This window comes from Phyllobates terribilis, unplaced genomic scaffold (assembly GCF_046119375.1).
Source record: "Phyllobates terribilis strain yellow unplaced genomic scaffold, ASM4611937v1 Scaffold_144__1_contigs__length_4642544, whole genome shotgun sequence".
Taxonomy (NCBI): Eukaryota; Metazoa; Chordata; class Amphibia; order Anura; family Dendrobatidae; genus Phyllobates; species Phyllobates terribilis.
In genome coordinates this window covers 263,949-335,541 of record NW_027362904.1, presented here as the reverse complement: position 1 = coordinate 335,541, position 71,593 = coordinate 263,949, and the positions used below count along the sequence as shown (strand labels likewise).

Here is a 71,593-nt window from a genome sequence, read left to right as displayed (position 1 = left end):
AGTGTCAGAAAGCTTGGTCTCAGTCGCAGGTCTAGCAACAGGATAATGACCCAAAACACACACAGCTAAAAACACCCAAGAATGGCTAAGAGGAAAACATTGGACTATTCTGAAGTGGCTTCTATGAGCCCTGACCTAAATCCTATTGAGCATCTTTGGAAAGAGCTGAAACATTCTGGAAAAGGCAACCTTCAAACACGAGACAACTGGAGCAGTTTGCTCATGAGGAGTCGGCCAAAATACCTGTCGAGAGGCGCAGAAGTCTCATTGACAGTTACAGGAATCGTTTGATTGCAGTGATTGCCTCAAAAGGTTCAACAAAATATTAAGTTAAGAAGAAGAACCATCATTTCTGTCCAGGCCGATTTCATGAGGTTAATTTTTTTTTTAATTCTGTGGAAGCAGAAAATCAATGTCTGACCTTCATCTCTTCATTTTCAAAAATTTGTAATTTATCAGATTGAAGTTATTTCTCTGACCATTGTGGGTTTTTCTTTCATTAAACGAGGGGTACCAACAATTTTGACCACGTGTGTAGTGTAAGTGTACATGTAATACACTGACTCACCAGTGATGTCTCTAGGTGAAGTCCTTCATCTTCGCTTTTCTTCTTCATCTGGCACAGACGGCCATCACTTCTTCCAGCCAGGAATCATCTCTGCAGAAAATAACACACAGTTATTAATAACTGATCTCTTCTAGAGAATATTCCCACTCCCCCCCCCCGACCTCTACACTACACCAGTTGAAGAAAAAAAGCAACATAGTGCCGTCCTGCACAGTAACAGGACTCCTCTTTTGTCCCATCCCATGGAAAACAATTTCCTAAAAAGTAAATTATATTACAGAAGTAATAATGTAATAATAATTGGAATCTAAAGTAATAATGTTCCCCACTGGTCACCATAAACTAATAAAGTATGTTCCTCAATCTGGCTCCCAAACAGTAATTAAGTCCCTTGTCTAGCCAGGCACCCCCATATGTCCCTTCTGGCCACCATTTGTCTAGTATGACCCCTCCATATATTTATCCTAGCACATGTGTATCGAGCCTGCCCCCTCCCATATACCCATCCTAGCCCCCCCATGTGCCAGTCTGCCCCCCCACATATCCATCCTTGCTTCCATGTTTCCAGCCTGCGCCCCCATATGTCCCCCCCATATATCCTCCATGTGTCCAGCCTGCCCTCTACATATTCATCCTGGCCTCCATGTGTCCAGCCTCTCCCCTCATATATCCATACTGCCCTTACCCCCTGCATATATCCATCCTGACACCCCCCATATATCCAGCGTGCCCCTCCATATATTTATGCTAGCCCATGTGTATCGAGCCTGCCCCCCCCACATATTCATCCTAGCCCCCCATGTGTCCAGCCTGTCCCCCCCCATATATCCATCCTGGCCTCCATGTGTTCAGCCTGCCCCCCCTCCCCCATATATCCATCCTGGCCTCCATAAGTCCAGCTTGCCCCCCCCCCATATATCCATCCTGGCCTCCATATATCCATCTTGCCCCCCCATATATCCATCCTGCCCCCCCATATATCCATCCTGCCCCCCATATATCCATCCTGGCCTCCATGTGTCCAGCCTGCCCCCCATATACCCATCCTGCCCACCCCCCTTTGCCTGGGTCCACCTTGGTTCCCCCTTGTGTGTCCTGCCAGGGCTCCCCCTTGTGTGTCCATCCAGGGCTCCCTTCGCTTGCGTGTCCAGCCAGGGCTCCCCCCTTGCGTGTCCAGCCAAGGCTCCCCCCCTTGCGTGTCCAGCCAGGGCCCCCCCCCTTGCGTGTCCAGCCAGGGTTCCCCCCTCGTGTGTCCAGCTGGGCCCCCCCTCGTGTGTCCGTCCAGCTGGGCCCCCCCTCGTGTGTCCGTCCAGCTGGGCCCCCCCTCGTGTGTCCGTCCAGCTGGGCCCCCCCTCGTGTGTCCGTCCAGCTGGGCCCCCCCTCGTGTGTCTGTCCAGCTGGGCCCCCCCTCGTGTGTCTGTCCAGCTGGGCCCCCCCTCGTGTGTCTGTCCAGCTGGGTCCCCCCTCGTGTGTCTGTCCAGCTGGGCCCCCCCTTGTGTGTCTGTCCAGCTGGGCCCCCCCCTTGTGTGTCTGTCCAACTTGGCCCCCCCTTGTGTGTCTGTCCAGCTGGGCCCCCCCTTGTGTGTCTGTCCAGCTGGGCCCCCCCTTGTGTGTCTGTCCAGCTGGGCCCCCCCTTATGTGTCTGTCCAGCTGGGCCCCCCCTTGTGTGTCTGTCCAGCTGGGCCCCCCCTTGTGTGTCTGTCCAGCTGGGCCCCCCCTTGTGTGTCTGTCCAGCTGGGCCCCCCCTTGTGTGTCTGTCCAGCTGGGCCCCCCCTTGTGTGTCTGTCCAGCTGGGCCCCCCCTTGTGTGTCTGTCCAGCTGGGCCCACCCCTTGTGTGTCTGTCCAGCTTGCCCCCCCTTGTGTGTCTGTCCAGCTGGGCCCCCCCTTGTGTGTCTGTCCAGCTGGGCCCCCCCCTTGTGTGTATGTCCAGCTGGGCCCCCCCTTGTGTGTCTGTCCAACTTGGCCCCCCCTTGTGTGTCTGTCCAGCTGGGCCCCCCCCTTGTGTGTCTGTCCAGCTGGGCCCCCCCTTGTGTGTCTGTCCAACTTGGCCCCCCCTTGTGTGTCTGTCCAGCTGGGCCCCCCCCTTGTGTGTCTGTCCAACTTGGCCCCCCCCTTGTGTGTCTGTCCAACTTGGCCCCCCCCTTGTGTGTCTGTCCAGCTGGGCTCCCCCTTGTGTGTCTGTCCAGCTGGGCCCCCCCTTGTGTGTCTGTCCAACTTGGTCCCCCCTTGTGTGTCTGTCCAGCTGGGCCCCCCCTTGTGTGTCTGTCCAGCTGGGCCCCCCCCCCTTGTGGGTCTGTCCAGCTGGACCCCCCTTGTGTGTCCTGCTGGCCCCCGCCTTGTGTGTCCAGACCATTACACACACACACACACATACACACACACACACACACACACCTCTTACCTTCCTGCGATCCCATGCGGTGTCCTCCTTCTCCTGAGTTGCGCGCCTCCTTCACAGCAGGCGCATGACGATGACGTCATATGCCGGCCGGCGAAGGGAGACACGCAGCTTCAGCTGCTTCACAGGGACGTGCGCCGCGGTGGTTCAGGTAATGAACGCTGCGTGCGCGCGTCCCTGCATACACTATGCCTGCGCTTTTAAAGGGCCCGTGCCCCTTAAAACCGCAGGATTTTTTTTTGTTCTCTTCTCCCCCCTCTACTCTGCAGCAGGGGGCGGGGCCCACCGGGAAATTTCCCGGTATCCCGCCAGCCCAGACCGACCCTGCTCACATGTATTAAAACCGTCAAACAGTCGCAAATCATGCACATGGGAGCGATTCAACCATATCACCGAGGAGCTATAAATACTCGGAGCTCGGCTTGAGCATACTCGCCGAAAGGGTTAACAGAACATACTCGCTCAACACTAGTTTTAACCAAAGAAGCTCTTTAATGCAAACATGTCCATCCCAGTTAGAGTGTCGCCCAGTAGATGTGCAGGAGCCGCCAGTCAATGCTTCACTATAACAGGGAGAGCGGATAACAGATATTTGCATCTTGCTGTAGGTGGGCCCCTAGAGTTAATTTCCCCTGTGGGCCCCAGACACCGCAGTCCGACCCTGGTCATCAATATCAGATCAGTGAGGTTCCAACACACGGCCCCCTCACCAATAAGACAGCAGCTGGAAATACTCAGCGTAGAGCCCAAACAGCACAGCGCTGTACACTGTGTAGTGGCCGATCTTGGTACTGCAGCTCCTATTGAAATGATTGTGATCTGAGCTGTAGTACCCGAAACCAGCCATTGCACAGTGTGCGGAGCTGTGCTATTCCAGCTCTTAACACTGTGTACATCATCTTGCAGAAGTAGCTGATGTCTGGGGATTTCAGGTGTCAGACCCCCACTAATCACTGTATGAGTTCTGCTCTACTCCTTTATTAAAGGGGTGGTCTTGTGTTCCTCTCATCAGAAGCTGAAGATTTACAGTTCTGGCCGGTGGCTTGGCTGAGCCGCTTGTCTGAATTGTGCCCTCTTGCATTCTGCGGGCAGAGGCGGCTTTGCCTCTGCAGAATGGGACAGGCACAGGGGCGCTGAAGTCCACCAGTCTGCAAGTGAGCGCTTCTTGCCAAGGAGACCAGCCACTTCTCAGGTGGTCAGTAACCATAGCAATGAGCTGTACACTGCAGAATTAAAAATCTTTTCCTTCTTGAGAACAGAGAAGATTTTGAATAAGAAGGAAATTGCAAAGTTTCTTGTTTTTACAAGCTCTTTGCAATCTTAGCCTTTTAATACATTCATTTTATTTAGTTATATATTTATTTTACTCTCTTATATAGCGCCGTTAGATTTTGTAGCACCCTTACAGACATTATCATCACTGTCCCCATTGGGGCTCACAATATGAATTCCCTATCAGTATGTCTTTGGAGTGTGGGAGGAAACCGGAGAACCCGGAGGAAACCCACACAAACACGGGGAGAACATACAAACTCCTTGCAGATGTTGTCCTTGCTATTATATGAACCCAGCCCCACAGCGTTAATCATTGACCCACCATGTTGCCCACATTCCTCGGCTTTTTTAAGATTTTCTGCAATGAATAAGAACACTGAAGAAAATCTAGATTGATCAACATTTAATATCACAAATGCAGTTGCTGCAAAACTTGTCCATAGTCCTGTTCCCAGCTGAAAATTGGATACAATTGTATCTTGTGTAGACAATGCTCTGTGAGCTAAATAGCCGGGATCCACTGCTACAAGGCAGGAAACAGACAGATTCTGCTGATGGGTTCTGCTCCCAGAGCATTATTCAGCCTGGACATCTCAGCTCAGAGCAAAACCAGCTATAAGGCTGTGTGCACACATAGCAGATTTGATGCAGATTTACATGCGTTTTTTCTGCTAGAGAGAAGCGTTTTCACATGCATTTTTTAAAGCAATTTTCCAAGCGATTTTGAGCATCACTTGGAAAAGTGCTTGATAAGTTGATCACACAATATAAATCCATGCAACCGAAATGGATCTATAATGTGTGAACAACTTAGATGCTTTAAATGCAGCATCTATAGTAAAAAAAAGAATCAAAACGTTAATAAATAAAAAAAAACAACTGTATATTCACCTCTCCGGCGGCCCCCGGTCTGCTCTCCGGTCTCCTCCGGTCTGCTCCCGGCCGCGTCTTCTCTCTTCAGCGTCCCGCAGTGTACGGTCAGGACCTGCGGTGACGTCATTTAGTCAGCTGATGGTCACGCGACCATCACCTGATGCCGACGTCAGCGGTCATGCGACCATCACCTGACTAAATGACGTCAGCGCAGGTCCTGACAGTACAGACAGCAGACCGGAGGAGATCGGAGAGCAGACCGGGGGCCGCCGGAGAGGTGAATATACAGGTTTTGTTTGTTTTTAACTTTTTTATTTCTTTTTTTCACCGCGTGGTAGCCGGGATGAAGAGGAGTTGTAGTTTCGTCTTCCTCCCAGATACCACACGCATCGCGAATAAGCTTCAGCGTAATCGCAGGAGAAATGGTCATGCTGCGTTTTGCAAAGTAATGCGAATTCGGCGCGCAAATTAGCGCATCATGTGCACAGCACATCCGAATTCACATGGCTTTGCATGGCAGACTGTTTTACAAGCATTTTCGCGGCCGTAAAAACGCCGCAAAAACGCTACAAAAACGCTACGTGGGCACATAGCCTAAGGCTGTGTGCCCACGACGCGTATTTTAAGCGTTTCCGCATGGCAAAAACGCTGCAGAAACGCTTAAAGACGCATGTTAGAAGGTCTGCCATGTTCCCCAATGATAGTCCGCATGTGCTGTGCACATGCTGCGGAAATTTCCGCTGCGGATTATCATTGCGGAAGAAAACGCAGCACTACCAATTATTTTGCGGAAGCGCAGCGTTTTCCTGGCCATTGACTTGCATTGGAACGCATGGATTCCGCTTCACTAGATAAGCACATGCGGAATACATGCGTTCAATGTGCGGATGGTACACGGGTGAGGAGGATGGGAGACTCTCCTCCGGACCCGGGTACAATAGAACCTGTCAAAATAAAGAATAAAATAAAAAATAAATGTTATATTTACCTTCTGACGGCCCCCGCTGCGCTCGTCCTCCCATGTCGGCAGCTCGCGATGGACTGAAGGACCAGCGCTGACGTCATAGTCATGTGACGGCAGGTCCTTCAGTGTACTGCGATCTGCCGGCAGCCAGGACGGAGCGAAGCGAGACTGCGGGGGCCATCGGAAGGTAAGTATAGATTTATTTTTTTATTTTTAACCAGTCGTTGGGGTCACACTATATAAATCCATGCCGTTTTCATGGATTTATATAGTGTGACCAAGTTGACAAGCACTTTCCAAGTGATGCTAAAATCGCTTGTAAAGCGCTTGTCAACCCGCATGCGGAAATGCATGTGAAGAACGCTCCACTTCTGCATGTCCCTGGCAGGAAAAACGCATGTACAATCCGCATATACAATCCGCATGTACAATCCGCGTGTACAATCCGCATATACAATCCGCATGTACAATCCGCATGTACAATCCGCGTGTACAATCCGCGTGTACAATCCGCATATACAATCCGCATGTACAATCCGCGTGTACAATCCGCATGTACAATCCGCATGTACAATCCGCGTGTACAATCCGCATATACAATCCGCGTGTACAATCCGCGTGTACAATCCGCGTGTACAATCCGCATGTACAATCCGCATGTACAATCCGCATGCGTTTTTTCTGCCAGCGAGATGCAGAAACGCTCAGGAAAAATCCGGAGCATTTCTGCATCGTGGGCACATAGCCTAAGTCTCTGCATTTGTCTGCTTACACATCAGTACATTTCTGAACACATTCAGCAAAAATTGCAGTACATTTGTTAAAATTGGGCATATAGCATACTATAGGTGCTTCTCACAAAATTAGAATATCATCAAAAAGTTAATTTATTTCAGTTCTTCAATACAAATAGTAAAACTCATATTATATAGAGTCATTACAGACAGAGTGATCTATTTCACGTGTTTATTTCTGTTACTGTTATTATCTCAGTAAATTAGAATACTTTATAACACCAGCTTGAAAAATGTTTTTAAAATCTGAAATGTTGTCCTACTGAAATGTATGTTCAGTAAATGCCCTCAATACTTGGCCAGGCTCCTTTTGCATCAATTACTGCATCAATGCGGCAATGTGGCATGGAGGCGATCAGCCTGTGACACTGCTGAGGGGTTATGGAAGCCCAGGTGGCTTTGATAGAAGCCTTCAGCTCGTCTGCATTGTTGGGTCTGGTGTCTCTCATCTTTCTCTTGACAATACCCCATAGATTCTCTATAATAGATTCTCTATGGGGTTAAGGTCAGGTGAGTTTGCTGCCAATCAAGCACAGTGATACTGTTGTGTAAACCAGGTATTGGTACTTTTGGCAGTGTGGACAGGGGCCAAGTCCTGCTGGAAAATGACATTTCCATCTCCAAAAAGCTTGTGGGCAGAGGGAAGCATGAAGGGCTCTACAATGTCCTGGTAGACGGGTGCGCTGACTTTGGTCTTGATAAAACACAGTGGACCTACACCAGCAGATGACATGGCTCCCCAAACCATCACCGATTGTGGAAACTTCACACGAGACCTCAAGCAGCTTGGATTGTGGCCTCTCCACTCTTCCTCCAGACTCTGGGACCTTGATTTCCAAATTAAATGCAAAATTTACTTTCATCGGAAAACAACACCTTGGACCACTGAGCAACAGTCCAGGTGTTTTTCTCCTTGGCCCAGGTAAGACGCTTCTGGCGTTGTCTATTGGTCATGAGTGGCTCGACACAAGGAATGTGACACTTGTAGCCCATGTCCTGGATACGTCTGTGTGTGGTGGCTCTTGAAGCAATGACTCCAGCAGCAGTCCACTCCTTGTGAATCTTCCCCAAATGTTTGAATGGCCTTTCCTTAACAATCGTTTCAAGGCTGCGGTTATCCCGGTTGCTTGTGCACCTCTTCCTACCACACTTTTTCTTTCCACTCAACTTTCCATAAATATGCTTGGATACAGCACTCTGTTAACAGACAGCTTCTTTAGCAATGACCTTTTGTGGTTTACACTCCTTGTGGAGTGTGTCAATGACTGCCTTCTGGACATCTGTCAAGTCATCAGTCTTCCCCATGATTGTGGAGCCTACTGAAACAGACAAAGGGACCTTTTTAAATGTGTAAGAAGCCTTTGCAGGTGTTTTTTGTTAATTATTCTAATTTACTGAGATAATGACTTTGTGTTTTCATTGGCTGTAAGCCATCATTATCAACATTAACAGAAATAAACACTTGAAATAGATCACTCTGTAATGACTCTGTATAATATATGAGTTTCACTTTTTGGATTGAAGAACTGAAATAAATAAACTTTTTGATGATATTCTAATTTTGTGAGAAGCACCTGTATGTTTGATGCATCTCATTAGCTAAGCTCAACCTCTTCCTTGCTTCACCTCAATTTGAGCCATAAATTGTGATATTTCATTTTGGTGCATTTTATGACTCCTTTTTGTCACACTTTTCTCATAACTATTTTTTGTATAACTGAGGGAAAATAACAAAATCTTATTTGTTGTACTCAAGTTTTCACAGAAACATCTGATAAAGTGTTGACTTATTTTTCTGAGTTAAACTCTTCCTTTTGGCCCTCTATATATTTGAGTTTGACAGCCCTGATGTAGATGGATGATGATGTGGCAAGAAGGGGCAGAGGGGCAGAGCCTCCTGGCTCTCAGCTTCGCTCTCCACTGCTCACAGGAGACAGCAGTTACTTCACAAATGTAACTGATAGAAAAGATGTCACGTAAGAGGGGATCAGGGGAGCGATGTGCTGCAGGAAGAGGAGGATTAGGCAGGGAGCGCTGTGCTGCAGGAAGAGGAGGATTAGGCAGGGGAGTGATGTAATGCAGGAGGGGGAGGCTTAGGCAGGGAAGCGATGTGCTGCAGGAAGAGGTGGCTTATGCAGGGGAGTGATGTAATGCAATAGGAGAGGATTAGGCAGGGAGCGATATGCTGCAGGAAGTGCAGGATTTGGCAGTGGGCGATGTGGTGCAAGAGGGGATTTGGCAGTGGGTGATGTGGTGCAGGAAGGGGGAGATTTAGAAAGGGCACAATGTGCTGCAAGGAGGGGAGGATTAGACGGGAGCAATGTGCCGCAAGAGGGGGAGGTTTAGACAGGGGAGTGATGTGCTGCAGGAGTGGGAGAATTAAGCGGTGAGAAACATGCTGCAGGACGGGGAGGGTTAGGCAGGGGAGCAATGTGCTGCAGGTGGAAGGAGAATCTGTGACTACAGCCCAGTGTTTAAGGTTTATTGGAGCCTGTCTTTTATATATTTTATTGTTTTTTTTTCTGACAAAACTGCATAACATCTGACATGAAGTCCGCTTAGCAGTCACAGTCCCTGTAGATTGTTACTGTCCAGGTTCACCGCTGTCTCTTTTTGTTTTTAGTGCCAATCTGACAGCAGTGAAGGTTCCGCTGATAATGGTGGTCGGGTTCCAAATAGAATGTTCATGTCTGTTCTCATTGTAGTAACATCACGGAATATGCTAATTTCTTCTGACCACACCCGATGACTGAATAAAGGCGCCTCACCCACTTGTCTATGTCATCACTTTGTGGTGTCACAATGATCTAAGGGGATAAAAAAAACGCTCCTGGCAGCTTTACAGTCGTCCCTTCGTGTTAAAGGAGCAGGATGATAGAGCCGCACCATGCCAGCCAGAAGAAAAGAAAGTGGAGCCCTTCAAGATGATGAAGCAAGAAAGCAGACTGTGGAAGGCCATCCAGGACCAAGAGCATCATGAGGGCCTGGTAACGTATACTACACAACTGTTCTGTATATGCTCATGCCATGTAAACCTATGGTGGCCGATTCATCAAGGCTGGTGGATTTCTATACCAGCATTCATGAAGCGCCTATTGGAGGAACGTGCACCAAATTCATTAAAAAGACTAAACCTCTTAATGAACTTGACTCATCCTTAAAGGGGTTGTTCCCTTTCAATAAATGAATGTCCCTAGCTGCAGGTCATTTAATTAAAAAAAAGAGGTTCCACCATCTCAGAGCTGCAGCAGCTCAGTGCGCTCAGCTGGGCAGTCCGTCTGATTACATTTGTTGGCTGCGGCAGTATTGAGGTGATGTCAGTGCCATACACAATCCCAGGAATGGGTCAGGACAGCACAGTTTGATTCTTTATACCTGCAGCCAGGGTCATTCATTTATTGAAATATCCCCTTAAAGCTGACGTACTACACCTCAAGAAATGTACTCCAGTCAAAAGATGGAGTCAATTTCAGTCCTAATTTGCACCACTTTTCCAGCCTAATTTGTAATAAGTTTTCAGGTAAAGCTAAGCCACAAGCGGTCCAGATAAGCTCTGTTCACTATTTAAGAAGTTAAAAGAGTGGGTGTAAAAAGGTCAGAGTATTCAAATGTAAGTTGCGCAGGAATTTACTGAGATTCAAACAGTTGTGCAACACATTTCCGGTGAAAACTGCTTGATGAAAAATGTTCCTTGAATAATATAACATTTCAGGTTAGTGGTAATAGATTTTATTATGGGACGTTGATCCAGGGAACTAGTCTGATTGCCATATGTGGAGTCGGGAAGGAATTTTTCCCCTAAAATGGGGCAATTAGCATCTGCCTCATGGGGTTTTTGCCTTCCTCTGGATCAACACATTAGCTTTTAGGTTGAACTTGATGGACTTGTGTCTTTCAACCTTAAAACTATGAAACTGTCCCTGTATTGAGGTTCAAGGGTGAAGCCCAGGGTTCATTTGGAACCATCAGAAATGGTGTGTTTTGCGCCCAGTCTGTCCAAGGAAGCCTGTTTGAGCCAACGGCCTCAGAAATATCCTAACATTTCAGAAAGTAGCAATAGTTAGGGTGGCTGAACCATTCTAGCCTTAAGTTTGCCCCTCCAGTCAGCATCTACTATGTAGATGCAATCAAGGCCATGTAATAAGTCTTTATCGCTGTACAGGGCTGTAAGAGAGAAGGCCAGAGTTCCTTTGGAACCTGTAGGATAGACTGGCTTTTGCCAAGTCTTTCCAAAGAAGCTTTTTTGAGCCATAGGCCTCAGACAGGTCCTAACAAGAAAGTGGCATTAGATAGGTTTTTCTTTAGTTAGGATTGATTCAACTACTCAAGCCTCAAGCGCACTCCTCTGGCCAGCAGCTACTCTGTAGATGCAACCCTGGGCCTATGGTAAGTATCTATCCCTGTACAGGGGTGTAATGGTAAAAACCTGGGTTCCCTTGGGATCTGCAGAATGGAGTAGCTTGCGCCAAGTCTGTCCGAGGAAGTCTGTTTGAGCCAACAGCCTTAAACAGATCCCAGTATTTAGGAAAAAAAAAAGCTTCAGTTAGAGTTGAATCAACCACTATAGCCTCAAGCTCGCTCCTCCGGCCAGCAGCTACTCTGTAGATGCAGCCCTGGGCCTATGGTAAGTATCTATCCATGTACAGGCGTGTAATGGTAAAGGCCAGGGTTCCCTTGGGATCTGCAGAATGGAGTAGCTTGCGCCAAGTCTGTCCGAGAAAGCCTTTTTGAGCTGATGGATTTAAACAAATTTCAACATTTTTGAAAAAAGCATTAATCTATTTCAGTTAGAGTTAATTCAATTACTCTAGCATATAGATCCTAATTCACTTTGTCTAAAGGAAGTTAGTTGGCAAATTTTTATTGTGTGAGCAATGAGGTTATGGAACTCTCTACCACATGAAATTGAAATACTTAATTTTCTAAAAAAAATTCAAGGAGGGCATATGTGTGCCTTTCTTGAATAATATAAAATTGCAGGTTATCCATACTAGATTTTGTTATGGGACGTTGATCCAGGGAACTAGTCTGATTGCCATATGTGGAGTCGGGAAGGAATTTTTCCTCTAATATGGGCCAATTAGCATCTGCCTCATGGGGTTTTTGCCTTCCTCTGGATCAACACATTAGCTTTTAGGTTGAACTTGATGGACTTGTGTCTTTCAACCTTAAAACTATGAAACTGTCCATGTATTGAGGTTCAAGGGTGAAGCCCAGGGTTCATTTGGAACCATCAGAAATGGTGTGTTTTGCACCCAGTCTGTCCAAGGAAGCCTGTTTGAGCCAACGGCCTCAGAAATATCCTAACATTTAAGAAAGTAGCAAGAGTTAGGGTTGGCTGAACCATTCTAGCCTTAAGTTTGCCCCTCCAGTCAGTATCTACTATGTAGATGCAATCAAGGCCCTGCAATAAGTCTTTATCGCTGTACAGAGCTGAAAGAGTGAAGGCCAGAGTTCCTTTGGAACCTGTAGGATAGACTGGCTTTTGCCAAGTCTTTCCAAAGAAGCTTTTTTGAGCCATAGGCCTCAGACAGGTCCTAACAAGAAAGTGGCATTAGATAGGTTTTTCTTTAGTTAGGATTGATTCAACTACTCAAGCCTCAAGCGCACTCCTCCGGCCAGCAGCTACTCTGTAGATGCAACCCTGGGCCTATGGTAAGTATCTATCCCTGTACAGGGGTGTAATGGTAAAAACCAGAGTTCCCTTGGGATCTGCAGAATGGAGTAGCTTGCGCCAAGTCTGTCCGAGGAAGTCTGTTTGAGCCAACAGCCTTAAACAGATCCCAGTATTTAGGAAAAAAAAGCTTTAGTTAGAGTTGAATCAACCACTATAGCCTCAAGCTCGCTCCTCCGGCCAGCAGCTACTCTGTAGATGCAGCCCTGGGCCTATGGTAAGTATCTATCACTGTACAGGGGTGTAATGGTAAAGGCCAGGGTTCCCTTGGGATCTGCAGAATGGAGTAGCTTGCGCCAAGTCTGTCCGAGAAAGCCTTTTTGAGCTGATGGATTTAAACAAATTTCAACATTTAGGAAAAAAGCATTAATCTATTTCAGTTAGAGTTAATTCAATTACTCTAGCATAAAGATCCTAATTCACTTTGTCTAAAGGAAGTTAGTTGGCAAATTTTTATTGTGTGAGCAATGAGGTTATGGAACTCTCTACCACATGAAATTGAAATACTTAATTTTCTAAAAAAAATTCAAGGAGGGCATATGTGTGCCTTTCTTGAATAATATAAAATTGCAGGTTATCCATACTAGATTTTGTTATGGGACGTTTATCCAGGGAACTAGTCTGATTGCCATATGTGGAGTCGGGAAGGAATTTTTCCTCTAATATGGGCCAATTAGCATCTGCCTCATGGGGTTTTTGCCTTCCTCTGGATCAACACATTAGCTTTTAGGTTGAACTTGATGGACTTGTGTCTTTCAACCTTAAAACTATGAAACTGTCCATGTATTGAGGTTCAAGGGTGAAGCCCAGGGTTCATTTGGAACCATCAGAAATGGTGTGTTTTGCACCCAGTCTGTCCAAGGAAGCCTGTTTGAGCCAACGGCCTCAGAAATATCCTAACATTTAAGAAAGTAGCAAGAGTTAGGGTTGGCTGAACCATTCTAGCCTTAAGTTTGCCCCTCCAGTCAGTATCTACTATGTAGATGCAATCAAGGCCCTGCAATAAGTCTTTATCGCTGTACAGAGCTGAAAGAGTGAAGGCCAGAGTTCCTTTGGAACCTGTAGGATAGTCTGGCTTTTGCCAAGTCTTTCCAAAGAAGCTTTTTTGAGCCATAGGCCTCAGACAGGTCCTAACAAGAAAGTGGCATTAGATAGGTTTTTCTTTAGTTAGGATTGATTCAACTACTCAAGCCTCAAGCGCACTCCTCCGGCCAGCAGCTACTCTGTAGATGCAACCCTGGGCCTATGGTAAGTATCTATCCCTGTACAGGGGTGTAATGGTAAAAACCAGGGTTCCCTTGGGATCTGCAGAATGGAGTAGCTTGCGCCAAGTCTGTCCGAGGAAGTCTGTTTGAGCCAACAGCCTTAAACAGATCCCAGTATTTAGGAAAAAAAAGCTTTAGTTAGAGTTGAATCAACCACTATAGCCTCAAGCTCGCTCCTCCGGCCAGCAGCTACTCTGTAGATGCAGCCCTGGGCCTATGGTAAGTATCTATCACTGTACAGGGGTGTAATGGTAAAGGCCAGGGTTCCCTTGGGATCTGCAGAATGGAGTAGCTTGCGCCAAGTCTGTCCGAGAAAGCCTTTTTGAGCTGATGGATTTAAACAAATTTCAACATTTAGGAAAAAAGCATTAATCTATTTCAGTTAGAGTTAATTCAATTACTCTAGCATAAAGATCCTAATTCACTTTGTCTAAAGGAAGTTAGTTGGCAAATTTTTATTGTGTGAGCAATGAGGTTATGAAACTCTCTACCACATGAAATTGAAATACTTAATTTTCTAAAAAAAATTCAAGGAGGGCATGTGTGTGCCTTTCTTGAATAATATAAAATTGCAGGTTATCCGTACTAGATTTTGTTATGGGACGTTGATCCAGGGAACTAGTCTGATTGCCATATGTGGAGTCGGGAAGGAATTTTTCCCCTAATATGGGGCAATTAGCATCTGCCTCATGGGGTTTTTGCCTTCCTCTGGATCAACACATTAGCTTTTAGGTTGAACTTGATGGACTTGTGTCTTTCAACCTTAAAACTATGAAACGGTCCCTGTATAGAGGTTCAAGGGTGAAGCCCAGGGTTCATTTGGAAACATCAGAAATGGTGTGTTTTGCGCCCAGTCTGTCCAAGGAAGCCTGTTTGAGCCAACGGCCTCAGAAATATCTTAACATTTAAGAAAGTAGCAATAGTTAGGGTTGGCTGAACCATTCTAGCCTTAAGTTTGCCCCTCCAGTCAGCATCTACTATGTAGATGCAATCAAGGCCCTGTAATAAGTCTTTATCGCTGTACAGGGCTGTAAGAGTGAAGGCCAGAGCTCCTTTGGAACCTGTAGGATAGACTGGCTTTTGCCAAGTCTTTCCAAAAAAGCTTTTTTGAGCCATAGGCCTCAGACAGGTCCTAACAAGAAAGTGGCATTAGATAGGTTTTTCTTTAGTTAGGATTGATTCAACTACTCAAGCCTCAAGCGCACTCCTCCGGCCAGCAGCTACTCTGTAGATGCAACCCTGGGCCTATGGTAAGTATCTATCCCTGTACAGGTGTGTAATGGTAAAAACCAGGGTTCCCTTGGGATCTGCAGAATGGAGTAGCTTGCGCCAAGTCTGTCCGAGGAAGTCTGTTTGAGCCAACAGCCTTAAACAGATCCCAGTATTTAGGAAAAAAAAGCTTTAGTTAGAGTTGAATCAACCACTATAGCCTCAAGCTCGCTCCTCCGGCCAGCAGCTACTATGTAGATGCAGCCCTGGGCCTATGGTAAGTATCTATCCCTGTACAGGGGTGTAATGGTAAAGGCCAGGGTTCCCTTGGGATCTGCAGAATGGAGTAGCTTGCGCCAAGTCTGTCCGAGAAAGCCTTTTTGAGCTGATGGATTTAAACAAATTTCAACATTTAGGAAAAAAGCATTCATTTATTTCAGTTAGAGTTAGTTCAATTACTGTAGCATAAAGATCCTCATTCACTTTGTCTACAGGAAGTTAGTTGGCAAATTTTTATTGTGTGAGCAATGAGGTTATGGAACTCTCTACCACATGAACTTGAAATACTTAATTTTCTAAAAAAAATTCAAGGAGGGCATGTGTGTGCCTTTCTTGAATAATATAGAATTGCAGGTTATTCGTACTAGATTTTGTTATGGGACATTGATCCAGGGAACTAGTCTGATTGCCATATGTGGAGTCGGGAAGGAATTTTTCCCCTAATATGGGGCAATTAGCATCTGCCTCATGGGATTTTTGCCTTCCTCTGGATCAACACATTAGCTTTTAGGTTGAACTTGATGGAATTGTGTTTTTCAACCTTAAAACTATGAAACTGTCCCTGTATTGAGGTTCAAGGGTGAAGCCCAGGGTTCATTTGGAACCATCAGAAATGGTGTGTTTTGCGCCCAGTCTGTCCGAGGAAGCCTGTTTGAGCCAACGGCCTCAGAAATATCTTAACATTTAAGAAAGTAGCCATAGTTAGGGTTGGCTGAACCATTCTAGCCTTAAGTTTGCCCCTCCAGTCAGCATCTACTATGTAGATGCAATCAAGGCCCTGTAATAAGTCTTTATCGCTGTACAGGGCTGTAAGAGTGAAGGCCAGAGTTCCTTTGGAACCTGTAGGATAGACTGGCTTTTGCCAAGCCTTTCCAAAGAAGCTTTTTTGAGCCATAGGCCTCAGACAGGTCCTAACAAGAAAGTGTCATTAGATAGGTTTTTCTTTAGTTAGGCTTGATTCAACTACTCAAGCCTGAAGCGCACTCCTCCGGCCAGCAGATACTCTGTAGATGCAACCCTGGGCCTATGGTAAGTATCTATCCCTGTACAGGGGTGTAATGGTAAAAACCAGGGTTCCCTTGGGATCTGCAGAATGCAGTAGCTTGCGCCAAGTCTGTCCGAGGAAGTCTGTTTGAGCCAACAGCCTTAAACAGATCCCAGTATTTAGGAAAAAAAAAGCTTTAGTTAGAGTTGAATCAACCACTATAGCCTCAAGCTCGCTCCTCCGGCCAGCAGCTACTCTTTAGATGCAGCCCTGGGCCTATGGTAAGTATCTATCCCTATACAGGGGTGTAATGGTAAAGGCCAGGGTTCCCTTGGGATCTGCAGAATGGAGTAGCTTGCGCCAAGTCTGTCCGAGAAAGCCTTTTTGAGCTGATGGATTTAAACAAATTTCAACATTTAGGAAAAAAGCATTAATCTATTTCAGTTAGAGTTAATTCAATTACTCTAGCATAAAGATTCTAATTCACTTTGTCTAAGGGTATGTGCACACGATGCAGAAATGAAGCAGAAAATTTCTGCATCATTTCTGCATCTCCCTGGCAGAAAAAACGCATGCAGATTGTGCATGCGTTTTTCCTGCAGAATACATGCGGATCCACATGCGGATTCACATGCATTTCCGCATGCAGATTGACAAGCGCTTTCCAGGCGATTTTAGCATCACCTGGAAAGTGCTTGACAACTAGGTCACACTATATAAATCCATGCAAACAGCATGGATTTATATAGCGTGACCCGAGAGAGTGTATATACTTACCTCCGATGGCCCGCGCTGTCCTGCTTTACACTCCGTTCTCCCGGCTGCCGGCAACTTTGAATTGAAAGACCTGCCGACGTCAGCGTCACGTGACCCGTCACATGACTCTGACGTCAGCGGAGGTCCTTCAACTCACTGCAAGTGCCGGGAACCAAGCAGGAGCGCTGCGCGGGCCGACAGATGGTAAGTATATATATATTTTTTATTTTATTCTTGTTTTACATCTTTTTTAATGGTACCTGGGTGTGGAGGAGACTCTCCTCTTCTCCACACTCGGGTACCATCCGCACATTAGAACGCGCCAATTACGCAAGTACAGATGCTGTCTTGCGGAATTGGCGCGTTCTAATGCAAGTCAATGGCGGCGAAAGCGCTGCGTTTATGCAAAATTAATTGACATGCTGCGGATTTTTGAGCGCAGCGTTTACGCTGCGGAAAAATCCGCATCATGGGCACAGCACATGCGGATTTCAATTGGGGAACATTGCTGCCCTTCTACCATGCGTTCTTCATGCGTTTCCGCGGCGTTTACGCAACTGCAAAAACGCCGCGGAAACGCATTAAATATGCATCGTGTGAACTCAGCTTAAAGGAAGTTAGTTGGCAAGTTGGCAAATTTTTATTGTGTGAGCAATGAGGTTATGAAACTGTCTACCACATGAACTTGAAATACTTAATTTTCTAAAACAAAATTCAAGGAGGGCATGTGTGTGCCTTTCTTGAATAATATAAAATTGCAGGTTATCCGTACTAGATTTTGTTATGGGATGTTGATCCAGGGAACTAGTCTGATTGCCATATGTGGAGTCGGGAAGGAATTTTTCCCCTAATATGGGGCAATTAGCATCTGCCTCATGGGGTTTTTGCCTTCCTCTGGATCAACACATTAGCTTTTAGGTTGAACTTGATGGACTTGTGTCTTTCAACCTTAAAACTATGAAACTGTCCATGTATTGAGGTTCAAGGGTGAAGCCCAGGGTTCATTTGGAACCATCAGAAATGGTGTGTTTTGCGCCCAGTCTGTCCAAGGAAACCTGTTTGAGCCAACGGCCTCAGAAATATCTTAACATTTAAGAAAGTAGCAATAGTTAGGGTTGGCTGAACCATTCTAGCCTTAAGTTTGCCCCTCCAGTCAGCATCTACTATGTAGATGCATTCACGGCCATGTAATAAGTCTTTATCGCTGTACAGGGCTGTAAGAGTGAAGGCCAGAGTTCCTTTGGAACCTGTAGGATAGACTGGCTTTTGCCAAGTCTTTCCAAATAAGCTTTTTTGAGCCATAGGCCTCAGACAGGTCCTAACAACAAAGTGTCATTAGATAGGATTATCTTTAGTTAGGATTGATTCAACTACTCAAGCCTCAAGCGCACTCCTCCGGCCAGCAGCTACTCTGTAGATGCAACCCTGGGCCTATGGTAAGTATCTATCCCTGTACAGGGGTGTAATGGTAAAAACCAGGGTTCCCTTGGGATCTGCAGAATGGAGTAGCTTGCGCCAAGTCTGTCCGAGGAAGTCTGTTTGAGCCAACAGCCTTAAACAGATCCCAGTATTTAAGGAAAAAAGAGCTTTAGTTAGAGTTGAATCAACCACTATAGCCTCAAGCTCGCTCCTCCGGCCAGCAGCTACTCTGTAGATGCAGCCCTGGGCCTATGGTAAGTATCTATCCCTATACAGGGGTGTAATGGTAAAGGCCAGGGTTCCCTTGGGATCTGCAGAATGGAGTAGCTTGCGCCAAGTCTGTCCGAGGAAGCCTTTTTGAGCCAATGGCCTTAGACAGAACCCATCATTTAGTAATAAAAAAGCTTTACTTAGAGTTATAGCCTCAAGCTTGCTCCTCTGGCAAGCAGCTACTCTGTAGATGCAACCATGAGCATGTGGTAAGTCTCCATTCCTGTACAGGGGTGTAATGGTAAAGGTCAGGGTTCCTTTTGACCTGCTTATGCCAAGTCTGTCCGAGGAAGCCGTTTTGAGCTGATGGCTCTACACAGATCCTAATGTTTAGGAAAAAAGCTTTTGTTTATTTCAGTTAGATTAAAAGTAAAGCCAACAAAAGAGAATTTAACTTTCCCCCAAAAATCAATTATTAATATAGCATTTACCTGCCCAGATCTCAGAACTAATGCACTATTAGGATGTAGCAATCCCATATAATTTTGTGTGCAGTTTTAATACTATGTAATCACCCCCCTCCATTAATTGGTAATATGTGAGTGGTTGTCACATCAGTATTTTGCACCTGTATTGCTGTCATCGTTATTATATGGTATGATTAGTACTGAGACCTAGGCAGGTAAACACTGTTGCCCTTTTTTTGCTGTGATAATTCTTGAATTTTGGTGGGAATTTAAATTTGTCTTTGCTTTTAATGTTAGTGTAGGGACTCGCAAGCATGAGGACCCTTGACGCGGGTTGCGAGCTTGTGTATTTTGGCCAAAATATTTACTAATACCTCATATATATCATATATATTTTTTGCACGTTATTTTTATTCAGGGTGCAGCCAGACCCATCAATGTTGGCCTTGTAAACTAGGGTGTCTGTCTTCATGGGGTGCACTTAAAAAGTGCTGGGCAGCCCGCCTAATCTAATAGTTTGGGCTTCACTAATAGGCTGTAAGCCAGACATTGTGCACTACCTGTGTGTGACCAGTGCCCTATACAAGGCTTATTTGTGTGCAGTTTTAATACTAAGCAATCACCCCCTCCATGAATTGGTAGGTTGTGAGTGGTTGTCTCATCAATATTTTGCACCTGTGTTGCTGACTTCTTCATTATATGGGTTTGCTGCATCCTTGTAATTATTGTTGCTGTATTTGCTGTGTTAATTCTTGAATTTTGGTGGGAACTTTAATTCCTTGTTTTTGTGACTTTGCTTTTAATGTTAGTGTAGGGACTCGCAACTATGAGGACCCTTGAGCAGGTTGCGAGCTTGTATATTTTGGCCAAAATATCGACCAATACCTCATATATATCATATATATTTTTTACATGCTATTTTTATTCAGGGTGCAGCCAAGCCCATCTACAGGTGCATCTCACAAAATTAGAATATCACCAGAAAAGTTAATTTAATTCAGTTCTTCAATACAAAAAGTGAAACTCATATATTATATAGAGCCATTACACACAGAGTGATCTATTTCACGTGTTTATTTCTGTTAATGTTGATGATTATGGCTTACAGCCAATGAAAACTCAAAAGTCATTATTTCAATTAATTAGAATACCTTATAACAACAGCTTGAAAAATGTTTTCAAAATCCAAAATGTTATCCTACTGAAATCTATGTTCAATAAATGCCCTCAATACTTGGTCAGGGATCCTTTTACATCAATTACTGCATCAATGCGGCAATATGGCATGGAGGGATCAGCCTGTGGCACTGCTGAGGGGTTATGGAAGCCCAGGTGGCTTTGATAGAAGCCTTCAGCTCGTCTGCATTGTTGGGTCTGGTGTCTCTCATTTTCCTCTTGACAATACCCCATAGATTCTTTATGGGGTTAAGGTCAGGCGAGTTTGCTGCAAATCAAGCACAGTGATACTGTTGTGTGTAAACCAGGTATTAGTACTTTTGTCAGTGTGGACAGGGGCCAAGTCCTGCTGGAAAATGACATTTCCATCTCCAAAAAGCTTGGCGTAGCTAAGGTTTTGGTTCAGGGGGCCGAAACTTCTGAGTGGGCCTCTAACCAGGTAACCCTGATTACAACTATAGTGGCGCACCCAGATAGTTGATGTAGGAAAACCTCAGCAGATGACCGCGCTGTTACTAAAAATAATCTCTATACAAAGACCAGCACTGATATTACCGCCATATGGTGACATATATTGATAGATGCCAGTCCTGCAGAACATATAAGAGATCACAGCTCAGTTATATATAGTACCTTACAGCTGACGTTCTTTCTGATTAAATTGTTCACTTTCCCCGTCTTTTCCATCTGGCCCAGACCGACACGACAACTTCTCCAGCCAGGGCTCAGAGTCTCAGGTCTGCAGAGATCACAACAAAGACACATTTGACTCCTTACATTTCAGGCACTGACCACATCTATCCCCAACCTGCACAAACTTCTCATCCTGCTGATACCCCAATACTGAGCCTCTGCTGCAAAATGTGTCCCTATTACTGCACCTACTGTGTGCCCTCTAGATGGTAAAACAAACCTCTAAAATAAAGTAATGCCGTGTGCAAGTGTTCTAGAAAACAGTGCCCACATTGTGCCCCCTAGAAAGTAATAGTGCCCCTTCGACAGTCACGATAACCTGAGTTCCCCTATAACAATAAGTGCCCACCTAAGATTTAATAATGTCCTGAGTCTCCCCCCCATGTAGAGCTCCGCTCTAACCAGTATGATGTTCTCCTATTCACTATATAATTCCCCCTCACTGTATAGTACCCCCACACAGTATACTGACCCCTTAGTAGCCCCCAAGCTGATGGCTCCAACACTGTATGATGGCCTCCACACCATACAAAGATCCCACATTATCTCCCACACTGTATGATGGCCCCCACACTGTTCAAAGAACCCACATTATCTCCCACACTGTATAAATAGCCTACATATAGTATAATGCACCAGATAGTCCTCAATATAGTATAATGCACTCCCCATAGTCCTTCATATAGTATAATGCACCCCCATAGGCAGAGTCTGTAGTATAATGCCCCCCATAGTATAATGCACCAGATAGTCCTCAATATAGTATAATGCACTCCCCATAGTCCTTCGTATAGTATAATGCGCCCCTATAGGCAGAGTCTGTAGTAAAATGCTCCCCCCATTGACAGAGTCTGTAGTATAAAGCTCCCCCCCATAGGCAGAGTCTGTAGTATAATGCTCCACCCATCATCATAGGCAGAGTCTGTGGTATAATGCCCCCCCATAGGCAGAGTCTGCAGTATAATGCCCCCCCCATAGGCAGAGTCTGTAGTATAATGCTCCCCCCTCCTCATAGGCAGAGTCTGTAGTATAATGCCCCCCCCTTCCTCATAGGCAGAATCTGTAGTATAATGCCCCCCCATCTCATAGGCAGAGTCTGTGGTATAATGCCCCCCCATCTCATAGGCAGCGTCTGTAGTATAATGCCCCACCTATAGGCAGAGTCTGTAGTAAAATGCACCCCCCATAGGCAGAGTCTGTAGTATAATGCTCCCCCTCTTATAGGCAGAGTCTGTAGTACAATGTCCCCCCCATAGGCAGAGTCTGTAGTATAATGCCCTCCCCTGCTCATAAACAGAGTCTGTAGTATAATGCCCCCCATAGGCAGAGTCTGTAGTATAATGCACCTCCCCCTTCCCATAGGCAGAGTCTGTAATATAATGCCGCCCCCCACCCGGCAAAAAATAAATAAACGGTACTCACCTCTCCTCCTGGTTCCCTCGCTGCTCAGAGCACCCAGCCCGCACACATCTTCAGCACAGCGGGCCGGGCGCCAAGTGATGATGCCAGAGACGTCAGTCACAGAAGGGACTAATGGGAGAGAGATCCGCGCTCCCTCTCTCATCAGTAAACTTGCGGCGGTGACGGGCGGTGGGGCCCGATGCTGGCACCAGGGGCATGCCAGATACAGTTACACTGGCGTAGCCCTGGATGGGCCCCCTAAGAGCGAGGGGCCCGGGGCCACCGCCCCTTTGCCCCCCTGGTAGCTATGATACTGTGGCGGAGGGAAGCATGAAATGCTCTAAAATTTCCTGGTAGACGGCTGCGCTGACTTTGGTGTTGAAAAAACACAGTGGACCTACACCAGCACATGACATGGCTCCCCAAACCATCACTGATTGTGGAAACTTCACACTAGACCTCAAGCAGCTTGGATCGTGGCCTCTCCACTCTTCTTCCAGACTCTGGGACCTTGATTTCAAATGAAAATTGGAACTCTGGGACCTTGTGGAGTGTGTCAATGACTGCCTTCTGGACATCTGTCAAGTCAGCAGTCTTCACCATGATTGTGGAGCCTACTGAAACAGACTAAGGGACCTTTTTAAATGCTTAGGAAGTCTTTGCAGGTGTTTTTTGTTAATTATTTTAATTTACTGAGTTAATGACTTTTGTGTTTTCATTGGCTGTAAGCCATAATCATCGACATTAACAGAAATAAACACTTGAAATAGATCACTGTGTTTGCAATGACTCTATATAATATATGAGGTTCACTTTTTGCATTGAAGAACTGAAATAAATTAACTTTTTGATGATATTCTAATTTTGTGAGATGCACCTATATGTTATGGCCTTGTAAATTAGAGTGTCTATCTTCATGGGTTGCACTTAAATAGTGCTGGGCAGCCCATGTTCTGGCCTCAGTAGCGAATTTAGCTATCCAGGGAATCTAGTCACTTAATGTGTATATCAGTTCTGACATTATGTTGCTTGCATTTGAATCCTGTCTATTTTTTATTGTTTGATAACTGCACTGTCTGCTAGTAATTTAATGTATTTGCTCTCGGGCACTCGGAGCCGGGCAATAGGGAGAAGATGGGGGTAGTGGTGGCAACCCGGTCCGTGGCTCAGGGTGGTCAGGCCAGTGGCAGTCCTTTATAAGTTTTAAGTAATGTCCGACTACGCCACCCGTGGATTGCGGTCAGTGCTAACCGCCGCTGCAGTGCAGACCTCTGGGGCAGATGTAAATGTGCAGCTCCGAATAGTACAACTCCCCACGGGAAGAGTAGGGCCCCAGGGTAGTGTATGATGGATGATGGAGGAGATGATTCCAACCGCATTAGCCAGGAAACGGAGGCCTCTTAAACAGTTCAGGGTCTTTATTAGAACAGGTAAAACGACCCAGAAACAGGCCCGGCTAGGAGGGGGCCTGGATGTCTGAGAGCAAGTGGGAAGCTGGCCCTGGTCAGAGTGAGGGTGTCGGCCTACCGTGCTCTCTGTGCTCCTTCTGGCTATTTCCCTTCTGGTAATGTAACAGCCCACATTCCTGAGCTCACCGTGTCCTCTCGCCCTTATGGCTTGCAACTTGGGTCCCTTGCTACTCCCGGCCTGGTACGGCTCTGCTGGTCCCTTCTGCTGTGGCGGAGCCTCCGGGCTTCTTAGGCCAAGGAACATACAGTCCCCTGCGGACTGGTTATCTGCTGTAGGATGTGGAATCCTCACAGCCTCAGACACCAAAGTCTGGAAGATTAGTTTCTTTATCTGCCAGGACAGACTCACTTCGCCTTTTGTCGCTGGCTCATGGCTCTCCTACTGCCACACGTCCTCTTAGGCTGCAACACAACTGTCTGTCCCTGCTCTGGGACACCTCTCAATCCAGAGACAGGTTGTCCAGTTCTCTCTAACCCTGCCCCCAGTTCCAGCTTTTATAGGGGCAGCCTGCTCCCCCTACTGGCCTGTGACAGGAGGTATTGCATGCTAATGGCCCTTGACTAGAGGACCTCCCCCTTGCTCTCAGACACAGCTTTATTATACATTTGTGTTATCCAGGCCAGGGTGACACATTCCCCCCTAGTAAAATTTAGTACTCCGGGACTAAACAATAAACAAAGATCATATGCATGACCATAAAACATTATCAGGCAAGTGACGCACAGATTGAGTTCTTAAGGTCACAGTGTGGTCTGTGACCGGGTGTCCATTTTCACCAACACAACGGGGAGCCTTAACCAGGTGGGGGTCTGTCCTAGCCCCAAGTCCTTTACAGTCTTAGTTCATTCCTTGGTCAGGCTCCGAACGCAGTCCATACAAAGTCCCGGTTATTAAAAGTCCATAACCTTTGAGTCCGTACGGTAACTGTAAGAAACTGAAATACACAATTACTAATCATGCATGTAAATTTGCAAACATTTCAACACTTGGCAACAGGGTTATTTACAGTTTTAGTGCACCCTATATTCTCCAGCGAGCGGGTATCTGCCCCTTTGTGCTTCTGGTTGACCTGCGTAACCCACTGTCTGGTGGTGGACCAACCTGGTTTTCTTCACTAGCGTTAGGGGTAGAGCTACCAGCTTGGTGTACAGGTAGGGCAGGCAGCTGTCTACGGGTCCTTTGGCTCATCGCAGGCATGGCAGGCTCACTGTCAGCAGAGGGTTGATTCTCCTGGGCTGCTGGTACAGGCTCTTCTGCCTCTGGAACTGCTTGCTCTTCTTCACCTTCCGACTCTGGTGTAGGTTGTTGCTGAGCCGGTTGCAGGAAATGCAGGACGGGTACCACTATGGCATCGTTTATTCGAGTCCAGGACTGAGGGAACTCTCAGAGAACGGTGCTGATCATTTCTTCCTTGTCCTCTGCGGGTTCAAGGTCACTTTGATCCTCTTCTGCACTACGGAGTTGTTCGGGGCACCTTTTTAGGTGGTCTCTGGAGACGGTACTAGTGGTTTCTCCTCCATCCTTGGTGATCACGCACACCTTCGAGTTGTCATGATCAGACTGCAGTACGGTGTAGGGTTCCCTTTCCCACTGGTCGTCCATCTTATGTAGCCTTCTCTTTCGCTTCAGGACCTGCTCACCAGGTTCTAGGGGACCAGCAGGGGCGTGTTGGTTGAAGAGTCTTTCTTGCCTTTCTCTCACCTGGGCCAGGCTCTTCTCCACACTCTCCTGTACATTCTTGTACTGCAGTCGCCTCTCCGAATCCCAGTCCGCATCCAGGGAGGTGTCCTCAGGTGTTAGGACTCCCATCTCCAGATCTAGGGGCAGCTTACCTGGTCTGGCTCGCATCAGGTAAGCCGGGGTGCAGTTTGTAGCGTTCACCGGGATATGGTTGTATAAGTCTATCAGGTCCGGCAGTTTTTCTGGCCACAGGCTGCATTCCTCCAGGGGCAACGTCTTCAGGAGATCAATGACTATATTGTTCATTTAATCACACATCCCATTGGTTTGTGGGCGGTAAGGCGTTGTCCGAATCTTCTTACAGCCATAGAGGTTGCAGAACTCTTGCAAGATTTCAGCTCCGAACGCTGGACCCTGGTCCGTCAGGACCTGTTCCGGATACCCGTGTGGACGGCAGAAGTATTGCTGGAAGGCTCTGGCCGCCGTTTGGGCTGTCAAGTCTTTTACCGGGACCACCACTAGAAAACGGGAATAGTGGTCCACGATTGTCAGGGCGTAGATGTATCCTGACCGGCTTGGAGCCAATTTGACGTGGTCCAGAGCTACCAGCTCAAGAGGCTGCTGGGTGACGATGGGCTTCAAGGGTGTCTTCTGGCTGGTGCGGTCTTTTCTCCTTAAGTTACAAGGGCCACAGTCCCTGCACCACTTCTCTACAGCCCCTCTCATGCCGACCCAAAAGAGCCGTCCTCTTAGCAGGAACTCCAGTTTCTTCCAACCGAAGTGCCCCGCTCTGTCATGGTAAGCCCCCAGGACCATAGCTGCATCCCGCCTTGGGACCACGACTTGCCAGGTCAGCTCTTGTGTCCGGTGGTTGACAAGTCTTCTGTACAGCTTGCCTTCATAGAGGAACAGCTTGCTCTTCTCTTTCCATAGCTGCTTGGCTTCCTCTGGAGCATCCGGATCTAAGCGGGCATCTTCCTGGGTCAGCAGATCTTTCACCAGGCGGATTGCAGGGTCACTATCTTGGGTCTCGGCCCAGCTGTGGTGAGGTAGGGGATTGATCATAACGGTTGTTAAATCTTCCTCCTTCACGCGGTGGGAGTATTGAGCGGCCCCATACCGGTGAAACGCGGGGAGTTCTACCTCCTCCAGCTCTTCTGGGTCTTCGTCACCTTCAGGTAAGTGAGGCATTCTCGATAGGGCATCAGCGTTGGCATTGGTTTTGCCTGCCCGGTACTTGATCACGAAGTCATAATTGGAGAGACGGGCCATCCACCGCTGTTCCAGGGCACCAAGTCTTGCACTGTCTAGGTGTGTTAACGGGTTGTTGTCCGTGTACACAGTGAACTTTGCGGAGGTCAGGTAATGCTTGAAGCATTCCGTTAGGGCCCACACCACCGCCAAGAATTCTAGCTTGAAGGAGCTGTAATTCTCCGGGTTCCTCTCGGTGGGCCTCAGCTTCCGACTGGCGTACGCGATCACTCTTTCTCTGCCCTGTTGGTTTTGTGACAGTACGGCTCCCAGTCCCACATTACTGGCGTCTGTGTGGAGAATAAAAGGCTGGCCATAATCAGGGTAGGCCAGGATCTCATCCCCTGTGAGGGCCATCTTCAACTGACAGAAGGACTCCTCTTCCGGTTTATCCCACTTGAAGGGTGGCTTTTGGCTTCTGGACTTAGACTGTCCTATCAGGAAGTCCTGCATAGGAGCTGCCATCTTAGTGAACCCGGGGATGAACCTTCGGTAGTAGCCTACCAACCAGAGGAATTGCCTCACTTCCTTGATGTTCGAAGGGCTTGGCCAGCTCTTGATTGCCGTGACCTTCTCAGGGTCGGGGGCTACTCCTTCCGCACTTACCACGTGCCCTAGGTACTGGACCTTCGGTTTCAACAGGTGACACTTTGATGGTTTCACCTTCAGGCCATAGCCTGCCAGGGCTTCGAACACCTCGGCCAGGTGCTTTAGATGGTGCTCGTAAGTCTTCGAATAGACGATCACGTCGTCCAGGTAAAGGAGGACAGTCTCGAAGTTTCGGTGCCCTAGACAGCATTCCATCAGCCTCTGGAAGGTCCCTGGTGCGTTCCAGAGCCCGAAGGGCATACAGTTGAACTCGCTCAGTCCCATCGGGGTGGTGAAGGCGGTCTTCTCCTTGTCAGCCTCTGCCACAGGAACCTGCCAGTACCCGCTAGTAAGGTCCAAAGTAGAAAAGAAGTTAGCTGATTTTAGTGCGGCTAAAGACTCTTCTATTCTAGGCAGCGGATATGCGTCTTTGTGGGTGATACGGTTGATTTGTCTATAGTCCACGCACATTCTCATGGTGCCGTCTTTCTTTTTTACCAGAACCAGGGGGGCTGCCCAGGGGCTACAGCTATCTCTAATGTCCCCAGCTTCTTTCATTTCCCGCAGCATACCTTTGGCGTTCTGATAATGTGCAGGGGGTACAGGCCTGTGTCTCTCTTTTATTGGTGGGTGGCTCCCTGTGGGGATGTGGTGTTCTATCCCTTTTACTCTGCCGAAGTCTAGCGGGTGCTTACTAAAGACTCTCTCGTACTCCTGTACCACCCGGTAGACTCCTTGTTTTTGGTGCAGGGGAGTGGAGTCAGCACCCACATGGAGTTTCTGGCACCAGTCCTCCTTTTGTTTCTGGGAGCCATTACTCTCCGCCTGTGGAGAGGGAGGCAAAGGTTCCACGGCCCTGATAGCTTTGTGCTCAACAGCAAACAGTTTGGCAAGTGTAGCGTACCTGGGTAAGTGTACCTCCCTCTCCCCAATGTTGAGAATGTGAACGGGCACCCTCCCATGACGGACATCAACCACCCCCCAGGCTGTCAAAATGGTGGGCCTGCTGTCTGAGTACACGGGTTCTACCATGGCTTGGTAGTCTCTACCTCTCAACCCGATTGCAGTCCGACACCAGATCATCATTTCACTTTTGGGAGGCATGGAAATGGGGAATGGGTCACTCAGTCTTACGCTACCGATCTCACCACCAGACAGTTCTACCTGCTGCCGTCTCATCAGGGCTTTTATCTCCTTGTTGAGGACTCTCTGTTGGCTGGAACTAGCATTCACTGCCACCTGTTGTAGAATTACAATTACCTCTGAAAGACAATTTTCAATCACGTTAGTACCCACAGTTATTTTAGGGTGACTTTCACGACGGTCAATGTCCACAATAATCACTCCCTGTGCCGGTAGTTCAACTTTACCAATTTTAATGGTCATTTCCTTGAACCCCATCTGCGGCACGGGCAAGCCATTACTGGCGATGATGCTCAAGTCACTGTCTGGGTACCGTGTTATATCAGCATCAGTCCAATACTGCTTAAAAAGTACATAAGGGATAGTAGTTACTTGCGACCCGGTATCCAGCAAGGCGCTCATGGGGATACCGTTCAGCACCATGGGTAAAACCGGGCGCCCCCCCCAACGTACTTATCACGCCAATTATAAGGGCCTGGTGATCTTATGCCTGGGGGTTGGCTCTCTGCCCCAGGTTGGACCCGTTTAAATTACAGTACCTGGAAATGTGTCCGGGCTGGTTGCATCGACGGCAAATGGGCTGTCCATCCTCTGCGTAGCGATCTGTGGGCCTCCCTCGGAACGACGGGGTCCTCCTCTGTCGACGCCACGGGACATCCTCCGGACTTGAAGCCAACTCGATGGGTCTTGACGGGTCCACTTGTAACGCCTGGACGGTCCTGGTCAATGCCGCAACGCTCCTGGTCAGCTCCTGGACTTGGTGATGCAGATCTTTCGACGGGGCTTGGTTCAGGGCCTGTGCATCGTCCCCCACAGAGTCCACAGAGGAGGGCGCCGCCTTCTGGTGGTAGGTGAGAGCAGGGCGCCGGGGGTTTATAGCGCCACTTGTTGCGGGTTCACGGAGCACCCTTATGGCCCTGTCCTTGAATTGGGCAAAGGTCAGATCAGGGTTCTGAAAGAACATGAGGCGCAGCTGGGTCCTGTGGGCGCTAGACAGCAGACCTTCTATGAACTGTTCTGTTAGTAGCTTATCCGTATCCTGCACGCTGCCAGGGTCAGCTTGTTTGATCGCTCTCAAGGCTTCCTGCAAATTTATGGCATAGTCTCTGATGCTGTCCTGTGCCCGCTGCTTACATCCGTAGAACCGCATTTTAATTTCAGCGGAGGTACGTGTATCAAAGGTACCCCGCAGCCGGGCCAGAATGTCCTTTACGGTCCTTTTCTCCTCAGCGGGCCATTACTTTACCTCCCGCTGGGCTGTGCCAGTTAACTGCCCTGTCAGTATGCTAATCTTCTGTTCCTCTGTCAGGGGGTAAACTTGGAACAAACTGTACAGCCTTTCCTTAAAGTCAGTTAGGGCATGGGGCTCCCCTGAATACTTAGGCAACCAGGCCCTCCATTGACGTAGGGCAGGGAAAATGGCATCACCGCTGCTGCAGCTGTGCTGGTGGTAGTGGGCGCCTCAGTGTCCGACATCTTCCTCCCCCCTAGTTAAGCGTGGTCTACCTTCTGACGATCCTCTTCTGTAGGCCGCGACTCCGCTGGTGCTGCTCCGGACGAGGACCTGCGTCGCGTCCTGATGACGTCAGCGTCGCTCTCTCTCCCTTCCAGGACCTTACGCAGCGTCGGTGCGTGGGGCGGAGATTCGGGTCTCGCGCGGTTTGGACGTCCACGCCCCTCCTCTTCCCGCGCAGCGTCCTGAAGATGGCATCCGTTGGCGGGAAAACGGCTGAAGATGGCGGGAACTGACGGAAGATGGCGGGAGACGGTTGAAAATGGCGGGAAACGGCTCCGGGTGGTGGAAAAACTCTTCTTCAGGTACGTGTACAGTCTTTTTCAGGCACGCAATACCCGTTTGTGGCGGGTTGGTTACAATCCTGCCGACTACGCCAAAGCTGACTCACCCCCTGGGCCGTGGGACACTCGGAGCCGGGCAATAGGGAGACGATGGGGGTAGTGGTGGCAACCCGGTCCGTGGCTTAGGGTGGTCAGGCCAGTGGCAGTCCTTTATAAGTTTTAAGTAATGTCCGACTACGCCACCCGTGGATTGCGGTCAGTGCTAACCGCCGCTACAGTGCAGACCTCTGGGGCAGATGTAAATGTGCAGCTCCGAATAGTACAACTCCCCACGGGAAGAGTAGGGCCCCAGGGCAGTGTATGATGGATGATGGAGGGGATGATTCCAACCGCGTTAGCCAGGAAACGGAGGCCTCTTAAACAGTTCAGGGTCTTTATTAGAACAGGTAAAACGACCCAGAAACAGGCCCGGCTAGGAGGGGGCCTGGATGTCTGAGAGCAAGTGGGAAGCTGGCCCTGGTCAAGATGAGGGTGTCGGCCTACCGTGCTCTCTGTGCTCCTTCTGGCTATTTCCCTTCTGGTAATGTAACAGCCCACGTTCCTGAGCTCACCGTGTCCTCTCGCCCGTATGGCTTGCAACTTGGGTCCCTTGCTACTCCCGGCCTGGTACGGCTCTGTTGGTCCCTTCTGCTATGGCGGAGCCTCCGGGCTTCTTAGGCCAAGGAACATACAGTCCCCTGCGGACTGGTTATCTGCTGTAGGATGTGGAATCCTCACAGCCTCAGACACCAAAGTCTGGAAGATTAGTTTCTTTATCTGCCAGGACAGACTCACTTCGCCTTTTGTCGCTGGCTCGTGGCTCTCCTACTGCCACACGTCCTCTTAGGCTGCAACACAACTGTCTGTCCCGGCTCTGGGACACCTCTCAATCCAGAGACAGGTTGTCCAGTTCTCTCTAACCCTGCCCCCAGTTCCAGCTTTTATAGGGGCAGCCTGCTCCCCCTACTGGCCTGTGACAGGAGGTATTGCATGCTAATGGCCCTTGACTAGAGGACCTCCCCTTTGCTCTCAGACACAGCTTTATTATACATTTGTGGCATCCAGGCCAGGGTGACACACATTGTGGTCCTGTTCTTGTCACAGTTTGGGCAGCGACCATTATTTCCTCTTCTCTTCTGATGGAGAAGTTCCCTTATCACTCATCTTGTAAAGTGGCACAGAGCGGTAGTCGTGACTGAACGTCTGTCTGATTTCGCTCTGGCACTTTACAGACAATGGGTGTCCCAGTCCCAGTGTGGTCTAGGGTGTGGGGTGCAGCACATTCTCTTGTAGGCCGCAGGCCTCCACTGCCTTCAGGCTTCTTTCCTCAGAAGCCGCCGCACACAATTTAGGGGACACAAAGTTCTTTGTAACAGTCAAACATATACTTGACAGTTCTAGTTCATCAGGTGGGTACAGACAGGATAAGGCACAGCAATTCACATTATCCTCCTTCTTAGCATAACTCCTCTTCAGCCCTGTTGCTAGCTCATCCTGTATTTCTCGTCCACCTCTGCAGTGCACCCGGGACTGGCCTTCAACTTCCATCTATGCAGGTCCCTGTCCATCTTCCTTTGTACTTCAGAGTACACAAAGTGTCCGGCAGCTCCTATACCAGACCTTAGGCTCTGGACGTGACTGGAGCGATTGCTCTGGATCCCAGTAATGCCTCCCACTGCCTGGAACAAGTGACACATGCTGCCCCTAGCAGCCCACCGCACCTGAACTTCACCTTCACTATGCACTTCACTAACTCTCACTGAACTCACACTATTCTGACTCCATGACTAAGCTGCAAGCATAGGGCGCTGTGAGACACCGTTTCTAGGCTGTCTCTTTACCGTACTCACACATAGTGATGTCTTCAGATAGTTTAACTCGACTGCAAGAAGCACATTGTTGAAGATTCAGAAGAAGATTTATTTTCTAGCAGAATACTCGATGATGTGCAAATGTACAGCAGGTAAAAAGACTTTTTTAGAAACGGGCTGGAAGCACATAAGCTTCTAACATGGCTGAAAATGGTGAATGAGGAAGAAGAATGGAGAAGAAGGGAGGGGTTACTGACATCACAGCTACATCTGAGAGAGACAGGGAGAGACAAAGGACAAACTTATAAGAAAGGAAAACCTAACTGCATAGCAACAAAACAGCAACTTAATGATAGTGCAATATGGTCTGTAAGATTCCCAAATCATGGGACATGGCGCACACTATCAGGAAATGCCCCTCTTTTTATTAACACTAGTGCCCATCCACTGCACTAGTTCTATCAATAACTATTTCCTATCTCATATACTAAACCTATTATCCTTATCCTATGTGTTATGCAATTCAAAAATTCTATAAACAAATTAGGAAATCCCAGAATTATAATAGAAACCCTAAAATACAAATGTTATTAAATCTCATTAAAAGCGGGACATATATCACCCTAAGTGAAAACAAATTAGTCACACCCCTAATGATAGACCCTTATTCAGACTGCCGGAAGAGGCACTTCTCAATCAGAGGCAGGCCACACCCATTGAGTACTATATACAGTGGGTACGGAAAGTATTCAGACCCCTTTACATTTTTCACTCCTTGTTTCATTGCAGCCATTTGGTAAATTCTAAAAAGTTCATTTTTTTTTCTCACTAAAGTACACTGTGCACCCCATCTTGACTGAAAAAAAACAGAAATGTAGAAATTTTTGCAAATTTATTAAAAAAGGAAAACTGAAATATCACATGGTCATAAGTATTCAGACCCTTTGCTCATATTTAAGTCACATGCTGTCCATTTCTTGTGATCCTCCTTGAGATGGTTCTACTCTTTCATTGGAGTCCAGCTGTGTTTAATTAAACTGATAGGACTTGATTTGGAAAGGCACACACCTGTCTATATAAGACCTCACAGCTCACAGTGCATGTCAGACCAAATGAGAATCATGAGCTCAAAGGAACTGCCTGTTACGATGTTAGTAGATACCCTGAAGTCCAATGGCGAAAAAAGCAGAGACTGAGACAAGAGTAGTGTGAAAGTCTATTTTAAACTCAAGTGCAAAAGATCACAGCAAACAGTTTATGAAGGTAAGTTCATTCCAAACAATACTTCTTAGAACCTAATCTGTAAGGCACGGCCTTCATTACTATTAGGGTATGTAAACGTTAACGATAGTCCAAGTTTACTTAGGTACAGTAATATGCAAACAGAAATAAGGATAGTAAGCAGACGTAGGTATTCCTCAGTTGATTGTGGACTCACGTAGTGCAGAAGAGAAGACAAACTGGAATATGGATCTGGATATTGAAGAATGCAGAAGGTGCAGCGGAGCAAACAGCGATGTCTTAAACCAGAATGAGGGAAATTATGCCAGAATAGGGACAATATGCCAGAGAGGAGCCCATGATGGGGGAAAATGTTATAGCATGAGGTCTGACCCAATTCCCAACTCCATTTGCTGAAATGCAGCCCCAAACTTACAGGACCCTTCACCGTGGTTATGCATCACTATTGACCACAGACACTCATTATTGTTCTGCTCTCCAGCCCTTCAGTGAACAAACTCCCTACAGTAACAACCACATTTTTCATATTTTGGCTCAACCGCGCACAACTTGCCAATCCCCCCCCCCTCCTTCCCCGTTTTCTCTGTTTTAATGCAGTGACTCAGCGTCACTTGGCCTTGTTTTGATGTGGAAGATATGGCTTTTTCACCATAATTCTGCTATGAAGACCACTTCTGGCCAGTCTTCTCTGAACAGTAGATGAGTGAAGCTGAGTCCCACTGGTTGCTGCCAGTTCTGAGCTGATGGCACTGCTGGACATCTTCCGCTTTTGAAGGAAAGTAACCATAATGTGTCATACATCTGCTGCACTAAGTTTCCTTGGCCGACCACTGCATCTATTGACCTCAACCTTGCACATTTTCTTGTGCTTCTTCACTAGTGCTTGAATGACACATCTTGAACCCTCAATCTGCTTTGAAATTTGTGCCTTAGAGACCTTGCTGATGTAGTATAACTTCCTTGTGTATTCTTGCTCAGTCTTGCCATGGTGTATGACCAGACACCTGACTGCATTATTACAAAATCCCTGACTTTGCGCAGGTGTACCTAGAAGAATTGACGCTGTTTTAAAGTGAAAAGTTGGTCACACCAAATATTGATTGGATCTAGATTTTTCGTTTGTTCATTCACTTGTATTTTGTTAATTGATTAAATAGATCATTAACATTTCTATTTTTGAAGCGTTCTTACTTTACAGCATTTTTTCTACACATTTCTAAAAATTATTTTTATGTGTCTTTTATTTGCTCATTAATAATCTGATATACCTTTTGGTATTTTGTGTATAGTTGTTTTTTTGCTGTTGGGGTAAATTGTAGGATATTGATTTCAGAGGGGTTTCCTGATCCTTTGATTGTAGGAATGAGTGGTATATATGTGCTAATAAATTAGGACAAACGTAGGAAATTTAGGAAAAAAATTGGACATATCGGCAGTAATAACATGCTGATTGTGATGTCATGAAGATGACTTGAATTTCCACCATTAAGAGAACAGCATTGCTGGTCATTTATATTAAGTAAATTGGATATTCATTCTTCTCGATTGTGATGTCATGAAGATGACTTGAATTTCAACCAATCAGAGATCAGCATGTTTCAGGTCACCCAGATAGAACAGTCCATGAAACATGAGTCACGGCCACTGTGAGGTCATAATGCTGATTAGAATTTCCACCAATCAGAAAACAGAATTGCCCAGAAGAACCACCCAGGAGGTATGAGTCATCGCCACTGTGAGGTCATAATGCTGACCAATCACAGAGCAGCCATGCCCAGATTTTCCACCAATCACAGAGCAGGCACCCCCAGATTTTCCACCAATCAGAGATAAGCAGTGGGTATAAATAGCAGCCACACCCAGATTTTCCACCAATCAGAGATCAGCAGTGGGTATAAATAGCTGCTGCCGCCTGCCCGGCTTAGCCTTGCACTGGTTGGGTCTCTCTCTTTTTCTCTCTCTTGGTATCTCCCGGTATCTATCCCTCCCCTCTCTCTCTCTCTCTCTTTGACCCAACGGCCCTCTTAAGGGCTACCCCAAATGTGTAAAAGATAGAACCAATATTTGTGTTGTTTGTCCGTTTTATGAGCCTGTGATTAACCCCTTCCCACTCTTTGCTATATATATATATATATATATATATATATATATATATATATATATATTTATTATGTGCAGGTGGGCCTTAAAGGGATTTTCCAGGACAAACATTTTGATGGCTTATCCCCTGGTTAGCTCATTAATATCAGATTTGTGGTGGTCCGGCACACGGCACCTCCACTAATCAGCTGTTTGCAGCTTCGGCCGAGGTCAGATGTAAACAGTGTTGAGGAGCTGAAAAATCACTGATCTGTTCACTCTGTAGTGGCCGCTCCCTGGTGCTGCAGATCAGCTCCTATTACATGAATATTAGCTGATCTGCAGGACCCACAGTACAGTGAATGGAGCTGTGATGTTCAATCTTCACACTATTTACACTTGAGCGCTGCAATCAGCTGATGGGTAGAGCCGGTGCCGCGTGTCGGAGCCCCACCGATCTGATATTGATAACCCATCCCCAGGATAAATCATCATTATTATACTACTCATACATGAAGAAAGCGAGGTGGCACACCGATTTAATAAAATCTTCTTTTATTCCATTTCCATTAAAAATACAGGGAAGCGGCGCCTTTTGCGGACGACGGCCGTTTCGCGTGTCTATCACGCTTCTACGGGTCGAGGCATATGGTCATGGGGGTGTGCAGGGGTTAAAATACTCCCGACCCCACCCCCTGCACCAAACAGCCATACAAAATGTTACAACAAAAAATACATTAAAAACAACCACCCAGGAGGTATGAGTCATCGCCACTGTGAGGTCATAATGCTGACCAATCACAGAGCAGCCACACCCAGTTTTTCCACCAATCAGAGCAGCCATACCCAGATTTTCCACCAATCAGAGATCAGCAGTGGGTATAAATAGCCGCTGCCGCCTGCCCGGCTTAGCCTTGCACTGGTTGGGTCTCTCTTTTTTCCCTCTCTTGGTATCTCCCGGTATCTCTCCCTTCCCTCTCTCTTCTCTCCCTCCCCTCTCTCTTCTCTCTCTCTCTTTGACCCAATGGCCCTCTTAAGGGCTACCCCAAATGTGTAAAAGATAGAACCAATATTTGTGTTGTTTGTCCGTTTTATGGATGGAGCGAGACATGATGTCCCAAATGTGTCCCGGATTCAGGTCTGGGGAACGGGCGGGCCAGTCCATAGCTTCAATGCCTTCATCTTGCAGGAACTGCTGACACACTCCAGCCACATGAGGTCTGGCATTGTCCGGCATTAGGAGGAACCCAGGGCCAACTGCACCAGCATATGGTCTCACAAGGGGTCTGAGGATCTCATCTCGGTACCTAATGGCAGTCAGGCTACCTCTGCCGAGCACAAGGAGGGCTGTGCGGCCATCCAAAGAAATGCCACAGAACACCAGGATTGGCAAAGTCGCCAGTCTGAGGATCTCATCTCGGTACCTAATGGCAGTCAGGCTACCTCTGCCGAGCACAAGGAGGGCTGTGCGGCCATCCAAAGAAATGCCACAGAACACCAGGATTGGCAAAGTCGCCACTGGCGCCCTGTGCTCTTCACAGATGAAAGCAGGTTCACACTGAGCACATGTAACAGACGTGACAGAGTCTGGAGACGCCGTGGAGAGCGATCTGCTGCCTGCAACATCCCTCAGCATGACCGGTTTGGTAGTGGGTCAGTAATGGTGTGGGGTGGCATTTGTTTGGAGGGCCGCACAGTTCCCTTTATTTTTTGAGCAGTGCATATACATATATAAAATGTTCCTCCCCCACCATGTGAAATACTGCATACCTCATAGGGACAGCAGTCAGGAAGCACCAGTAGTACCAGCAGCTCCCACAGTACAATGCAAATGTAGCATTCTCAGCGTGTACTGACCAATGCTGTCCACCAGGTGGCATCAGCAGGAAATTACAGGGATGAGACAAGCACTGCATGACAGCCCCGCCCCAATCTGCCCTATACCAGACACGCCCCCTACCAACGCCCCACCCCCGCTGCCATGACAACCGAATTGTTTAATGGCAGAATGAGACCTTATATGAGCAAAGAAGTAGTGGCCGGAGAGCGGGGTCCGCACAGGTGAGCGCCCCCATAACACAGTGTATGTACTGCACGTCAGCTCTATGGCAGACTGTCACCTGTGCTGGATCCAGTACGTGTTACACTTATATCTGTACAGAGACACAGAGGACGCAGCGGGGCCCTGTTGCTATATATTTGTGTGTGTGTATATATACAGTATATATATATGTGTGTGTATATACAGTATATATATATATATATATATATATATATATGTGTGTGTCTATATACAATATATATATGTGTGTGTCTATATACAGTATATACTGTATATGTGTGTGTGTATATACAGTATATATGTGTGTGTCTATATACAGTATATATGTGTGTGTGTCTATATACAGTATATATATATATATGTGTGTGTGTGTATATATACACAATATATATATGTGTTGTGTATATATACAATATATATATATATATATATATATATGTGTGTGTGTATATATATATATATATATATATATATGTGTGTGTATATATACAGTATATATATGTGTGTGTATATACAGTACAGAAAAAAGTTTGGACACACCTTCTCATTTAAAGATTTTTCTGGATTTTCATGACTTTGAAAATTGTACATTCACACTGAAAGCATCAAAACTATGAATTAACACATGTGGAATTATATACTTAACAAAAAAGTGTGAAACAACTGAAAATATGTCTTATATTCTAGGTTCTTCAGAGTAGCCACCTTTTGGTTTGATGACTGCTTTGCACACTCTTGGCATTCTCTTGATGAGCTTCAAGAGGTAGTCACCGGAAATGGTCTTCCAACAATCTTGAAGGAGTTCCCAGAGATGCTTAGCACTTGTTGGCCCTTTTGACTTCACTCTGCGGTCCAGCTCACCCCAAACCATCTCGATTGGGTTCAGGTCTGGTGACTGTGGAGGCCAGGTCATCTGGCATAGCACCCCATGACTCTTCCTCTTAGTCCAATAGCCCTTACACAGCCTGGAGGTGTGTTTGGGGTCATTGTCCTGTTGAAAAATAAATGATGGTCCAACTAAACGCAAACCGGATGGAATAGCATGCCGCTGCAAGATGCTGTGGTAGCCATGCTGGATCAGTATGCCTTCAATTTTGAATAAATCCCCAACTGTGTCACCAGCAAAGCTCCCCCACACCATCACACCTCCTCCTCCATGCTTCACAGTGGGAACCAGGCATGTAGAGTCCATCCGTTCACCTTTTCTGGGTCACACAAAGACACGGTGGTTGGAACCAAAGATCTCAAATTTGGACTCATCAGACCAAAGCACAGATTTCAACTGGTCTAATGTCCATTCCTTGTGTTCTTTAGCCCAAACAAGTCTCTTCTGCTTATTGCCTGTCCTTAGCAGTGGTTTCCTAGCAGCTATTTTACCATGAAGGCCTGCTGCACAAAGTCTCCTCTTAACAGTTGTTGTAGAGATGTGTCTGCTGCTAGAACTCTGTGTGTGTCATGGGTGTGTCGCCACGAAGATCGTCGCGACTACACAGCCTGACTTCTCGCAGCTGAGTTTTTGGTGCTTTGTTTTTTGTTGTTGTGAGGGAGTTAATTCTCTCTCTCTGTGCTTGACGAGGCTCAGCCTCGCCCAGCTGCAGTTAATGCTGCAGTATTGGGATTCCTTCAAATACCTGCTGGTCTGTTAGGGAAGTTGTCGGTGAAAGCATTTCTTGCAGACCTTCAGAGTGGATCGTTGTTTGGTGGAGTTCAGAGGAGTATGCGGTGTGGTTTGTTCCCTTCCTCCCTTTATCATTTATCTCCTAACCTGTTGTTGTTCCCTCTGTAATTGTGGTGTTAGTTTTTGTATGCAAGGTGGTTTTTGGTTTTCCCCTTGTACTGTTTCGTTTGTCTAGTACTGTGTTTTGGGCATTTTCTATCCTGTTTCCCATTGTTGTGATCGGGGTCCTTCTCAGGACTAGATTACTTAGGTTCAGGGATATTCAGAAGTTTATGGTTACGCTGGCGGCCTGGACCTCTGTACCATTAACAGTACCTCCAGGTTGAGGGATTAGTCAGGGCCCCCGTCTAGGGTCAGCTCAGGCCCCTGACCCCCCTGTACGCTCTGACAGCGTGACAGTGTGGCATTGACCTGGTCTCTAATCTGAGCTGCTGTTAACCTGCGATTTCTGAGGCTGGTGACTCGGATAAACTTATCCTCAGAAGCAGAGTTGACTCTTGGTCTTCCTTTCCTGGGGCAGTCCTCGTGAGCCAGTTTCTTTGTAGCGCTTGATGGTTTTTGCAACTGCACTTGGGGACACTTTCAAAGTTTGCCCAATCTTTCGCACTGACTGACCTTCATTTCTTAAAGTAATGATGGCCACTCGTTTTTCTTTACTTAGCTGCTTTTTTCTTGCCATAATACAAATTCTAACAGTCTATTCAGTAGGACTATCAGCTGTGTATCCACCAGACTTCTGCACAACACAACTGATGGTCCCAACCCCTTTTATAAGGCAAGAAATCCCACTTATTAAACCTGACAGGGCACACCTGTGAAGTGAAAACCATTTCCGGTGACTACCTCTTGAAGCTCATCAAGAGAATGCCAAGAGTGTGCAAAGCAGTCATCAAAGCAAAAGGTGGCTACTTTGAAGAACCTAGAATATAAGACATATTTTCAGTTGTTTCACACTTTTTTGCTAAGTATATAATTCCACATGTGTTAATTCATAGTTTTGATGCCTTCAGTGTGAATGTACAATTTTCATAGTCATGAAAATACAGAAAAATCTTTAAATGAGAAGGGGTGTCCAAACTTTTGGTCTGTACTGTATATATATATACATACATACACACGCTGCATATATACGTATAGTGGAAAAGATAAAAGAAAATAACTTACAAATAAAAAACTAATTTTTTTTGCGAATATTACCAATTCCCGTGGTCTAATAACTGCTGCAGGAGCTCGATAGGTGGCTGTGCTCCATATTTTTCTAATGCCGGCATGTTCATATCATCCACAAATATGACGCATTTCTTCCCCATCTGAGGTCGTACACGCCTTTCCGTCTTTTGTCCAGTCTGTCCATGATGATATTCTAGAATAAGATGCAAACTATGTGTCGGAAGATTCAATAGGTTGACCACTACTGCGGTGTCTCATTTTCAGGTAGAAAACATCACATGACCGCTGCAGCCAAATCAGCGGCTATTGATTGGCTTCAGAATTGATGTTTCATTCGACCTAGAAGAACTAGTCTTCTAGCTCTCTTTTCTGGCTCAGAAAGAAAGTCACCACTGCAGGCGATCATCTGACACTGGTTGGCTTCATTGACATCTCCTGGTCGAAAAGGAAGTGAAGAGACCGATGGGGACACAGGCGGCAGCGTGGAGAAGCGACAGGGTATTTTTTTGTTTTAAGACACACATGGGTCCATCAACCCATTTAAATGTATGTCTGACCATCTAATACACAGATCTTCAGGGTCTGCGAGAGAGACCTCTGTTGTTTGTGGGTCTCCTCTCTGGCTCATAGCAGAGGGTCCTAAGTGGCGTATCCCCCCCAATGACATCTATATATCGTAATGAAGCAACCTCTTTCATTTGTCAGAAGGCAGGGTGATAAAAAGAAGACAAACCTGAATCTGATTGGCACTGGTGCGAGCAGAAAAGTTGATGAAGAAGGGAAAGAATTTTTTTTTGTCCAGATTGTTCATCAGTTTGTCTTTGACGTAAATAGATTTCTCTGTCCCCGTCAGTCCCACAAATAAGAGTGGTCTGCTAAAAAAGGAAAGTAGTTTGTAGGACAACCATAAAATCAAACATTTTACAGTGTTGAGAATAAAACTACTAATTTAGGCCCGAATTCAGACGTCCGATAAACACCATCCATGTACGGACCAAGATCTCCGGACCCAAACTCGCCAGCCTCATGGATGTCTATGAGGCTGTCAATTTCAGGTCAGGGGTCCCGCGGCCCGTCCGTCCATCGTGATATGTGTTTCCCGTCCTTAAGTAACTAGCAAACTATTTTCATTTATACAAACTGTATTTAGTACAGACATAAAACAGACAGGTGTGAATGGCGGCCAGTTTTCTGTGTATAGACCAATAGGGTTTCCTAATTCGACTCCACTATCCGAATGGTTTTCCCATACAATAAGTAATTGTGATGGCAAAATGGATAATTGTCAACAAGGTTTCCTAATAAGAGTCATTTTGTTACTCTTACTTGGTGTTTTTGATGCACATATCCATGAGGAAGGTGTATCTGACAGTATCCATAGTTGGCACAATGATATCTTGGATTTTGGTGCTTTTGTCCCACGTGGCTGTGCCTTTAATAAACTCATTCCAGTGAACCCAGCGCCCTCGGCCTTTTAACTTCAAAGAAAAAAAAAGTAGTTACAACTTTGATAAACCATATTCGGACACATTTGATGTAAGGATAAGAGAGCACTGACACATTACATAAGTTTGACATTTAGGTCCTGTTCACACTGCGTTTATGCAGCATGTCTATTACTTTGCCAGAGGATCTGACGGAATCCACTTAGGTCATTGGACTCCATGTCTCCTTCTGAATTCAGTTTTTCGGGGATTCAATCAGAACCTCTGGCAGAGTCATAGATATACGGCATAAACACAGTGTGAACATGTCCTAAGAGACCTAAGATAATAACCCAAAGGCCAAAGTTATAAGTTGCTGAGCATTAGGCTTGATTTCCATGAAGAAATCCCTTTACCTCGTACATGTAGTCATAGACCAGGCCTTTATCGTCCAAAGGACATTCCCATTTCCCCACGGAGGACAGGAAAGGGCTCTGATCGATCTTTCCTGTGACAATTTCTTTGAAAAAAAACATCAAACTTCACTCGGCTGTCGGTGTCACAACAGCCGCCAATGGACCAAACCAGGGAGAAAGCAAAACTGGCCTAAAAGAGAAGAAAAGGGATACAATATACAGCGGGCGAAATAAGTATTGAACACGTCACCAATTTTCTAAGTAAATATATTTCTAAAGGTGCTATTGACATGCAATTCTCAGCAGACGTCAGGAACCTGCCTCTAACAATCGCGGATGACGTGGCCGAGCTTCAAAGGAGACCGTGATTTTTGCTATATGCAGCAATGGTGTAGCATTGCTGTATATAGCACAAGCGATCAGACGATCGCAGCTTTAAGTTCCCTAAGGGGGCTAATAAATACAGAGAAAAGTTACAAAAAATGTTTTAAAAAGTATGAAAAAAAACAAAAAAAAACCCCATAAAACTTGAAATGGGTTTTTTCCCCCAGTAAAAACAGAGAAAATACGTTTTACAAAAAATACACATATGTGGTATCGCCGCATTCAGAAAAGTCCAATCTATCAAAATATAAAAATAATTAACCCGATCAGTAAACGGCGTAACGAGAAAAAAAATCAAGAACGACAAAATTATGTTTTTCTGGTTGATGCAGTATCACAAAAAATGCTGTAAGAAGCGATAAAAATGTAATATCTATCGCAATATGGTATCAACAAAAACATTGTCTCGTACCACAAAAAATAACCTCTCAAACAGCTCCATCGACTAAAAAATGAAAACGTCACGGGTCTCGGAAAATGGTGACACAACCCAAAAAAATGTTTTTTCCCAAACCTCTAATTTTTTTTTTTCACTACCAATCTAATAAAAAAACTGGACATGTTTGGTATCGGTGTAATCGTACTGAGGAGTGAATCATATTGCTAAGTAATTTTACCACACAATGTACACCGTAAAAACAATTCCCAAAAAATAATGTCAGAATTGTGATATTTTCACAATTTCTCTCCACTTGGAATTATTTCCCCGTTTTCCAGGAGCATAGGAAAGCACTGTCTATACCTGCAGATGGATCAGCCACACTGTGTATGGGATCGGCAGATCTTCCACTTACCAGGATCCAGATACGAATGTTCTTATTATTCGGATCCTCTCTCACCACATCAAAAATCAGCATCTCCAATAATGGTGTGAGTGATATTACCACATTGCCATTGCTGGTTGTCACCAGATCCTATGAGGAAAGACATTAGGACACTGAGGGTAAATCTAGACTACAAACTTGCGCAATGCTCCTACAATTGAGAGGACACATGGCGCCCACCTTGCACTGCTTTCGGAGGAATCGAAGGGAAGATTGGACGAGCCACTTAAAGAGTTCCTCTAGAAGAGCGAGGTGGTCCTTAGTCTTCAGTGCATCGGGAAGGGTGCTGAGCCAGGACCTCACCAGGGGCGCCCAGCCCAGTTGTTGGGGTTCCAGATAAATCATACCGCAGCGGCTAACAGTGGCGGGCTGGAGAGAGAGATATACTAAGTAGGGTTGCCCTAAGACACAAGCCCATCCAGTTATCTAATTATCTCGCTGGGTGGATGAAAAACAGTCTACAAAGTCGTTTCCAAGTGTCCTGACGTTTCCATCATCCATAGATTACATAGACATCCATTTATTTGAGTAGAAGCTATGTAACATTACATTTTCCCTACATTCAGTGCTGGTGTCAGGAACTGGATCCTCACCATTTAGATGATTGTTGTAGTAGCACCAGAATGAAAGGGACTGACAATCCCTTTAATTATAGCGACTAAAGTGAATGTAGAGATGACTGTCAGTAGCGTAACTAGAGTCCGATGGGCCCCCATTGCAACATTTGGACCCCCTGCATGTTGGTCAGATGTATGGGCCCTTGTAGTGTTCTAAATCCTATAAGGACATACGTGTTGCACCTCCTACCCCATTATGTAGTAATATCCCCCATATTGGGCTCCTTCCTGGTATATATGTCCCCTGTTCTGGCCCCATCCTGGTATATATATCCCCCATCCTAGTGTACATGTCCCTTATCCTGGGCCCCACCTTGATATATATATCCCCCATCCTGGTATATATGTCCCTTATCCTGGGCCCCACCTTGATACATATATCCCCCATCCTGGTATATTTTTCCCCCATTCTGGTATATATATCCCCCATCCTAGTATATATATCCCCCATCCTGGTATATATATCCCCCATCCTAGTATATATATTCCCCATCCTGGTATATATATATATCCCCATCCTAGTATATATATCCCCCATCCTGGTATATGTCCCCCATTCTGCCGTTGTACTTTAATGCATAGAAAAAAAATAAATGATTCTGCTCGCTTTTCCTCCGCTCCCCCGCTGTGCGCCATCCTCTTCTGAAGCCAGCATCTGACTTCAGAGTGCAAGCTTCGGGAGCATATGATGTCACTGTCATGCACCCTCAGTCACGTGCACGCCGACATCAGCTGCTGGCTTCTGATTGGCCGGCAGCGTGCATTGTCGTGCACAGACCCAACGGGTCTCTGCGCCTCAATACACTTCGTCTGAATGTGCGTTCGGGGGTGCACATGCAGTTGAAGTTTGCGCTGATGTCGGCGGGCCCCTCACCTGCACAGGCCCAGTCGCGACCTCTGCAACCGCGATCATTACACCCCTGATGACTGTGTATGTAGGACTTCCAAATCGGTGAATGGAAGAGTTGCTCGTGCTGCCAAACTCTCCTTTCACAGCGGCACAAGATGGGGCCTCATATTCGAGAAAAGTTTGGGTGGGTGCCAGAGGAGAGACCCTCATCTATCAGACAATTATGGCCATTTTGTGGATATGCTTTAAAAGATGAGAATACCTCTAAAAGTCAACCCTATAACTAAATCTGATTAGTTAGCATTAGATCCCCCGATGTACAAGTATATGGGAACTCCTCTCTTATAGGATGAGTGAAAACCTACCGACGCCTGGGAAAGGTCCATTGTTTCAAAAATCAGACTCATCTGAGGTGACATCTGAATGATCTCCCCACTCATCAAGCAACGCTAAAAATAACAGGACATATTTAAAACAATATTAAATGTTGAACAAATGAATAATAACTTAATCCACGGAGTCTGATCAGTAACCTCATAAAGGATCATTGTAAGCTTTAGTGGAGAAAGTACAATCATTATGTGCACAAATTAATATCTGAAAAAAGTGCAAAAATCTAGTAGCTGATTTATAATTGGAAGATGATCCTGCAATGAATATCTTTTAAAGCGTCTCTCTCCACATACAATACATAAGTCCTCTACTAAAGGCTTATTTCCATCTTCATGAATGGATATTGTCGGATAGTGTTAGGAAATACAAACAGTTTTTGCAATTTACTGCTAATTAAAGATATATAAAGATGCCATAAAATCTAATGTTTTCTATTCTCCATCATGGCTGTAGATATACATGGAGGATAACTTTTTGTACCACTTTTTGTTATGCTACATGGTGATGAAAACAGAAAAGGATATAAATAAAAAAAAAAAAGTTTTCACAAAGTAAAATAGAGAGTTACCTTTTTATTATCATCTAGGACGGTGTTCATACTTTCTATCCCTAGCGTATCAATAGGTCCATCAAAGATAACCCATTTTCTTTCCGGGGTCTCAGATAACGCAAACTCCCGGAAAGTATTAGCGACTATCCCATCGGTCCACTGCAAATGAAGAGAGGCATCAATAAAATTGCTCTTCCCATAAAATCCAGTACAATCCCACAATTGAACGGATTATTAAAGGGAATGCCTGGGATTATGATATTGATGATGCACATGTATTGACTACACGTGGCCCCTATTGAAGTGAACGTGGCGGCACCGGGAGAGACCGCAAGTAAGTGATTTGCATATACGCGGTCACATGCCAACTAGAAGTGCATGACCTCACTCAAAGCAAGTGTATTGAGTGAGGCCAGACACAGTCTATTCAGAATGTGGCTGGAAGTATGCAAATTTATGCTAATTTCTGGCATAAATAATACAATTTGTTGCTTCCATGTCTGATGGGGAAAATAAAACAGTTTCCAATTTTTGTGCAAACAGGGGGTAAGCAATAATAAAATGATTGCCCGGCAATGTATGGCTGGGATCTATGTCTCTGAAGGAACCCCATCTGCCATGTCCATAAGCCATAAAAGGGGAGATTTTCCCATTTTCAGCAAAGATATTAGTATTATAAACAATAATTCCAATCATAGACGAACCTCATGTGACACTGGATCAAACTGCCCGAACAGCTGCCCCATGGTGATGGCTTTAGGGTTCACTGTCCGGTAAATCACTTTTTCTTCTTCGCACCCTCGCTCATTCATAAGAGACAGCGTATCAGCGAGGACGTGGAGGACCTTCGTTTTTCCAGAGAACGGCTCTCCAACCAACATAAAACTGCACGGGATAAACAAAACGCAGCATGGTCCATTGTATAAAATGGAAACCGCGAAGAATAAATCCCCCGTCCCATGGACTTCTGTAGTTCCAGCTTACCCGTGTCTGACAATCATCATCTCATACGTCTGGATCATGTCCTCCAGGAAGACCTTCTCGGGCTGGATGTTGTGTCCAGCACAGCTCTCCTGTGCGCATTCAAGGAAATCCTGAGCAAAAGGAAGGTAAAATATTCCATCAGTCTGTTTACAGTGGATCCAATTAGAGGTGGGAGAATACATTTTCAGGACCCAGATCAGTATTCTGTGGCCGCTGGACGGGACCCCTGAGAGCCGCCTCTTAGCTGCCGGCATCCCCGGCTCCTCTTCTGATTATATGGCCTGGTGTACATCATGCTGCAACCATAACTTCATGCCAGGCCGGCTAATCTGAAGAAGAGCCGGGGGGCAGGAAGAAATAAGGTGGCTCTCAGGGGTCTCATTCAGTGCCCACTACTGACCTGATGTCACACACAGTGTAGGAAAGACAAAGTGCGACACAAAGGGATGAGGGGAAGGGAGCCCCGACACTAGGGAAAGGGGGAAATGGAGACCTCCTAGGCTGATCTGCAATCACCCTGTCTCCCCTACCGACTCTATATTGGTTCCTCACCAATTGCCGTACAGGAACCTATCCCTGTATTTCCTTAGCGTTTGGCCCTGGATAGGGAAGGGGGGGGGGGGGTGAGCACTAGTCGATCCCCACTGACAACTAAAGACAGCAAGGGGAGACAGACACGGGGGAAGTAGCTTAGCTTGAGTCGACTTCAGAGAGATGGCACACACATCCTCTTAGCACCAGAGAGGAAGTAAGAACTGTACTTGCTCCAAGCCTTCACAAGGGGTCATGTGAATATCACTGGCACCTCTGTGTAGCAACCAGGAAGTATTTAAACACCCAGGCCTGATTGTCAATTAGAGCAGGAGGGAGGTAGCCGCTGGGTCCTACAGTGAGACCGCTAAGAAGATGTCTGTAATGCCAAACGAAGGGATCTCCTGCAACCAACTGCAGGGCGACTGTCACATCTGACGCACCCATGACACCTGGCCATTGGATCAGTCTCCTGCAAATTGATTCATTCATCTAAAAAAAAATGTCTCCATAATCTACAACTAAACTAGCGATAAATCACTCACAGATGTTTCAACCATTTTTTTTCTACATCAGATCATCTTGCATTGGAGGTATAAGTGAGCCCCCTTACCGCTGGTGCCCCTGTGCAGCTGCCCAGGTTGCACTAATGGGACCGGACGATGAGTGACAAGGTCATGTAACCCAATTCCAAAGCAGTGGATCAGGATCGGGTGATTTCAATGGGATTGGTCTACCATCTACTGTGTATGGGGGCCTCATGACAGATTATGTTGGGGGACATAAAAATCGGCCGGTTGGAATTTAATCACCCGATCCTTACTTTCTGACCGTGAAATTAGCAGCTGCCATAAGATTCTGGCAGCGACTCTGTCATAGAGAAAACAGGAGCGAGCATTCCTGAATATGGGGGAGCCGGGAAAGACGGAAGGAAGGAAGGAAGGGAGACACAGATCCATTACTAGTGGGTTGGCGGAGCCCCACAGGGATAGTTCACCTCAGATTTATAAAAAAGTGACGACCGGCCCCTCCAACTTAAGCTCCTCCTACTCCCATGTTCTCCAGTCCGTACACAAGCTAAGGAAGAGCAGACAACACCAGCAGAACAGTACAACCCATTCTGAAAAATTCAGAAATGTGAGAAAACAGGTTATGCAAATAACAGCAAAAAAACACACAGTCCTAGGTACAACTCACTGGACCTGACAACTGCGATGAGCTGGCGATGCTGGAAAAGAGCCCTAGTGCGCCAACCCCAGACCAGATGACCGCCATCAGGAAAGGGTCGCGCCGCATCTAGAAACAAAAAAATACTTCTGCCATGGGAGGGTGCTGTGTCTCCCTTCCTTCCTTCGCTGAAAAGGATTTTACAGGTAAGTTCTTACCAAAATCCGTCTTTCAGCAGCAGAAGGGAAGGAAGGGAGACACAGATCCATTACTAGTGGGACGTCCCAAAGCAGTCCAAAATTCTAGGGTGGGAAATAGTGGCAGAATCTCCAACACCCCAACAACTTAGGTAAGTGCGCAACCAGCGCCGAATAAAAAATAAAATAAAATAAAGAGGTAACTTAAACCACCGCCGCCTGCAGGACCCTGCGTCCCAAGGCCGCATCGGCGGAAGCACTCACGTCCACTTTATAAAATTTAGTAAAGGTGTGAACGGAGCGCCAGGTAGCCGCCCGGCAGAGCTGCGCTGCCGAGGTCCCCTGACGAAAAGCCCATGACGAACCAACAGCCCTCGTGGAATGAGCTCGAACTTTAACCGGACAAGGCTCGCCCTTGAGCCGGTACGCTTCCAGGATAGCCGAACGTATCCACCGAGCTATAGTGTCCTTGGAAGCACGCTGACCACGTCGACGACCAGCAGGAATCACAAAAAGAGAGTCCAATTTCCGAAAACCTTGCATGATTGTAAGATAGAACTTCAATGCCCGCACCAAATCCAACGAGTGCAAGGCCCACTCCTTTGGACTCTTCGGCTTCAGACAGAGAGAAGGTAACACGATGTCCTGATTGACGTGGAAATGCGACACCACTTTAGGTAAAAAATCTCCACGGGTACGAAGCACCACACGATCCGGAAGAAATTCCAGAAAAGGTGGCGAGCAAGACAGTGCCGCCAACTCCGAAACCCTTCTCAAAGAGGTGACCGCTACCAGGAAGGCCACCTTCCAAGAAAGCAAGTAAAGCGTAGCTGAATCCATACGCTCAAAAGGCTCATGCTGAAGAGCTTCCAGGAATAGATTAAGCCGCCAAGGAGCCACAACCGCCTCCCGAGGCGGAAACTGACGAGCAACCCCATGAAAAAAAGAACGCACGTCCCTACGTGAAGCAATAGCCCTTCGAAAAAGCGCGGATAGTGCAGATACCTGACCTCGTAAGGTACCAACTGCTAGACCCTTGGCCAAACCATATTGCAGAAAAGCCAAGAAGTTGGGGATGGAAAAAACCCTCGGGTTCCTTGACGATCCAGAACACCAAGAATAAAAAGACTCCCAAGTTCTGTGATAAATCCTAGTCGTGGCTGGACCTCTGGCAGAAATAACCTCGGACGAAAAACCACGACGGTTCAAGATCTCGGTCTCAAGTGCCACGCCGTCAAACAAAGTGACTTCAGGTCCGGATGACGAATGGGCTCTTGGATTAACAGGTCCGGGCGAAGAGGCAGTGGAAACGGAGGCGCCGCCAGAAGAGACACCAGCGTCGAACACCACGTCCTCCGTGGCCAATCCGGCGCTACCAAAATTGCTGATACTCTTTCCAGTTTGATCCGCCAAATCACCAAAGGAAGTAAGGATACTGGCGGAAACACATAGATCAGCTCGAACTGGTCCCACGGGGCCACTAGAGCATCTACCGCCACAGCCTCCGGGTCCCTGTACCTGGACATGAATGTCGGAACCCTGGCGTTCAGCCTGGATGCCATCAAATCCACCTGAGGAGTCCCCCACCGGGAGCACAGCAGTGCAAACACTTCCGGATGAAGACTCCATTCTCCGGGATCCACCTGCTTGCGACTGAGGAAGTCCGCCGAGATATTCAGCACACCTGGGATATGAATCGCGGAGATGGCTGGAACCCTGGACTCGGCCCAAACCAGGATCCGAGAGACCTCCATCATGAGTCTGGAACTCCTCGTCCCGCCCTGATGGTTGATATACGCGACAGCCGTCGCATTGTCCGACTGAATCCGGACGGGCAGACCGCTCAAAAGGACCGTCCAATGTCGGAGGCAGAGAAAAATTGCTCTCAACTCATGTTGATCGGTAGAGACGACTCCTCTGACGACCAGACCCCCTGAACCCAGAGGTCGTTCCAAACCCCCCCCCAGCCAGTCAGGCTGGCATCGGTGGAAATCACCGACCACCTTGGGAGAAGAAAGGATTTCCCCAGGGATAGAGTTTCCGGACGTAACCACCATCCAAGAGACTCTCGCACCCTGCGGGAGATAAAGACCGAGCGATCCAGTGAAGTCGGCGATCGATCCCAACTGGTCAGAATAAGATTTTGGAGATCCCGGGAATGAAATTGTGCAAACGGTACGGCTTCCATTGTCGCCACCATCAGACCCAGAAGGCGCATGCATTCCCGAAGGGACATTGCCATCGCCGACCTCATAGCCTGGACATGGCGACGAAGGTTCGTTTGTTTGTCCGGAGGCAGGGACACCACTGCCCGTACTGTGTCGAAATGCATCCCCAAGAACAGGATTGACTGCGTCGGTTTTAATGACGACTTCTTCCAATTGACCAGCCACCCGAAGTCCTCCAGGTGCTGGAGGGAGAGATCGCGAGCAGTCATCGCCTCCTCCGCTGTGGGCGACACAATCAACAGGTCGTCCAGGTTGGGTAGAATCATAACTCCTTGTTTTCGAAGAAGCGCCATGAGTGGCGCCAGAATCTTTGTAAAAACCCTGGGTGCCGAGGCCAACCCGAATGGTAGGGCCACAAACTGGTAATGGGCCTGACCTATGGCGAAACGCAGGAAACGCTGGTGAGCTCTGCCGATAGGGACATGCAAATAGGTGTCGCGGATGTCGATCGACACCAAGAAATCGTACTGCAACAGGGCCGCTACGACAGAGCGGAGAGACTCCATGCGGAATTTCCGGGTCCGGACATGCAGATTCAAATCTTTGAGATCCAGAATGGGGCGAAACTTGTCCTCCTTTTTGGTGACCACAAAAAGGTTGGAGTAAAACCCCCTTCCCCGGTCCTCTGGCGGAACCGGGACCACCACACCCTGCTGCAGAAGAGTGTCTACCTCCCGCAGCAGTGCTGCAGCCAGCTTGGGCTCGGACGGGGTGCGTGACTGACGAAACCTGTCCGGGGGACGAGAGTGAAACTCTATGAAATAGCCTGCCAACATAACTCGCGTCACCCAGGCGTCCGAAATGTGGGACGCCCAAATCGACCCGAATTGTAGCAGACGACCTACCACCCGAGAGCCCTCGAGCGGAATCCTGGCGTCAGTCCGCCTTAGCGGGCTTCTTGTCAACCTCCCGTTTGTCCTGACGGAAATGTTGCTTCCAGGAAATACGGGATTTCTGGGTGGACTTCTTACCGGAAGCCGAGGGACGACCCGATCCCCAAGAAGGCTGACCGAACCGCCCCCTGGTCCGAAAGGACCGACGACCACCACTGGCACTTGACCTGCCAGACGTGGAAGCCGCCGCCTTCCGCTGAGGCAAGGCAGCATCCTTAGCCTTGGCCTTAGCAATCAGCTCCGTGAGGTCCGAACCAAAAAGATGACCGCCTTTGTACGCTAGACTAAGCAAACCTTGTTTGGATACTGCGTCTCCAGTCCACTGTTTATGCCACAGTGCTCTCCTGACTGTGACGGCCGAAGATTGAGACCTGGACAGAATGGAAGTAGTATCCAGTACTGCGTCCCTGCCATAATGTGTCGCCTCTTCCAACAGCTGGAAAAGCCTTTCCACTTCCGACAGCGGAGTTCCATCCTGCCATGCCGTCCGCAGCTGGTCCAACCACCGCAGAGAAGCCTCACCGGCCCACATGGCCCCCAAGACTACACGGAATCCATGACCCGCGGCCTCGTAGATGGACTTCGCCGCTAACTTCGTTCTTCTGTCCAGAGGCTCCTGAAGACTGGCCTTCCCTTTAACAGGAAGCAAGGAAGATTTGCTAAGCTGAGACAGAGGAAGGTCCACTTCAGGGGAGGGAACCCAATTAGCGATCGTCTCCGTGGCGCAGGGATACAAGGCATAAAAAAAACGCATCCCCTGGAAGCATTTATCCGGACACCGGCGTTCTTTCTCCACTGCCTCGTTAAGTTCATCATGCGCCGGTAATGTTGAACGAGCCCGACGCGACTCCTGATACAGCCGGGCCGACTTGCCAGGCTTTGTCAGCTCTTCAGACAGCTGTAACGCTTCCCGCATGGCTCCAATAAGAGCATCCACGCGGCCCGAAAGCGAAGCAGGACGACTCTGCCGATCCTCATCCTCAGAATCGGAGATTTCACCAACCGAGCTTGTTGGTGAATCTGGAGCCTCCGATGCACCGCACGGAGGAGACAGCGCCACCCTCTGGCGCTTCTTGCCTCGTGGTGTCGGTTGCGACTTAGCTGACACCCAATGACCCAGGAGGTTAGAAAGACTGTCAATGGAGCGGGTGAGAGCCTCCACTTTAACATCACTAAGGGTCGAACTTGACGCCGTCGAAGACCTGGGTGTATCAGAAATGCGAGACCGATCCTGAAACGGATCGGGAGAGAGGTCCGCGCCCCCTGGTCCCTGATCCGTCATGCCTCCCACATCAGATGCCAGCATGTTAGAATGAGTATGGTAACCTAGGGTGTGCGAAAATAGCTAACACAGCCTGCTTCCACAAAAAAAAAATTCCCCCCTTTTTTTTTTTTTTTAACTTTTAAGGCACTGAAGGGTTAAAACTCTCCTCTAGAGAGAGTTACCCCAGCCCTGCAGAGCAAAAGTTAACCTAACAAACTGGGGAGAAGCGCCCTCTGAAACAGAAGTGTGCACCCCCAGAAAGAGTTAACAGCCCTGTTGAGCAGACCCCTTCAGAAGGGGTTAATGCTGCTGACACGCTAAATACCTCACTGCCTTAAGAGGTCAGAGAAGTGAGAGTGTCCAGAAAAGCGGTAGCGGCAAATAGCACCTTGCCTGCCTTAGCAGGTCAGCCAAGGTGCTCTGCAATGGAAAGAACAAAAAGGGAGCCTCTGCCTACAGGCAGAAACGACTCACCAGTGCCGCGGTGACTGCTCCTTCTGAGCTGTGAGGGCGGTGAACGGGGAGCAGAGAGCCGGAGGTGCACGTGGAGGGAAGCCGGAAGGAGGGAGAGGGGCGGAGAGCTCAGCGCGCGCTAAGCCAGGAGCTTCCTGTCAGAACTACAATGACAGGAAGCCGAACGACGCGAAGCCCGGCCCCCCGAGCTCACTCACAGAGCCCGCGCTCAGAGAGAAAGCGCGCGCTCTCCTGAAGGCTTCCTGCCTAAAAGTGACGGCAGGAAGCCAAGATAATAAAGCCACGCCCCCCGTTCCAACGGAGCCGTGCTCCTCCGTCCCTGCTCCCCAGCCCCCAGGGTCAGAGAATGCAGCGGTGATCCTCATACACCGTCTGCAAATACAGAAAAGCAGAAAATCACCACATGAAATAACGGCGGCGGCCGCACTCATACACAGAGCACTTACCCCGCTGTGCGCCACAGGGACCCCCAGGGATGTGTGGTGCTGTGACCCCACAGGCGGTGTGCGTCTCTGCCAGGAAGCGCCCTATGTACCCCGGGGCCGGCAGGTTACTGCGGGGACCTCCTTAAGGGGTACGCAGGTCTGCCAGGGGAGGGCAGGGGTCCCGGCAGCGCCGAGACCCCCTGAGACCTCTAGACCACGGGGGGTCCAGGTCTCCTTTGGTAAAAATAAAAAATCTTCTGAGGAGCTGCAAAGGCAGCGACTATCCTCTGCGACCTCAAATTTCAGACTGGAGAACATGGGAGTAGGAGGAGCTTAAGTTGGAGGGGCCGGTCGTCACTTTTTATAAATCTGAGGTGATCTATCCCTGTGGGGCTCCGCCAACCCACTAGTAATGGATCTGTGTCTCCCTTCCTTCCCTTCTGCTGCTGAAAGATAACTATCATCCAAATGATAGCTGGCCAGCTATATAGGACCTATCACTTGCCATTAATATGCAATTTTATTACCTGGTGTAAATGCCGCTGTTCTCCTGAATCCGGTGCGGTTTTTCTTTTGCTCCTGCGCCTCTCCATTCCTGAGATATAGCCTCTTTATAGAAATCTAGTTCATAATTTTTAATAGCCAAGTGGGCGTGGTCATCAAGTCCTCTCTGTGGGAGTCTTCAGGAAGGCCTTGCCCAGTTGGCTTAAAGGGCTAGAGGAGAGTGACAGATGTCAGGAACGGAGAGGAGCAGGAAGAAAAGAAAAACAATGCCGGAGTCAGGAGAACAGCGGCATTTACATATTTATGGCGAGGGACAAGTCCTCTTTAAGGCTTGGAAAACCCCTTTAAGACACTATTATATTTTAATACCTTATAGTCGGCTTCCGGAAGTTGAATGCCAGGGAACAGGTCACTGGTAATCCCATTGAACAGAGGAATATCATGAGACAAAAATTTGGGTTCGTTTACATCCTTAATTGACGGCAAGAGCTAAATAGAATGAAAAAGGATTAAATGATAAAATAATTCATATACAATATGACATGAAACAATATTAAAAGTGAAGAACCCCATTACAAAGGAGCAGTCAGCTCTTGTGGTATGTCTGTATTAGTAAAGAATAGTATTCTCCAAAAAATAAGTATGAAACCTCTTTTCCTAAAACTCTACATTGTATCGTCCCTCTGTTATACCTCCTGGAAATGTATGTGTAAATGACATATAATGTATATATAATCTATATAGGGGACAACCCTATACAATCTGACTGTGCCCAAACAGTGGTGACATTGTCAGACTGTGTAGGGTACTCGTTATTGACAGATTTCAATTAATTCCTACATTTCCAGGAATGATAAAAGAGGAACGGAACGCTGCTGAGTTGCAGTAAATTATGCTGCAGAATTGTTTCTCCATAGGGAATAGATGTGGCCTCTGTGTTGCACTGTTAATTGCCGGCTGCAGAATGAGTTAAGTGAGATACTGTCAGTGAACTCGTTTTTGCTGGCTGACGGGGAGTTTGTAAATGTTTTATCTGTCTTTTTCTGAGCTCCTCTCAGTTTATTTATGACCACAGACCTTATCAAAATTGAATGTGCAGGGAATCAAAAAGCCGGTGAAAGCCAAGCGATGCAAAATTTTTAATAAAAAACAATTGTTAAGATGATTTTTAGCCTAAAATACATGTGTTTAAGTTAAAAATCAAACTGTCCCATAAGATGAACAAGCTACGTGTTTAACAACTATAGTTTTGACACTTTTGCACAGATGAGATCTAACAAGCCAGGAACAGTAATGTGCAGACATTATTTGCAAGTCTCTGTCTGCTATTATAAAATCAGACAGCTGTAATTTTTGTGATCCAAATGCTTCTCGGTAAGATGGTAATGCTATCCTATACGAGATGTAAAGCGACCAACAGTTCAGAACTTACAAGAATCTCTTCATTTTCATGGGGGAATTTCAGCTTCAGATTGCCAGCAGCGGTCAGCACAGCCTTTACTGCACGCATCCCATAATCATAATGGAACTGGGACGAGAGCGGCTCCGAGCACAGCCGGGAAGTCATTACCATCTTCACCGAGAGAGGTTTAGCGTGCAGAAAAGCGTAAGAATAAAGGCAGATCTCCGCAATCAGAGCATAGTTGGGGACCATCATTGCTACAGTCCGGAAAAGAACCAGAAATGCGCAAACCAGATGGGTCAGTCAACAAATGAAACTAAATTACTGTAAACTAGGCAGAGAGCCGGGGAACCCATTCTGTCCATTTACACTATCCTCCACCCCAGACCTAAAAGTGATGTGTCTATTCCACATCAGAGGAAAGTCAGTCAAAGTGTGGTTAAAGGGGTATTCCCATCTCCAAGATCCAGTCCCAATATGTAATAGGGGTAATAATAATAATGTTTGCAAATATCTCCAATTAGAAATGTAGTATAGTTCTTCTGATTAGCTATGTTGCTTACCCCCATGTGCAGGACATTGCAGTAGCTTAGGTTTCCATGGTTACGACCACTCATAGTAACAGTTAGTTACTTGCTAGTGGTCGTAACCATGGATACCTAAGCTACTGCTATGTCCTGCACATGGGGTAAGCGACATAGCTAATCAGAAGAACTATACTACATTTCCAATTGGAGGTATTTGCTATTAATATTATTATTACACCTATTACATATTGGGATAGAATCTTGGAGATGGGAATACTCCTTTAACACTTTCCAAATCTCTCTCCACACCTCTGCTGTGTCCATTTTGGAAAATAGGAGAATGGGACATCAATATTAAGGAGCTTGCAGAAATGAGGGCATCAGGTGTGGTGATTATACATAGGAAATGTGCAATCTCATATAGGTTTGGGGGAGAATAATCCCTTTGATGAAATCTTATGTTTCTTTTGTAAACCTAGCATTTACTTGAAAGTTTGTGAACCCCTCAAAAATTTCTGTATTACTGCATAAATTTGACTTAAAGCTACATCAGTCTGTGAGGTCACAAAGTAACTCAAGGTAACCGCTAAGCAACTAAAGGCCTCTCCTCACATTAGCTAATGTAATTGTTCATGAGTCCACCATCAGAAAGACAATGAACAACAATGGCGATCATGGCAGGATTGCAAGGAGAAAGGCAATGCGATTTAAAATGTCACTGCTAAAACTCACCTGGGCACATCAATAGCTAACTGGAATAATGCTTTGTGGAAGGATGAGGCCAAGATAGAGATTTTAAGTGAGAAGCTATATGTTTGCAGAAAGAAAATACTGCATTACAGCATAAGAACCTCCTATCATCTATGAAACACAAAGATGGTAATCGTAACCTGCTTTGGGCCTGTTTTGCTGCACTTGGCCAAGGACGGCTGCCATCATTGATGGAACAATGAATTCTAAAATCTATCAGCAAATGCTAAAGGAAAATATCAGGATATCAGTTCATGTACTGAATCTCAAGAAAACGTGGGTCATGCAGCAAGACAATGGCCCAAAGACACAAGTCGTTCTACAAAAGAATGGTTGAATAAACATAAAGCTTTGGAATGGCCGAGTCATAGTCCTGAGCTGAATCCTATAGAAATGTTGTGGAAGGACCCGATGCAAGGCACTGGGACTCTTTACCTTGAGGTTATCCGGCAGCTCAGAACGTCCCGCGTAGCCAGGATTCATGGTAATGGCTAAGAAGCAATTTGGGTTAAGCTTCAGCTCTGTTCCTTCGAAGTTGAACATGTCCATCTTCGTCTGGATGGCTCTCTGGATGCGGAGAATCTGTTGGGCCACCACGGACAACACCTCCAGCTCAATATGGTTAAACTCATCAAAACACACCCATGTTCCCGATGATGCCAGCCCTTTGAAAAACTAAAAAAAAGTATATACAGTACAGACCAAAAGTTTGGACACACCTTCTCATTTAAAGATTTTCTGCATTTACATGACTATGAAAATTGTACATTCACACTGAAGGCATCAAATTATTAATTAACACATGTGGAATTATATACTTAACAAAAAAGTGTGAAACAACTGAAAATATGTCTTATATTCTAGGTTCTTCAAAGTAGCCACCTTTTGCTTTGATGACTGCTTTGCACACTCTTGGCATTCTCTTGATGAGCTTCAAGAGGTAGTCACCGGAAATGGTCTTCCAACAATCTTGAAGGAGTTCCCAGAGATGCTTAGCACTTGTTGGCCCTTTTGCCTTCACTCTGCGGTTCAGCTCAACCCAAACCATCTCTATTGGGTTCAGGTCTGGTGACTGCAGTGCAGGTCATCTGGCGTAGCCCCCCATCACTCTCCCTCTTGGTCAAATAGCCCTTACACAGCCTGGAGGTGTGTTTGGGGTCATTGTCCCGTTGAAAAATAAATAGCATGCTGCTGCAAGATGCTGTGGTAGCCATGCTGGTTCAGTATGCCTTCAATTTTGAATAAATCCCAAACAGTGTCACCAGCAAAGCACCCCCACACCATCACACCTCCTCCTCCATGCTTCACGGTGGGAACCAGGCATGTAGAGTCCATCCGTTCACTTTTTCTGCGTCGCACAAAGACACGGTGGCTGGAACCAAAGATCTCAAATTTGGACTCATCAGACCAAAGCACAATTTTCCACTGGTCTAATGTCCATTCCTTGTGTTCTTTAGCCCAAACAACTCTCTTCTGCTTGTTTCCTAGCAGCTATTTTACCATGAAGGCCTGCTGCACAAAGTCGCCTCTTAACAGTCGTTTAAGAGATGTGTCTGCTGCTAGAACTCTGTGTGGCATTGACCTGGTCTCTAATCTGAGCTGCTGTTAACCTGCGATTTCTGAGGCTGGTGACTCGGATAAACTTATCCTCAGAAGCAGAGGTGACTCTTGGTCTTCCTTTCTTGGGGCTGTCCTCATGTGAGCCAGTTTCTTAGTAGCGCTTGATGGTTTTTGCAACTGCACTTGGGGACACTTTCAAAGTTTTCCCAATTTTTCGCACTGACTGACCTTCATTTCTTAAAGTAATGATGGCCACTCGTTTTTCTTTACTTAGCTGCTTATTTCTTGCCATAATACAAATTCTAACAGTCTATTCAATAGGACTATCAGCTGTGTATCCACCATACTTCTGCACAACGCAACTGATGGTCCCAACACCATTTATAAGGCAAGAAATCCCACTTATTAAACCTGACAGGGCACACCTGTGAAGTGAAAACCATTTCCGGTGACTACCTCTTGAAGCTCATCAAGAGAATGCCAAGAGTGTGCAAAGCAGTCATCAAAGCAAAAGGTAGCTACTTTGAAGAACCTAGAATATAAGACATATTTTCTGTTATTTCACACGTTTTTGTTAAGTATATAATTCCACATGTGTTAATTCATAGTTTTGATGCTTTCAGTGTGAATGTACAATTTTCATAGTCATGAAAATACAGGAAAATCTTTAAATGAGAATGTGTGTCCAAACTTTTGGTCTGTACTATATAATCAAAAGATGTCAGCAGAACATCGGATGGAGTCAGTTTATTATCTGCAATGGAGCAGCTTAACATTGTATGTACCTTTGACATTGCTATGTAGTCCAAACCATCAGAGCAGTTAAAGACCACACACTGCACGGCCAGCGCCTTGGCCAAATCTTTGGTGGTCTCAGTTTTTCCTGTGCCGGCCGGACCTTCTGGAGCTCCACCAAGATTTAGATAAAAAGCACCGATCTACCAATGAAACATGAAAGAACTGGTATGAAATATCAATAATAATTGCTAATAAGTTTCATGCATCATACAAAAGTCAAAAACATTTCTGAGCATAACCCATCACATCATAGCAGAGTCCGCTAGCATCGGTCAGTGAGCGGAGTGATGACCAGGCGTGGGGAGCTGCCCAGGTACTCATAGGCGGACTTCACATTGCAGTTGATGATTCGCACTCTCGCATTCTCATTCTCCCAGTAATAGCGGAGTTGGGCAAGCCACCGGAAGTCTGTTCATGAGAAACTCCTGAGGAATGTAGGAAAAGATAGTCAACCTCTAAGACACTGCAGAATCACAAGGGAGAGTTTCTAAAGGGAAGGCAAATGCACATACATTATAGGACAAAACTCCTAGTCACCGAATTCTGCTTTTTTCATTTAGTCCCATTGCCCACGGTGTATAACATCCGGACTCTCAGCCCCCAGTTTATAAAATCCGGCCTCTCGCCTCCCCCGGTGTATAACATCCACCCCTCGCCCCTAGTTTAGTATAACATCTCTCCCCTCGCCCCCCCTCCAGTGTATAAAATCCATCCCCTCAACCCCACTGTATAACATCCAACCCCAAGCGCTCCATTGCATAACATCTGGCCCCCAGGGTATAACATCCGGCCCCCAGCCCCGGTGTATAACATCTGTCCCCTCGCTCCCTCCCCCTGGTGTATAACATCCGGCCTCTCGCCCCCCCGGTATATAATATCCGTCCCCTTGCTCCTCAGTGTATAACATCCAGCCCTCGGACTTGTATAACATCTAGCCCCTCGTACCCCTAGGGTATAACATCTGGCCCCTCGGCCTTGTATAACATTAAGACTCTCGCCCCCCACCAGTGTATAACATCAATCCCCACGCCCCCCGGTGTATAACATCCGCCCTCCCATGCGGTGTGCTGTTACTAACATATGACAGAATGGCTGGTGGTGCAGAGCCCTCTGATACCAGCGCGGTCCTGTAATAGGAGCCACCGGGGTAACAAGTCTGGATATTACATTTCTTCCCTCCTAAATCTTCCCCCATCACATGTGAGTGATATTATTAAGGAGTGGAAGGAACTGCAGCAACTCAGGAGACCCCAGAACATTACAGAGCGGGGTCACTGAGTGCTGAGGAGCAGAGGGCAGAACGCTCTCCTGACTCCATAACTGCAGAGTCCAGATCTACTTTGGTAACAACATCACCACAAACACTGCGCCCCCGCCTGGAGCTTTATGGCCGAGCAGCTGCATGCAGCCTTACATCACCAAGCACGATGCCGAGCGTCGGATGGAGTGGTGTGAAGCCGCCACCACAGGACTCTGGAGGAGACCTGTTCTGTGCAGTGACGGATCACACTTCTCTATCTGGCATCTGATGGACGAGTCTGGATTTGGTGAATGCCAGGAGAACGTTACCCTATTAACTGCATTGTGCCCGCTGGGCAGTTTGGTGGTGGAGGTATGGCCTTGTTTTTAGGGGGTGGTCTAGGCCCCTTAGTTCCAGTGAAAAGATATCTTAATGCTTCAGCACAAGACATTTTGTTATGCACACGCCCGGGCTGAGCGGCGTGTGCGTGTGATTGTAGTGATTCCACTGGACCATGAACCGGAGAGTGCCTGGAGGGGCGTGACTAAGTATCTGGCCGATCCGACCAAGATGGCACGACGGCATACGACGCCAGTGCACCAGGGAGAAACCGGGCAGAGGGACCAGGTGCTACTCCAGGTCAAACTCCGGACACGGGGGTTGACCCACACAGGGATTACTGGATCAAGCTGGTTAGGCTGGCGCACAGACTGGAGGGTATAGGCAGGCACGACTGGTATGCAGGCAGGCGGGTAAAGGCAAGTGCAGCTAGAGTGCAGACAGGGAGGCACTAGCAGGTAGGAACACAGGCGGGATAGGACCCAGTACACACTGGGACTCAGGAACAATACAGGTAGAGGGGTACAGGCAAGCACAGCTAGAGTGCAGACAGGGAGGCACTAGCAGGTAGGAACACAGGCGGGATAGGACCCAGTACACACTGGGACTCAGGAACAGGCAGGTTAGGCTGGCACAGACTGGTGGATATAAGCAAACACGGCAGGTATGCAGATGGGTGGATACAGGCGAGTATGCAGGCAGGGAGGTACTGGCCGAAAGGACGGGCTGGAGCACAGAAAGGTTAAGACCCAGTACAGACTGGGTCACAGAACCGCAGATGCGGTAGACAACCACAGCAGAGAGGGAACGCCCGAAGCGGTGGGCAAGAACAGAGCAGGACAGGGCTGCAGGAGGAGCGAGCACAAGCAGGGCAGGACAGGACTGCCGGAGCAGCGGGCACAAGCAGGGCAGGACAGGACTGCCGGAGCAGCGGGCAGAAGCAGGGCAGGACAGGACTGCCGGAGCAGCGGGCAGAAGCAGGGCAGGACAGGACTGCCGGAGCAGCGGGCAGAAGCAGGGCAGGACAGGACTGCCGGAGCAGCGGGCAGAAGCAGAGCAGGCTAGAACCGCCGGAGCGGTAAGCAAAGGGGTCAGAGCAGACTAGAACCGCCGGAGCGGTGAGCAAGGAGTCAGAGCAGGCTAGAACCGCCGGAGCAGTGAGCAAAGGAGTCAGAGCAGGCTAGAACCGCCGGAGCGGTGAGCAAAGGAGTCAGAGCAGGCTAGAACCGCCAGAGCGGTGAGCAAAGGAGTCAGAGCAGGCTAGGCTGAGTAGGGGGGACAGGGCTCTGTACACACGGAACAGACAGGAAGGGAAAGGCAGAGCCAGACACCCACAGGGTACTTGCAGTGAAGTAGCGAGTGGACCACAAACTCACAAACGGGAGTACAGAGACAACAAGCAGGAGTTAGGTACGAGTTCAGACTCTGCAGAAAAAGGAAGGGAACGGACATAGAGGCAAAACAGGTAAAGGATAGGAGAGAGTTCAGACTGGAACTGAGTGTACGGAGGAGACCGACACTGCAGCGGGATACAGGAGCGGGTCTGGGAATACGGCCCCCAGAGAGGCAGGACGAACAGGCAAGGAGCGTGTTCAGACAGGACAGACAAGATACAGGAACAGGTCTAGGTAATCGGCCCCTAGAAGGCAGGAGGAACAGGCTAGGAGCGTGTTCAGACAGGTCAGACAAGATACAGGAACAGGTCTAGGTAATCGGCCCCTAGAAGGCAGGAGGAACAGGCTAGGAGCGTGTTCAGACAGGCCTGGAAATACAGCCTCCAGGATAGGCAGACAAGAGAACACAGAACGGGACCTGGCACCTTCAGAGTGCAAGCACACACTGAAAGAAACACTATGCTCAGGCAGGGATAGAAGGGAGCTGCTGAGCTATATACCAGGTGACAGACAGCAATAGGCTGAGGACGCACAAGAGGTGTGACCCACAGCAGGTACAAAAAGCAGGAAGTGATCGGGCGCCGCCCTTAAGCAGCAGAAACAGACACAAACAGACAGCATGGAGGGAAGCCAGAGAGACATTCTGGACAGGAGATCAAGTGCGCGCTCTTGCACAGTGGGAGATGGACCACTATGCAAGGACGCCGCCAGGTATGTTACACATTTTAAACAATTGTAGCTTCCAACCCTAAGGGAATAGAAGAGCAGAACTGTTTCCCACACGTTCTCAACCTCAACCCCACTAAACACCTTTAGGATGATTAATTAGAACAAATACTGGAGAATGGCAGCATAAATATGTCACCGCCACATAGGGAAGAACAATGTCAGGCACACATCAATTACATTGCCATATGTCTGCTCAGGCTTAGAATGGCTGACCACTCGGAGAATGACATAATACCTACAAAGAAACCGAACAAAAGGTCATTAAAGGAATTGACATAAAACCCCTTTATTAGTCCATCCATGGTTATAGAACGACACTGCACAGAGGAGGGCGCACACACCATTGATAGAAAATATTACAAACCGCACCTAGGCCATCCAAACCACTGACTATAAAGAAGATCAATTGTGGCAATGAGTCATATACAGGGGATGCCGACACATACAGATGCCAAAACATTCCTATATAGGGACCACCATCTCAATATGCAGAAATGACTACTGCCCCATAGACGTCATTGTAAGTACACCCCAAGATTGCTTTACTGTGACAAGATCAATTGTGTCCTATGAAAACTCAAAGAAAAGAGGGGGGAACATAACATAGATATGGAAAGAACATAGGAATATGGTGAAATGTATGAAGGTGCTCGGCATATTGAGCTGTGATATCTGTAGAGGGACGGACTCCATATTAACATCCTGGATATGGATTAGAATAGGAGGCCATAAAAGCCCCTGTAGGTGTAATGTGGAGGGGGCACAATACCTTTCTCCATGTAGTGTATAATAAATAGAACATGGTATTGGAAAGTTTGCTGCCAGCTATGATGTTTGCACAAACCTGTTTCGATCATTTCCCTGACCACGTCACGAGCGTGCCCCTCTATGGTGACGAGAGCCCCCAATGTGCTGCGAGTCTGCTGGGACAATTTGCCTCCTCGCAAATTGCTCCAAATACCCAGATGTACCTCTATAAAACCCTGCTACAAACAGCATGGAAAACTCAATGCAGATGGATTCATTTTATGCTGGTATTATGGGAAATCCCATACAATGTCTTCCCTTATTGGTAGATATGACGAGAGTAGAGATGAGTGAATGGATTTGCAGGACTCTGGTCCAACAGTCCGGTCAGTATTCCACGGCCGCAGGACCGGAGCCCCGTGAACCGGCATCTCCGGCTCCTCTTTTGATGTCGATGTCATAGTTGTGGTGTGAGGCACAAATGACATCACGCCTGGCCGGCTAATCAAAAGAGGAGCCAGGGATGCCGGCATGTAAGAGGCGGTTAGCAAGGCTCCCATCCAACAGCCACAGACTACTAACCTGCTCTCTTAGACCAAGGTCCTGCAAATTTAGTTGCGCATCTCTAGACAAGATGCATGAATCAATGCAAAATCCCAACAATACTATGGAGCCTTTTGGGTACCTTCAAGATATTGAGCCGCTGTACAACTGCAACCCCCAGGAGAAGACCCCTGGGCAAGAACACTACATGGGCTCTTTGCAGTCTAATAACGTACTGTGAAATAAGCTGCTTGCATCTTTGGATGTGAATGTGGGTCCCCTTACCTCTGTTGCACCAATGGTATATCCCCCCCTGGAAACTCCTATAAGCTGCGTCTCTGGGTATGACAGTCTATTAGCAGGAGAACTCATGAAGTCTGTCTATGAATGTATATATATGTATTTCTCCCAGAAAATTATTACAATTACACGTTTTGTTGTTCACATGTTTATTTCATTTGTGTATATTGGAACAACACAAAAAGAAGATATTAGTCAACAATTTTGGTTCTCAAGTCCTCAGACAGTTCTCTTCTCCTCTTTCTGTTCTCCCTGCTTAGTGTGGCACGTAACAACGCAAAGACTGAGTCAACTTTTCCCCTTTGTATCAGGTTTCAGGTGTGATTTTCATATTGCCCGCACCTTTTACTTGCCACAGGTGACTTTGAACGAGCATCACATGCTTGAAACAAAATTGTTTACCCACAATTTTGGAAAGATGCCAACAATTTTGTCCGACCCATTTATGGGGTTTTGTGTGAAATTATATCCAATTTGCCTTTTTTTGTGTTGTTCCAATACATACAAAGGAAATAAACATGTGTATAACAGAAAATACACATGCAATTTTTTATGGAAAAATACTTCATTTTCTGGAACAACTTCAAGGGTGCCAACACTTCCGGCCATGACTGTTTATAGTGAAGCAACCTTGATCAGTAAAGGAGCTTATGCCGTACCTCCGGGCCACTGCCGATAGCTTCATGCACTTCACTTGTCCAGAACATGAGACACACAGAGCACGACCTGTCCCGGCCATTCCCTCACCCAGTCTTTTCTTGCAGTCGCAGGGTATGCCTTTTAAAAAACAAAGTTAAATTACGTTGACAGAAGCATTTAAGAGAGGGACAACCTTACTAGTATTATCTAGCAAATTCATTTCTACCGATTGCAGGTAGAAGATCTGCTACCTGGCTCTATTGCAAGAGATACATCATCCACAAATCATTCACTGCCGCCAAATAATCTTATACAAATATAAAAGAACTAGATGGTGGCCCGATTCTAATGCATCGGGTATTCTAGAATAGGTATGCGGCCGACCGGGTGCAATCAGCAGAGCTGTGTTTAAATTTGGCGCCAAAATCGCTGATTGGTCGCGTTCGGCAACCGCGACCAATCAGCAAAGCGGTGTTTAAATTTGGCGGCTATATCGATGATTGGTCGCGGGCGGCGGCCGCGACCAATCAGCGAACCGTGTTAGTGAGGACTGGAGAGCGTGTTTAAATTTGGCACCAAAATCGCTGATTAGTCGCGACCAATCAGCCGAACGGTGTTTAAATTTGGCGCCAATACTGCTGACTGGTCATGGCCGCCGACCGCGACCAATCAGCAGAGCGATGCAGAGCGGGGTTTAAATTCGGCGCCAAAATCACAGATTGGTCGCCGGCCGCGACCAAACAGCAGAGCATTCTTTAAATTTGGCGCCAAAATCGCTGATTGGTCGAGGCCGGCGACAGCGAACAATCAGCAGAGCGTTGTTTAAATTTGGCGCCAATCTCGCTGATTGGTCGCGGATGGCGGCCGCGACCAATCAGCAGAGCGGCGTTTAAATTTGGCGCCAATCTCGCTGATTGGTCGCGGCTGGCGGCCGCGACTAATCAGCAGTGCGGTGTTTAAATTTGGCACCAAAATCGCTGATGAGTCTTTGCCGGCGACCGCGACCAATCAGCACAGCGGGGTTTACATTTGGCCCCAATGCTGCTGATTGGTCTCGGCCGGCGACCGTGACCAATCAGCAGAGCGTTGTTTAAATTTGGCACCAAAAACGCAGATTGGTCGCGGCCGGTGGTTGCGACCAATCAGCAGAGTGAGGTTTAAATTTGGCGCCAATACTGCTGACTGGTCATGGCCGATAACCGCGACCAATCAGCAGAGCGTTGTTTAAATTTTGCGCCAATACTGCTGATTGATCTCGGCCAGCGACCGCGATCAATCAGCAGAGCGTTGCTTAAATTTGGCGCCAATCTCGTTGATTGGACGCGTCCGGCGTCCGCGTCCAATCAGCACAGCAGTGTTTAAATGTGGCGGCAAGATCGGTGAATGGTCGCGGCCGCTATTTAAATGTGGCGCCCAAATCGGTGATTGGTTGCGGGCAGCGGACGCGACCAATCAGCAGAGCGGTGTTTAACTTTAGCGCCAAGATCACTGATTGGTCGGGTGTGGAGAGCGCGACCAATCAGCGAATCGTATTGGTGAGGAGCGGGGAGCGGAATCGTATTAGAGAGGACAGGGGAGCGCCCCTGCCTGTGCGGCTACTTCCGCTGCGAGAACCCGGGACATGAGCGGGCGCTCGGAGCAGAAGTATCCTGACCCGCAGCGCCGCTCCCCGGTCCTCCCTTCACACCCTAGCCGCTGATGTCCCCACAGTATCCGCAGGGTGTTACAAAGGTCCGGACATTTGTGTTCAAAATCGCTGATTGGTCGCTGGCGCTGCCCGCGACCAATCACCGATTTGGGCGCCAATTTTAAATATCGGCCGCGACCAATCACCGATCTTGGCTCCACATTTAAACACCGCTGTGCTGATTGGTCGCCGACGCTGGGCGCAACCAATCACCGATTTTGGCGCCACATTTAAATTTAAATAGCGGCCGCGACCAATTGGATGTCAGCGCCGCTCCCCGGTCCTCCCTTCACACCCTAGCCGCATGGATGTCAGCGCCGCTGCCTGTGCGGATAGTTCCGCTGCAAGAACCCGGGACATGAGCGGGCGCTCGCAGCAGAAGTATCCGGACTCGCAGCGCCGCTCCCCGGTCCTCCCTTCACACCCTAGCCACTGATGTCCCCACAGTATCCGCATGGTGTTACAAAGGTCAGGACATCTGTGTTAAAAATCGCTGATTGGTCGCTGGCGCTGGCCGCGACCAATCACCGATCTTGGCGGCAAATTCAAACACCGCTGTGCTGATTGGTCGCCGACGCTGTGCGCGACCAATCACCAATTTTGGAGGCACATTTAAATAGCGTCCGCGACCAATCAGTACAGCGGTGTTTAAATGTTGAGCCAAGATTGGTGATTGGTCGCGGCCGATATTTAAATTTGGCGCCTAAATCGGTGATTGGTCGGCGGCAGCGTCAGCGACCAATCAGCGATTTTTAACACAAATGTCCGGACCTTTGTAACACCATGCGGATACTGTGGGGACATCAGCGGCTAGGGTGTGAAGGGAGGACCGGGGAGCGGCGCTGCGGGTCGGGATACTTCTGCTGCGAGCGCCCGCTCATGTCCCGGGTTCTCGGAGCGGAAGTATCCGCACAGGCAGCGGCGCTGACATCCATGCGGCTAGGGCGTGAAGGGAGCACCGGGGAGCGGCGCTGACATCCAATTGGTCGCGGCCGCTATTTAAATGTGCCGCACAAATCGGTGATTGGTCGCCGACTTGGCCCGCAACCAATCACTGATCTTGCGGCCAAAGTTAAACACTACGGTGCTAATTGGTCGCGGACGCTGACAGCGACCAATCACCGATTTGGGCGCCACATTCAAATATCGGCCGCGACCAATCACCGATCTTGGCTCCACATTTAAACACCGCTGTGCTGATTGGTCGCCGACGCTGGGCGCGACCAATCACCGATTTTGGTGCCACATTTAAATAGCGTCCGCGACCAATCCGCACAGCGGTGTTTAAATGTGGAGCCAAGATCGGTGATTGGTCGCGGCCGATATTTGAATGTGGCGCCCAAATCGGTGATTGGTCGCTGTCAGCGGCCGCGACCAATCAGCACCGTAGTGTTTAACTTTTGCGGCAAGATCCGTGATTGGTTGTGGGCCAAGACCGCGACCAATCACCGATTTGTGCGGCACTTTTAAATAGCGTCCGCGACCAATTGGATGTCAGCGCCGCTCCCCGTTCCTCCCTTCACACCCTAGCCGCATGGATGTCAGCGGCGCTGCCTGTGCGGATACTTCCGCTCCGAGAACCCGGGACATGAGCGGGCGCTCGGAGCAGAAGTATCCCGACCCGCAGCGCCGCTCCCCGGTCCTCCCTTCACACCCTAGCCGCTGATGTCCCCACAGTATCCGCATGGTGTTACAAAGGTCCGGACATTTGTGTTAAAAATCGCTGATTGGTCGCTGGCGCTGCCCGCAACCAATGACCGATTTGGGCGCCAAATTTAAATATCGGCCGCGACCAATCACCGATCTTGGCTCCACATTTAAACACCGCTGTGCTGATTGGTCGCGGCTGATATTTAAATTTGGCGCCCAAATCGGTGATTGGTCGCGGGCAGCGCCCGCGACCAATCAGCGATTTTTAACACAAATGTCCGGACCTTTGTAAGACCATGCGGATACTGTGGGGACATCAGCGGCTAGGGTGTGAAGGGAGGACCGGGGAGCGGCGCTGCGAGTCCAGATACTTCTGCTGCGAGCGCCCGCTCATGTCCCGGGTTTTCGGAGTGGAAGTATCCGCACAGGCAGCGCCGCTGACATCCATGCGGTTAGGGTGTGAAGGGAGGACCGGGGAGCGGCGCTGACATCCATGCGGCTAGGGTGTGAAGGGAGGACCGAGGAGTGGCGCTGACATCCAATTGGTCACGGACGCTATTTAAAAGTGCCGCACAAATCGGTGATTGGTCGCTGTCTTGGCCCGCGACCAATGACTGATCTTGGCGCCAAAGTTAAACACTATTGTGCTGATTGGTCGCGGACGCTGACCGCGACCAATCACCGATTTGGGCGCCAAATTGAAATATCGGCCGCGACCAATCACCGATTTTGGCGCCAAATTTAAATATCGGCCGCGACCAATCACCACAGCGGTGTTTAAATGTGGAGCCAAGATCGGTGATTGGTCGCGGGCAGCGTCGGCGACCAATCAGCACAGCGGTGTTTAAGTTTTGCGCTAAGATCAGTGATTGGTCGGGTCCGAAGACCGCGATCAATCATCGAATCGTCTTGGTGAGGACCGGGGAGCGGCGCTGCCTGTGCGGCTACTTCCGCTGCGAGAACCCGGGACATAGCGGGCGCTCACAGCAGAAGTATCCCGACCCGCAGCGCCGCTCCCCGGTCCTCCCTTCCGCATGGAGGTCAGCGACGCCGGCGGTCCTTCCGCTGCTACCGGCTGCATCTCCATCCCGCAGATGGGTCCGTCGGTCGGGTTCCTTCTGCTGTTGCCGGCCGGGAGATGAGCGCCTTGCGCCGGTCATCTCCCGGCTGCATCGCCGCTCAGCTCCGTCCCGCAGATGAGCCGCTAACGGCCGCCATCTTTTTTTAGAAATCCCCCGGCGCTGATTGGCCGCTGCCGGACCAATGAGCGACGCGGGATTTCCTGGACAGACAGACACACAGACAGACAGACAGACAGACGGGATAAGACGATTATATATATAGACTAGATTAGTTCCAATTAATGCTTTTGGTCTGTAGGTAGATCCGTACCATTCGTAACCGAGCAATAACATCATGCACGCTCCTTAACATGACATCTTCCCCTTGGATGAGCCACTTCTCCACGGCCCCCCGAGCCTCGGAGGTGGAGATGGTCTGGATGAGCTCTACGCGTTCCCCCTCGGTGCTGTACATGGCTTTGATGTCCAGGTTAGGAAGGAACTCCAGCTTTGCGATGCCTTCAAAGCCCTTCTTTAGATGTGGTTGGACCCGCAGAGGGTCTTTAGTCTCAGAGAGAATTTCTAGCATTTCATCGTTGGACAGGAAGAAAAAGCTAAAGCGAAAATGCACAATATGATAAAGATGTCATTAAAGTATTGGGTCAGGCGCCATTTGTATTAGTGTCTATGTGAGAAAATAGAAAAGCAAAGCTTTAAAGTAAAGATTCAGTCCCCATACACATTGGATTAAAATAGTTTAAACCTGACGATTGCAGCAGGACCGGCCTACCCACTGATGTGTATGGGGGTCTCCTGACTCTCCCCCGATAGAGGATGTCAGGGCCAGAAGGATAGGGCAGATGGGATTTCAATACCCGGTCTTTTGGTTCTCAGGGGAGATAACCCGCTGCCGGAGGTGTCCAGTACCGACTTTCTCCTCTCTCCCCATTAAATCAGCAGAATAGGTGGGAGTCAGGAGAAATAGCCAAATAACCATTCAGACCACGGGTATCTCATATGTCATGCGTATGGTTAGCTTAAAGGGGCTATCCAGCTTTGGGAACTTTTTTTTATTTAACTGAAATGTGTATTCCCATCTCCAGGATTCTACCCCAATATGTAGTATGCATAATAATAATAATATTAGCAAATACCTCCAATTAGAAGTTTAGTATAGTTCTTCTGATTTGTTTTGTCGCTTACCCCATGTGCAGGGCATTGCAGTAGCTTAGGTTACGACCACTAGCAAATAACTGTCACTATATGAGTGGTCGTAACCATGGATACCGAAGCTACTGCAATGCCTTGCACATGGGGAAAGCGACATAGTGAATCAGAAGAACTATACTACACTTCTAATTGGAGGTATTTGCTAATATTATTATTATTACTACGCCTACTACATATTGGGATAGGATCTTGGAGATGGGAATACCCATTTAATTGCGAGTATTTGCGACAATTCAGTTTCATTAAAAATGTTGCACCGTTAGGCTTTTTGTTTCCTGCACATTCAGCTTTGATGTGATCTGTGGTCATAAATCGGCTAAGAGGAGCTGAAAAAAGACAGATTAAAAATAAGTCCAATAGCCAGCGCAACACAGAGCCAATAGAAGGCAAACAGTGCAAAATTATTAATGAAATCCAATTACAAAAATGATTTCAATGCGTTTAAATAAGAAAAA

The 71,593-nt window shown here is 47.5% G+C and overlaps 2 protein-coding genes across 3 annotated transcripts; both read right to left on the bottom strand.

The window, feature by feature from the left end:
- Positions 1 to 23,949: 23,949 nt before the first annotated feature.
- LOC141206901 (dynein axonemal heavy chain 12-like) lies at positions 23,950 to 43,676 on the bottom strand. Of its 2 annotated transcripts, none has more exons than XM_073664279.1 (7): positions 43,646 to 43,676; positions 43,436 to 43,555; positions 42,258 to 42,447; positions 41,744 to 41,895; positions 41,151 to 41,292; positions 40,445 to 40,610; positions 23,950 to 24,811 (listed from the first exon to the last, which is right to left on the bottom strand). In XM_073664279.1, the coding sequence occupies exons 3-6, from the start codon at positions 42,375 to 42,377 to the stop codon at positions 40,521 to 40,523; spliced, it is 504 nt and encodes a 167-aa protein (XP_073520380.1). In that variant the 5' UTR covers positions 42,378 to 42,447; positions 43,436 to 43,555; positions 43,646 to 43,676; the 3' UTR covers positions 23,950 to 24,811; positions 40,445 to 40,520. The 2 variants fall into 2 exon arrangements, with proteins under 2 accessions (XP_073520380.1, XP_073520381.1); XM_073664280.1 differs by having other exon boundaries at positions 41,151 to 41,289.
- On the bottom strand, positions 43,015 to 57,882 carry LOC141206905 (dynein axonemal heavy chain 12-like). Its single transcript, XM_073664281.1, has 9 exons — positions 57,657 to 57,882; positions 54,912 to 55,031; positions 46,860 to 46,969; positions 46,580 to 46,760; positions 45,894 to 46,034; positions 45,298 to 45,381; positions 43,646 to 43,834; positions 43,436 to 43,555; positions 43,015 to 43,086 (listed from the first exon to the last, which is right to left on the bottom strand). Exons 1-9 carry the CDS (start codon positions 57,768 to 57,770, stop codon positions 43,015 to 43,017), a joined length of 1,131 nt encoding a protein of 376 aa, XP_073520382.1. The 5' UTR covers positions 57,771 to 57,882.
- Positions 57,883 to 71,593: the final 13,711 nt, after the last annotated feature.

Excerpts from the sequence above, each read along its gene's own strand:
- LOC141206905 (XM_073664281.1), bottom strand. The coding sequence starts at position 57,770 with ATGGACATGTTCAACTTCGAAGGAACAGAGCTGAAGCTTAACCCAAAT. Across the intron at positions 46,761-46,859 it reads ATGATGATTGTCAGACACGG|TTTTATGTTGGTTGGAGAGC; the intron begins GTAAGCTGGAAC and ends TATCCCGTGCAG. Across the intron at positions 45,382-45,893 it reads TCCTAGATGATAATAAAAAG|CGTTGCTTGATGAGTGGGGA; the intron begins GTAACTCTCTAT and ends TGTTATTTTTAG.
- LOC141206901 (XM_073664279.1), bottom strand. The coding sequence starts at position 42,377 with ATGTTTTTTTTCAAAGAAATTGTCACAGGAAAGATCGATCAGAGCCCT. Across the intron at positions 41,896-42,257 it reads TCTATGACTACATGTACGAG|TTAAAAGGCCGAGGGCGCTG; the intron begins GTAAAGGGATTT and ends TTTTCTTTGAAG. Across the intron at positions 40,611-41,150 it reads CCAGTGCCAATCAGATTCAG|AATATCATCATGGACAGACT; the intron begins GTTTGTCTTCTT and ends ATCTTATTCTAG.